General features: G+C 52.7%; 3 protein-coding genes across 5 annotated transcripts; 1 reads left to right on the forward strand and 2 right to left on the reverse strand.

The window, feature by feature from the left end:
• Positions 1–16,264: 16,264 nt before the first annotated feature.
• On the reverse strand, positions 16,265–25,444 carry RBM41 (RNA binding motif protein 41). Its single transcript, XM_062006425.1, has 7 exons — positions 25,381–25,444; positions 24,538–24,654; positions 22,865–23,057; positions 20,545–20,749; positions 18,499–18,872; positions 17,811–17,958; positions 16,265–16,692 (listed from the first exon to the last, which is right to left on the reverse strand). The coding sequence occupies exons 1-7, from the start codon at positions 25,386–25,388 to the stop codon at positions 16,535–16,537; spliced, it is 1,203 nt and encodes a 400-aa protein (XP_061862409.1). The 5' UTR covers positions 25,389–25,444; the 3' UTR covers positions 16,265–16,534.
• Positions 25,445–27,132: 1,688 nt separating this feature from the next.
• On the reverse strand, positions 27,133–39,419 carry LOC133626566 (nuclear pore glycoprotein p62-like). 2 transcript variants are annotated; one of them, XM_062006423.1, is made up of 12 exons: positions 39,101–39,419; positions 37,609–38,003; positions 36,018–36,128; positions 35,456–35,584; positions 34,036–34,131; positions 32,861–32,969; positions 32,576–32,720; positions 32,132–32,181; positions 31,876–32,010; positions 31,255–31,366; positions 30,318–30,384; positions 27,133–27,346 (listed from the first exon to the last, which is right to left on the reverse strand). In XM_062006423.1, the coding sequence occupies exons 1-12, from the start codon at positions 39,367–39,369 to the stop codon at positions 27,255–27,257; spliced, it is 1,710 nt and encodes a 569-aa protein (XP_061862407.1). In that variant the 5' UTR covers positions 39,370–39,419; the 3' UTR covers positions 27,133–27,254. The 2 variants fall into 2 exon arrangements, with proteins under 2 accessions (XP_061862407.1, XP_061862408.1); XM_062006424.1 differs by lacking the exon at positions 27,133–27,346 and adding an exon at positions 29,482–29,894.
• Positions 39,420–39,777: 358 nt separating this feature from the next.
• Positions 39,778–51,211, forward strand: DNAAF6 (dynein axonemal assembly factor 6). 2 transcript variants are annotated; one of them, XM_062006743.1, is made up of 7 exons: positions 39,778–39,856; positions 40,274–40,385; positions 41,963–42,026; positions 43,440–43,545; positions 46,989–47,085; positions 47,872–47,957; positions 50,537–51,211. In XM_062006743.1, the coding sequence occupies exons 2-7, from the start codon at positions 40,293–40,295 to the stop codon at positions 50,664–50,666; spliced, it is 576 nt and encodes a 191-aa protein (XP_061862727.1). In that variant the 5' UTR covers positions 39,778–39,856; positions 40,274–40,292; the 3' UTR covers positions 50,667–51,211. The 2 variants fall into 2 exon arrangements, with proteins under 2 accessions (XP_061862727.1, XP_061862728.1); XM_062006744.1 differs by having other exon boundaries at positions 39,789–40,114.
• The last annotated feature ends 17,608 nt before the right edge of the window (positions 51,212–68,819 follow it).

Below are 68,819 nucleotides of genomic sequence, written 5' to 3' on the forward strand. Positions count from 1 at the left end.
GGGCTGGCTGTGGCAGGGGCTGCACTCACCCCCTGGCAGCTCCCTGGCAGGGCTGGCTGTGGCAGGGGCTGCACTTACTCCCTGGCAGGGCTGGCTGTGGCAGGAGCTTCACTCCCCCCCTGGCAGCTTCCTGGCAGGGCTGGCTGTGGCAGGGGCTGCACTCACCCCCTGGCAGCACTGGCTGTGGCAGGGGCTGCACTCACTCCCTGGCAGGGCTGGCTGTGGCAGGGGCTTCACTCACCCCTTGGCAGCACTGGCTGTGGCAGGGGCTGCACTCACCCCCTGGCAGCACTGGCTGTGGCAGGGGCTGCACTCACTCCCTGGCAGGGCTGGCTGTGGCAGGGGCTTCACTCACCCCTTGGCAGCACTGGCTGTGGCAGGGGCTGCACTCACCCCTTGGCAGCACTGGCTGTGGCAGGGGCTGCACTCACTCCCTGGCAGGGCTGGCTGTGGCAGGGGATGCACTCACCCCTTGGCAGCACTGGCTGTGGCAGGGGCTGCACTCACCCCTGGCAGGGCTGGCTGTGGCAGGGGATGCACTCACTCCCTGGCAGGGCTGGCTGTGGCAGGGGCTGCACTCACCCCTGGCAGGACCATAGTGCGGAGGGTGCCCCTGATCTTTCTGTGGCACATGCCCTCCCTGCCCATGGCACTCAGAAGCCCAGGCAGGGGAAGCACTGTCCAGGGGAGTGGGGTCACTACCCTGCTGTGTTGCTCCCTGAGCCCTGTGCTGGGGGGCTGCCAAATGCCACCACTGTGAGGGTGCCAGCAGGGGTGGGGGGCAAATGGTGGGCAAGTATCCTGCCCAGCCCTGCTCACTACTATGGCTGCAGGCATCAGGGGCACTGGGGTGTGCACAGGGGCATTCACTGCCCCTGGGTGTGTGTGGCATGCTGAGGTCCCCAGGCAGTAGGGAGAGCCCTGGCACCACCATCCAGGATGTTCTGTGCACCAGCACCCAGGAGGCAACACAGCCTGAGCCCATGAGGCCACGATGGAGGCTGAGCACCCCAACACAGCTGCAGAGGGTCCTGAGCCTGGGAGTCCTTGCAGGGGCTGTTTGGGGAGGAAAATCACATCAGCAAGCCCCAAGGGATGGGCAGGCAGGAGGCAAACTGGCTCCAGGGCAGCCTTTGCAGGGAGGACATGCTGTATGTGTGCAGCTTTGCACAGCAGCAGTAGGATGGCTGGCACGGGCTGCTGGTGGCATGGGGGCTGCTGGGCACATGCCAGGGACAGCAGGCACAGCAGCCCAGCCCCAGTCCCAGCAGTGGTGAGGTTACCCCTGCACAAGGTTGCTTGGGGACTCCCCTGCCCAGGGAGCAGGAGGCTTTAGTCTATCACTAGCACCTCATAAACCAATTTAGATTAGGTCTCAGAGAGGAGGGGACTCTATTCCCCACCATTACCCTTGCACCAGTGACACCCATTTGCCATGAGGTGAATGAGCTGCTGATAACAGCCAGTCGTGTCACACTTTCCCCTCCTCACCGAGCCAGAGGCCACCCCCAGGACCCATCCTGGCAGAGGGGATCAGGGTGGATTTCAAGGCAAAGGGCCAGTCACCCTCTTGCCATGGCCAAGGGACAAAGTGCTGCCCCAGCCCTGCACTGGCTGGGTTCCTTATTGCTGCCCTGGGGCAAAGAGAGCCCTGGCTGCAGAGGATAGAAAGTGTGCAATGGGCTCAGCAGCCCCCCCGGGGAGATCCTGCTAATTCACTTAAGTCCTTCAGCCACAAATGTTTTGTTTCTGTCCAGCTGACACTGAGAGGAGGCGAGAAAATAGTTGGTAGGAGAGGTGGTGCCTGCAAAGAGGAGGAATTCCTGGGCACCAGTTCTTCCCCTCCCAGCCCGGCTGCGGGGCCAGGCAGCTGCCTGCGTCTGTGGGCAGCTCCTTAAACAAAGGGGCATTTGAAACGCTTCATTCAGAGTTTGGTTGCTGCTGGATTTGTTAACACTTTCATTCAGGCAGGGTTTAGAGCAGCTGGCTTTCCCACAGCTTCCCCCTGAAGGGCACAGGCAAAGGCAGGCTGAGCCCGGAGCTCAGGGGCCGAAACAGAGCCTGGGCAGATGAGTGCAAGGACAGAGGCACCCAAGGGACCTCAACGTCCCCAGCAGCCCCTTGGGTTTCTATCTGAGTTGGGCAACACCAGATCCCCATTCTGTGGGTGTAGCACAGCAGCAGAGGAGCCCAGAGCCATCACACTGAAGAGGGGACGAGCCTTGCCCAGCGCCGTGCCCACGGCAGAGCCTGTGCCCGGGGTGTGGGGGGCTCGGGGAAGGGAAGGGAAGGGAAGGGAAGGGAAGGGAAGGGAAGGGAAGGGAAGGGAAGGGAAGGGAAGGGAAGGGAAGGGAAGGGAAGGGAAGGGAAGGGAAGGGAAGGGAAGGGAAGGGAAGGGAAGGGAAGGGAAGGGAAGGGAAGGGAAGGGAAGGGTTCTCCCCTCGAGCTTTCCCAGCCTGGAACCTGAGGGCACCCAAAGAGGTAAAACCTGGCTACAGGGCGAGGCAGCCTGGAAGAGATTTTCCCCTTCTTTAGCAGCCAGAGCAGAGGAGGAGGAAGGGAAGGGCAGGGGGGAGGAAGGCAGCGGTTATCTCTGCCTCAGGCAACAGCCACGCTCAGCGCTGCTGATAAGCCGCGTCCCTGAGGGCAGGCGGGATGCAGCCTGGCCACGGCCAGGGGAACACGAGCCACAGCTGCCCTGAGCCCCAGCTGCCCTGAGCCACAACTGCCCCAGAGCTCACACTGCCCTGAGCCTCAGCTGCCCCAGAGCTCACACTGCCCTGAGCCACAACTGCCCCAGAGCTCACACTGCCCTGAGCCCCAGCTGCCCAGAGCTCACACTGCACCAGAGCCCAAACTGCAAATGGCAGCACCAGTGAAGCAACAGAGCCAATCTGGCATGGCACAGAGCCAATCTGGCATGGCACAGAGCCAATCTGGCATGACACAGAGCCAATCTGGCATGACACAGAGCCGATATGGCATGGCACAGAGCCGATATGGCATGGCACAGAGCTGATCTGCCATGGCACAGAGCTGGTTTGGCATGGCACAGAGCTGGCCCAGCATGGGACAGAGCTGGCCCTGGGGTTGCCCCAGCTGAGTGTGCCCCAGGTGTGGCTGCAGCAGGGGCCTGGAGGAGCACAGCCCCAGCGGAGGGCAGGAGCGGGATGCCAGGGCTGAGGCAGGGGAAGGGGGATGGGTGAGGAATGGCTCCTTGTCCTTGGCCTGGTGCAGCCCCTCACTGCAGGGCCAGGCTGCAGTGACTAATCCCCCATCATAAGGAAATGAGTCCTTCTCTCCTCTTCTTGCTCTGGATGTTGCCTCAGATGAAGAAAGAAGGCAATAAAATACTATCACTATCTTATCTTCAAAAGCAATAGAGGCACTATAAACACCCAGCACACCCAAACCTGCAGCTGCAGCCAGGGCAGGGGCTGCAACCCCAGCAGATGCTCGTGAGAAACATGGGAGAAAGCCCCAGATTCTGCCACAGAAACACAGGCTCACCACCAAGGCCTCTGCAGGCAGCCAGGAGCCCTCAGGCACCCACAGCACCCAGGGCCATGCACTGGCCAAAGCACCCTCCTGGGCCCAGCAGAACACAGGGGAGCGATGTCCAGGGGCAAGAAGGGCACAGCTTCAGCCCAGACCTGGCCAGCTCCCACACCTCCTGCCTCCCTGGAACCCTCCAGGCAAGCAGATCTTGGCTCCTTCTGCCATCCCCACCCTGCCTGTCGCTCCTGCCCTGCACAGCCGAGCTGAAGCAGCAGCAAACAATCCCCACGGGCTCTCAGAGGAGTGCTGGGAGAGGCCACCTCTGCCTGCAGCCCCTGGGAAGTGTGCAGAGAGGAGAGGCAGCAATGGGAAGAAAATTCAGGCCAAGTTCCTGATGGGTTGAGGCACTTGGAAAGGGCTTCCACATTCCTCCACCCTCCTCCCAGCTGCAGCACACTCCCAGCTGCCTCCCACACCATACCAGAGCCTCCAAGCCAGGGCTGGAGGAGGATAAACTCTTCCTACCCATGGCATTACAGCAGCCTTTGCAGGGGCTGCAGAGGGGCTGCTCTCAAGCACTTTAAATGCTGGCTCCCAGGCTGGGCTCAGCAGCAGCCCCAGTGCCCTGTGCTGGTGGGAGCAGAGCTGTGCTCCTCGTGCCAGCCATGCCCCAGGCCCCACACCTGATGTGCTCCCAGGAAACAGCCTCATGGTTTCACCTCAGGGCATCTGTGATGCTCAGCTGGCAACTGCACTCATTGTACCTCCTTCCTGAAGCCTTGGGGATGGCCTCATCTGGAGTCACACAGCCAGCACGCTGCCCTGAGACTGTTGGGGTCTGGCTCTTCTGGTTTAATGGGGGACATTGCAATGGAGGTGAGGAGAAACCTCATCCTCTTGGAAAAACACTTACAGTTGGAGGAAAAGCCTGTCCACAAGCTCAGGGCTTTCCATAGCCTCCTGGAAGAGACCTGTCCAACAGTGCTTTAAAGGATGACTTTGCTTTTAAAGAGAGGTATGAGGGAAAGAGGTCAGAATGAACTCCATGGCACTGCAGGGGACAGAGGCCTTTGAGTGCACCAGAGGAGATTGCTAGAAAGCAGCTTCTTGGCTGCCTTTGAACAGCAGCTTGGAAATCTATCAGGGTTTATCTCAGAAAACCCTGATAAGTGTGAAGAGAACACAGAGTTTTGATGTCCCAGGCATTACACTAACACCACAATCAGAATCCTCCATAATTTGAGTCTAATCTATGCTAATCTAGTCTAATCTGTAGCAGCAAGAGCAGGCTTTATCAGCAGAACCAATTCAGGAAGCAAAGTGAGCTTCACCAGCACACTTGTGGAATGGTGTGAACACAAGCTCTTGCTGGATCCTGCAGAAACAAACAGGCTCCACCTCTAGCCAAAATCTGCCCTGGAGAACTGCCTTACACAACTGAACTTGTCCTGCAGCTCCACTGCCAACTGATGGTCAAACAGCATCGTGCTGCACAGAGCAGAGGAAGACCAGAGGACTCCAAACACCTTGACAGGGACAAATGGAGCTGAAACCACATTACCCCACACAGCCATCCCAAGCAAATCCATCCAGCAGCCTGTCAGCTCCCTCCTCGGGCTGTGCTTGAGGGCACCACCATTTCAGCAGCTGCTAAGCTAGCTTCATACCTAAGATGCTCAGAGCCCAGACCCAGCTGAGCTCCTCCAAGCTCTCTGCTGTGCACTGGGATTCTGGAAGAAGCAACAAGAAGCAGAGAACACAGGGAGGCTCCAGCAGCTCTGGGCTTGTCTCTTACATCTGCTCAGGATCACAGGGGAAGGGTGTGCTTTGATGAGGCTTTTTCCACACCACACAACTAATCTAAAGGCAGGTGCCTTTTATTTCCACAGAACTTACAGCACCCTCTGTTTCTATGATGCCCAGCCTGCTAAAAAAGGCTAAAAGCAGGACAAGCCCCACGTCACAAACAGTGTGATTGCCTTGAACTCGCTTTCCTAGAAGAGCTGTCTCTCCTGAGGTTTCTCAGGTCACTGGAGCAAAGTCCCACACCACCAGCTACACCTGAGATTGCACCAACAAATGCCTTTTTCATTACCTGAGCTGTTATCCCTTTTGCAGAGGTGGGAGCAATTCCAGCCCCCAGCATTTTCCAAGGCATGGAGAAGGAGTGTGCAGGCATTGCAGAGCTGAGGGCAGACCATGAGCATCCCTACTCCATGCCCATGGTGCTCCTGTGCCATCTGAGCTGTCCCAGTGCACTCTTACGGGAACCAGGGTGCTGCCCTTTGCCTTTGGATTTTCCCTTAGCTGCAGGAGATGCCAAGCACATCTCACACAGCATGGATAGGCAAGGGGGCAATTAACCTCTGATCTCCCCTGTGACTGAGTGCTTCCTCATTGGCCTTCTCAACCCACCTTCATGTCAGCAGTGTTTCTAGATTGTAACTGGCAGGTTGTTTCATGCCAGGCCTGGCTTCTGGCCTGTGCAGGGCTGCTCTCTCCATCTCCATGCAGGCAGAGGAGGCAGAAGCTGTCCAGGGAAGAAACCAGCAGGAAAGGGAGAGCAGATGGAGAAATCGATCAGCTCCTTGTTTTTAAGGTGTGGAGAGCAGGTGCTTTGAGATAGGGGATGTTCCTCAGCAAGGGGAAGGACCTCTGTGCTGCAGAGCAAAACTCCTGGAAGGGGAAAGTGGCTCCCAGCACAAAGCCCCCACAGCTCAGCCCTGGGGAGGGAAGACATGAAGAACTGCTGCAGCCAGGAGCTTGCTAGCACACATCAGATTTCCACCTCCCTGGGCAGAGCTGGCTACAGGAGCCAGCTGTCCCTGCAGCTGACACTCCAGGGCCTGCTCACAAACAAGGGTCTTGCTGTGACTTACAGTCTCCTTCCCAAAACCAGAACATCCCCTCTCCCAGATGTGCCAGGGTAGCTCACATCCCATGTGAGCCCCATGGGCTGATTCCTGGCTTGTAAACCTGCAATTGAAACCTCAGTAAGCTTCCCCCCACTGGTCACAGGCAGATGCAGCTGATGCAGCCAACCTCACAGCTTCTGGCTGAGCAAAAGCCTCAGGGGGGCAAAAGCAAAAGGACCAATGGAGCCAAAGCACAACTGTAAAGGCAGTTCAGTCTTACACAAAGAGACAAGGATATCCTGAGCTGTCCCTGAGCACAGCTACCCCTTCCCATGGGAGACCTTTGCAAAGCAGAGGGAGGCTGCCCACGACACCCAGCTCCTGGCTCACGGGTGGGATGAGGAGAGCTGCACCAGCCATGGCAGCATGAGCCAAAGGGGATGTGTCCTGCTCCCCCCTGGCTCCTGGCACAGCCTGCCTGCTCCTGCAGCACTCACAGTGCTGGGAAGCCAGGCCAGGGCAGGCTGGGTTTCCCCCAGAGCCTGGGCAGGGCTGGCAGCTCCAGCCCCAGGAGGCACGGAGCAGTGCTGGCAGGGAGGACGGGGAGAGCTCTGGAAGGAGGAAGCTTTGCCAAGCAGCCTTATCTTTTAGATGCTTTTCTGACCTCCTCACCTGCAATAACTACTTATCTTCACTACACAACTTAATTCCACCAAACTACCCCGACATCAGCCTTCTGGCACAAGCCCTGTTGAGCAAGCTTTGAGCAAAGCAGGAGAGAAGTGCCGGGTTTCAAACCCAGGGACTTTGATACCAGCTTATCTAAGGGAAATTAATAGCTGCACCTTTTGCCAAGTCCCATCCATTTAGGAAACACTCCATCCCAGCACCATCTTGTGCATCATTTCTGTGCACCGAGGGAAACAAAGCAGACCCACACACTGCTGTAAGAAGCGTCTATTTTTCCTGGCTGGTAACGCCAGACACGGGGAGGTGAGAGTGTGAAGCTTTGCCGGCTGTTCACAAGCTGCTAAACCCTCCCACAGGCTCGCAGATCTCTGCCGGCTGCTGCTGGCCTGGAAGCCACCCTTTGCTCAGCAGCACCACGGGCAGCAAAGCCCGTGTCTGCCCCCGATGCGTGAGCGTCTGCTTGCTGTGCATCACACAGCCTGGTCCTGCCGGAGGAGCTGGGTGCCACAGCTCCCTGCCAAGGTCTAGCCCGAGGGCTCTGCACATGACACGACAAACATCGGGGATGTCTGTGAACAACCTGCTGAAAGAAATACAGCCTAGTGGCAGGGATAAAGCTCAGATGCCAGAGCTAGTTGCAATGGGATGGACTAACCCAGATGGAGAGAGAGGCAGCAGCAGCTAAGATCACTAACTCAACACATATGTGCTGTGAAAAGCACCGAGATCAAGCCTGAAGGAGGTGTGGATATTTCCAGCTTTAGAAGCAGCTTTGGAGAAGAAAATAAAGATCTGTCTCTTCCTCTGCCTAATGTGGATGCTTGAAAACATGACTGGCTTTGGGGATGAAACTTCCTGGCATGATCAGAGGCACGACAGCTGCCCAGGACTGCTGGCTGCTCTGCACCTCAGCCACCATACAACGTGAATGCAGGTGTCCCAAAGGCTGGGGAAGGAAAGCTTTAAGTCACTGGGGCATCCTGGCACGGATCCAATCTCCTCAAGAGCTCTATTGAACGTTAAAAGTGATGGGAGTGCAGTCCTGTGGTTTGAAGATCACCTGGCAAGATGTCAAAAGCAAAGCACCAAGGGGAAGGGAGATAAGAAATGTTACCTTCAAACCATGAATGGAGGGAGATAAGGGAGCTACCTGCAGGCTCAAGTGATACCACCCACAACACTGACCTGAAAACACAGCAAACAACCCAATTCAAAGATGTCAAGAGAGGTCAGTCACAGAAATAGCTCTGAGCTCTAGAAACAGGATTCAACCAGGAAGAGTAAACACAGAGACAGCACCTAGAGACTGCGGAAAATACCCAGCTGTGTGCATGTGTCCTTTCTATCTCCAGCAGCAACAGTGAAAGTGACTGGGGCAGTAATGTGTGCAAGTCCAGCCAAGGTGGAAAGGATGTGACAAAGTCCTTACCATGCTGGATGGGGCACTCTGTCCACAGAGCTGTGTTGCTCAACTCTGACTCCCAGGCAACACATACTGCACACATTTGGTGATACCACTGGAGCCACTGACTTCTGCCACATTGCCTTGTGCCTTCCCAGGGCAAACAAAGTGTTTGTCCTGAGTCAGAGGAGCAATGCTGTGCTGGCCACCCACACACCACCTCCTCTATACCCACTGTGCTGGAAGGACACTGCATGGCTGTTAAGGAGGGCTTTATACCCATAGGAAACCACGTTTGATTCAGGAAGCTTCTGAGCTGGAAGTACAGGCTCAAACAATATTGAACTACATACAATTGCCCATAGTTTCTTCCCAGGTCTCCTGCTGGAGGCAAGGCAGGGAGCTGCAGCACCCCTTGGGCTGGGGGCAATTGTTCCCCTGTGTCACATCTGGCTGCTCTGGAGCCACATGTCTTCCTGCACACACCTTGTCCTCAACACTTCCCAGGTTAAAGGGATGCTCATGCTCCTGGCTGAAGAAAATCAGCCTAAAGAAGTTTAAAGGCAAAATTCCCACCCAGGATTGTTGAAAGAAGCTGGGCTCTGGGGCCCAGAGCCTCAGAGCAGATGTGTGTGCAAGCCCCAGCACCACCGTGCCATGGGCTGTTCCCATGGCTACACAGCCAGAGGAATTCAGTTCAAGGAGCCTTGTGTTGCTACATTATTTAACAAACAAACAGACACACTCAAGAGGAAAACACAGGCAGGGACCAAGTTTAGCTGCTGTGTGGGCTGATCAGACCTTTGGGCTCGACACTGCATCCTGGAGTGAAAGGGTCCAAATCCTGAGCCTCAGCACCACGCTGCTCCAGCTCGAGCCAGCCAGCTGTGTCAGACACAAGAAGACTCCAGCATGGCTAAAGATGCCATTCTCCTGGGATCCCACTTGCACCAGGAGCTGGGCAGCCACAGCCAGCATGTGCCTGCCTCTGTGCCCAGACCCACCCTGCCAAGGAGCACGGCCAAGAGGCTGATGGGGATGTCCACGGGCCAGGCTCAGCGTGCCACAGTCCCCTCTGCTCACACCACATCTGTGTTTCCAACCCCTGGGCAGCCTCAGCCAGCAGTGATGGGGAGCAGAAGAGCCACACCAGCCCTGCAAGAGCAGAGGAGAGCCCCTGCCCAGCAGCACGATGGTCTAAAGCACAAGTAAAGAAACCAGGCTTTCATTAATGATGGAGTGTGAAAGGCTCAGTGGCAGGACAGAGGGGACTAAACCAACATGCACTGTGTCACCTCCAGCTTGGTCTGCAAGATCTCAGCCACCTGATTTGTCATAAGGTTAATATCCTGGAGCTCCAGGTAGGGGAGGATGGATGAGAGGAGACAGTGAGCTGTCTCTGAGCATTCATACACAGGTTCTTAAGCTTCTCCATAAGGCTGTGGGCAAGAGGGCAAAAGCCAAGAGGAGAGTCAGCAGCAAGAGCCTGGATCTGATACCTCCCATACCTCCAGCTACACACCCAGCTGCTGTTCCCCTTCCTGCCAGGAGCACCATGGGCACTGGGGTTCCTTTCTCCACCCCATTCTTATCTCCATTACAGACTCGACACTGTGCAAGGGAGTCAGCAGCAAGGTGCCACAGTATAGCACAGACACATATGGACAAGCACCTTTCTGCAGGGCAGCTTTAGAGCCAGAGCTGGTGATTCCACCTCCTCACAACAGCAGGATCCTCACTTATAAGCCAGTTACTCCACAGCAGGGTGCTGGGTACCAGGGAAGCAGTGTCCCATGGAAAAGGCAGCCCACGATGAATGGGACAGGGCAGCCCATGATGATTCCTGCCCTCTCCTTCTACCTTAGGGAAGACAGAGGCTGCCAAACAGCCAACACACAGCTCTGACCTCTTCGTGCAGGAAACCTGTGCTTCCCTCAGCACTTCTAAGTGCATCCCTGTGCTCCTGAAGCTCCTCATCAGCTGGGCTTCTCCTGCACAGCGCTGGGCACAGCCGATCCACAGCAACACACACGCGTCCTGCTGCAGCACAGCCCTTCCCTCTTCTGAGCCCTGAGCAGGGCCTGTTCCTCTTGGCATTTCAAGAACTCTGTTGTCTCTCACTCCTTTTTCTCCATCTGAAAGGGGGGAAGGAGTATCTGAAATGATCCCAGTCAGTGTCACAGTTTAACCTCAGCCAGCGCCTGGGCCCCACACAGCAGCTCGCTCCCTCCCCCCAGGGGGATGGGGAGAGAAACTGGAAGGGTAAAAGTCAGAAAACCTGCAGTCTGAGACAGTTTAGTAGGTAAAGCAAAAGCCATGAGTGCAAGGAAAGCAAAATAAGGGATTCATTCAAAACTTCCCATTGTCAGGAGGGTGTTTTGAGCCCACGTGAAGTCACTGGGCACCAGAGCTCGGGCCGAGTCACTGCTGCACCTGCACTTGAGCTGCTTCCTTTAGGGCTTGTCCTGAGCCACTGGGGTTCAGGTGATTCCTGTTATAGTTAATTCCCACAGCATTCAACTCAAATCAGGTGTTATAGGGCTTAACATTGCAATGAACTCCTCCCCTTGCTCCTGCTCTGCCCTGGACTTCCCCACACATCACAGTGCCTTAGGGAGCCACAGCCTCTCCAGGAGTATGCCTGCTGCACATAGACCTATCCCCAGCCACAGCTGCTTTGAGGTGCATCTGCTGCAGAGTGGCCTTATCCATGTGCCACAACATCTTCAGACATAGACCTGCTCCAACACAGCCTTGCCCATGGCCACAGTCCCTCCAGCAGTGAACCTGCTCCAACACAGCCTTCCCCATGTCCACAGTTCTTTTAAGGGTGTTCTGGCAGTGTCCTGGACTTTAAGGTGTTGCAGATGACCTTGTGCAGAGCCACTGATGCTTTCAGGTGTACCTTTTACAGTGTGAATGTGTCCATGGGCCACAGCCCCTTCAGAGCTGTGCCTGCAACAGCAAGGCCATAATCACAGCCTGATGCTTTGAGGTGCACCTGCTCTGGTGTGGACATATCCTTGGTCACAGACACTTTGGGATGTCCTGCTCCTGTATGGACTCATCCACAGGTGAGAGTCACACAGTCACTGAGTGGTGGGGGCTGGAAGGGACCTTTAGAGCTCATCCAGCCCAGTCCCCTGCCAAAGCAGCTCCCACCTAGATCAGCTCACACAGGAACGTGTCCAGGAGGGTCTTGAAGAGCTCCAAGGAAGGAGCCTCCACACCCTCCCTGGGCAGCCTGGGCCAGGGCTCCCTCACTCAAACACTCCAACAGTTTCTCCTTGTGTTTCAATGGAACTGTTTGTGTTGCAGCTTCATCCCATCACCCCTTGTCCTGTCACTGGATACAACAGAGAGAAAGTGCTGCCCCAAGCTCCTGACACCCACCAGTGAGAGATTTGGAGCTATGAATGAGCTCCCCCCTCAGTCTCCTCTTCTCCAGCCTGAACAGCCCCAGGGCCCGCAGCCTTTCCTCACAAGGAAGATGCTCCAGTCCCCTGAGCATCTGGGTGGCCCTGCACTGGCCTCTCTGCAGCAGTTCCCTGTCCCTCTGCAGCTGGGGAGCCCACAACTGGGCACAGGACTCCAGCTGAGGCCTCAGCAGCTGTGGCAGAGCAGAGGGGGAGCAGAAGCTCCCTGGCCCTGCTGCCCACACTCTGCTGGATGCCCCCAGGCTGCCGTTGGCTTCTTGCCCACGAGGCCACGTTGCTGCTCATGGGCAGTTTCTTATCAGCCAGCACTGCCAGGTCTGTCTCCTGGAGCTGCTCTCCAGCAGGTCGCCCCCAGCCTGGCCTGGTGCAGGGGGTTGTTCCTCCCCAGCTGCAGGACTCTGCCCCTGCCCTTGGTGACCCTCAGCAGGTTCCTCTGTGCCCAACTCGCAGCCTGTCCAGCTCTCACTGCCTGGCAGCTCAGTCTCTGGGGAATCAGCCAGTGCTCCCAGTTTGGTGCCAGCAGGGAACTCACTGAGGGTCCCTCTGTCCCCTCATCCAGGTGCTTGATGAAGATGTTGAGCCAGACTGGCCCCAGAACCCATCCCTGTGGAACTCCACTGGCCACAGGCCTCCAACCTGACTCTGTGCCATTGATCAGCACCCTCTGGGCTCTGTCATTCAGCCAGTTCTCCATCCACCTCACCTCCACTCATCCAGCCCACACTGCCTGAGCTTTCTGATGAGGGTGTTGTGGGAGACAATGCCCAGAGCCTTGCTGAACTCAAGGCAGATGCCATCCCCTGCTCTCCCCTCATCTAGCCAGCCAGTTATACTCTCACAGAAGCCATCAACCAGGATTTGCCCCTGGTGAACCCACACTGACTCCCCCTGATAATCACCTTTTCCTTTGTGTGTTTACAAGTGACACTGATGTCACACCAGCTTCCTTTACAGTCCACCCTCTCACAGCATCTGCTGAGCTCATTGTTGTGGTACATCATGATCCTGTGGTAGCTTTTGCTCTTGCAGGTGAATCCAAAGGTGCTCTTCAGCCTTTTGCTCTGAGGGAAAATGGCTGAAGGAAGAAACAAAGAACAAGGTCAAGAGGCAGAGTGGGGGAGATGCACAGGTCTCACAGGGAGGAGCGAACCTGCCCTCTGGGGAGGCTGTAGCACCAAGCAGCCCACTCTGCACTGCTCAGCTCAACACTTTCCCTCTTCAGCAGGGAAAAGCACTCACTCAGCCTTGGCCTGCCAACACCAGCCCCATGCACACCCTCAGGAATCAGACCAGAGCAGGCAGAGCTGGCAGGAGGGGAGCTGGGTACAGCTGTGCTGAGCAGTCAGTCACTGCCAAGTCACAACATGCCTCACTGATAGCTTTAATAACAGCTCTGAGATGTGTTTATATGACCCTGATAATAGAACAGGCAAGGTCTGGACAAAGAAAACTGCCTTGGGTTATGTCACAAACGAGATAACTGATGAGTAATTTCAGTTGTGCTTCCAAGATACATGAGTAATGTTTACAGAAGCACATCAAGCACATCCTGCCAGGGCTGAGGAAATGGCACCAACCAAGAAGAGATGTACCCCAAGAATTGTACCCCAGCAGAGAAGAGCAAGCTCTCCTTCAGCAGCCTCCAGTGACACAGACCAGCTCTAGACAGACCACAGGGAGGTGGGGAACTGTGGGTTTAGGATGAAAATGTTCCATTAAGCACTGTTTGGCTGAATGCATTTCACATAGACAGCTGTTTCTATGTATAAGACAGGTTAATTTGCTTCCTTCTTAGAGTTAAGCATTTACACCATGTGCTTTCCAATACAATGCCACAAGAGGGGCTGAACTCTCAGTCTCAAGGATCTGTCAGGTTATGCACACCAAGCCATGCAAGGCCAAAGCACCTTTGAAAGCAAGTGGAAAGCCACTGCTGCTGGGGCACCACCACCACAGGCTTCTGCCCTGCTGCATTTCTACACAGCACCTCCAAACCCTGTGGCTGTGCAGTCCACTGGCACACGGGGGGCAATGCTGTGAAGCTCCCAGAGCAGGACAGCAGCTTTGGTGGCTCTCCTAGTTCCTAAGTACATAGGGACAGAATTTAAGACCATCTTTGGGCAATCTTCTTATATCAAAACAAGAACAAAATGACAACAACACAAAATGACCTTTAGAGTGTGAAGGAGGAGGAGGAGAAGGGATAAAACATGCCCAGATGTAGCTCACAACAGTTCAATCTCTTCTTCCTAGAAGGGATTGGAAAGGTAGATTGTTCTTTGCACTTGGCTTTCCTCAGGGATGCTGGTTTCCATTCTGTGGACAATGCTTTCTAAAAGCACTTGTCAGCAGGGAAGCCAAAAGAGTCACCTTACTCCCAAAGAGCTGGAGTGGCCTGCGAGCAGCTCTTGGGAATGAGAATCAACATGCTGCAAGAACTCAAACTGACCAACTTCCAGTCAGCCAGCAAAAGTCAGCACCAGCTGCTGGTGACCAGGACAGGGGAAGAAAGGCTTTTCTGCTCTCATTATACAGTTTGATTAAGTGCTTTCATGCTGAATTGAGCTGGGGAGCCCAGAGCTGGACACAGGACTCAGATGAGGCCCCAGCAGGGCAGACTGGAAGGAGGAGGGACCTGGGAGTGCTGGTGGGCAAGAAGCCAACGGCAGCCTGGGGGCATCCAGCAGAGTGTGGGCAGCAGGGCCAGGGAGCTTCTGCTCCCCCTCTGCTCTGCCACATGTGCTGAGGCCTCAGCTGGAGTCCTGTGCCCAGTTGTGGGCTCCCCAGCTGCAGAGGGACAGGGAACTGCTGCAGAGAGGCCAGTGCAGGGCGACCCAGATGCTCAGGGGACTGGAGCATCTTCCTTGTGAGGAAAGGCTGCGGGCCCTGGGGCTGTTCAGGCTGGAGAAGAGGAGACTGAGGGGGCAGCTCATTCATACAAGTATTTGAAAGGTGTTTGTCAAGAGAGTGGGACAACATTGTTATGTGACAGGACAAGGGGTACTGGACAAAACCTGGAACACAACCAGTTCCATTTAAACACAAACCTTTGGGGTTAAAGGGAAGTGTGTGTGGAGGCTCCTTCTTGGGAGGTTTCCAAACCCCCCTGGACACGTTCCTGTGTGACCTGATCTAGGTGGGAGCTGCTTTGGCAGGGGGTTGCACTGGATGAGCTCTAAAGGTCCCTCCCAGTCCCCCCATTCAGTGATTCCATGTGTGACTCTGCAGACATGTGGAGACAGGCCAGATGGGAGCGCTGCCTTTGGGCTGTGGCTGTGCCAACCCACCCAGCACTCAGCCAGCAGTCTGCAACCAGTCAGCAGTCACCCAGCAATCTCCATATGCCCTCAGCCCATCAGCCACATCCCAGACAGGCTGCTGTACCTGTTAAAAGCAGCCCCAAGTGCCAACCTTTGCCTCAGCCCTGCTCTCCTGCCAGGACATGGCTGTCAGAGCGTGGTCTCTTCACAGCTCTGGGGCCCAGAACCCCTGTGTGGTGACACCAGCTCTTCTGGTGCTTGGGCAGGAGGCACCAGGGCAAAGCTGGTGCTCAGCAACACCACAGCCCCTTTGCTCTTTCCATTTTTCAGCTTGCTCTGAACCACAATCACCTCCTTGTAGATCCAGTGATCTCATGATCAGCCTTGTGCAGATCAGTGTACATGTGTTGTTGCAAGTGCATTTACCAGGGCAGCTGTGGAGGGGGGGACAGGCAGCCTGGAGGAGGAGATGGCAACCACCCAGCAATCTCCACATGCCCTCAGCCCATCACCCACATTACAGACAGGCTGCTGTACCTGTGGGTATTGTTTCAAACACAGAGGAGGGAGAAAACCAGCAGCTCCTGGGAACATTCCTCCACTCCACAAGGCTGCATTTAGGGGCACAGAGGAAGGCTGGCACTCAGCTCTGCTGGGAAAGCCACCATCACCAAGAGCTCAGATGTTGCTCTCCCAGGAGTGCTGGGATACTGTGGGAAGTGTATGACATTAGCTCACAAAAAGCACTAGAACAGGTCAGCAGATCAGCCACGTTGCCTGCCACCATGGCAGCCCATCCTCCACACCATAGGCCTTCCTAGAGATCAACAGCAAGGAGCCAAGATGTATTTGCAATCATAAAGTACCTGTGTCATCAGATACCTGTGCAGCCAAAGTGTAGGGATCAAAAGGGGCAGCTGTTCTTCTTGTCCTAAAACAACCTGTCTGCTGCCACTGGAGATGGAGCAGCAGCCCCACCAGCCCCCACAGCAGTCAGTCACTGCAGCTTCCAGCAGGGGCCAGGCCTAGGCTGCTCATACAGCCCTGCAGCACCATGGTGGAGCACAGCTGCCTCTGCAAGACTTGGGCAGGACAAAGTTGAATGAAGACACACAAAGGAAGTACCACAATAAATACATGTATTTACATCACCCCTCCCCTCCCTCCTCACCACCACAGGTTGAGAAGGCAGAGACACACGTGGGACAGGAGGAAACAGCCAGTACACTCCAGCAGTGTAAGGAGGGTGCCCATCTCTCTCAAGGAAGAGCTCAGTGCCCAGCTCTCCCTCTTCCCTTCTTAGAGATGCATGGTAACTCCCAACAGTCCCAGTTGCAGCCAGGGAATTCCCACGGCCCATGCAAATCCAGGAGGCTCCCAGTACTCCATCCCTTAGGTGGCAAGAGGCTTCTCTCCAGCAGATGAGCAGGGGATGGCAGAGTCAGCCTCTGACAAATGCCCTTTGCTCTTCCCAAAGTGAATGACCAGTGGCTTCCCCTGCAGGTTGTAGCCATTCCCCAGCAGCAGGGCAGCCTGTGCTGACTGCACGTCTGCAACGAGAGCAAAGCAGGCACAGTGACACGGCCGGTGCTGCCACAGCCACAGGGGCTGCTCACACCAGGCTCCTGGCTCAGGGCAGCACCAAACACTACACTGATGGGTTCTCCAGCCAGAGGGATGTGCTCAATAGAAACACAGCACCAACAGGCTGCATCCCCTCTCTTTGGAATCCTCTTCACAGAATCATTTGGGTTAGAAAAGGTCTTTAACGTGGAGCCCAACTGCTAATCCAGCACTGCCTCTGTCACCACTAACCTCTGTCTCACAGCCTCATCTACATGGCTTCAGATACCTCCAGGGATGGGACCTCAGCCACCTGCCAGGGCAGCCTGGGACAGGGCTTGGTAATCACTTCTGTGAAGAGATGTTTGCTACCATCCAACCCAAACGTCCCCTGGTGCAACCTGAGGCCATTGCTTCTTGTCCTATCACTTGTTACTTGGGAGACCAATGCCCAAATACCTTTCAGGGAGCTGCAGAGAGTGCTCCTGTCTCCCCTCAGCCTCCTCATCTCCAGGCTCAACACCCCCATTCCCTCAGCCCCTGCCCAGCCCCTTGTGCTCCAGCCCCTTCCCCAGCTCTGTGCCTGGCTCTGACCACGCTGCAGCCCCTCAGTGTCCCTGTGGCAGTGAGTGAGGGGCCCAGCACTGAACACAGCCCTGGAGCTGCAGCCTCCCCAGGGCCCTGCACAGGGGACAATCCCTGCCCTGGGCCTGCTGATCCAAGCCAGGATGCCCTTGGCTTTCTTGCCCATCTGGGGCACGCTGCTGGCTCATGTTCAGCCACTGTCAATTAACCCCCCCCCCCCGAGGTCCTTTCCCCCTGGGCAGCTTTCCAGCCACACATCCCTAATCCCACAGCATTGCCTGTGGTTGGTGTGGCCCAAGGGCAGGACCCACTGCCCTCAACCTGGTCAGGGCCCTCTGAAGAGCCTTCCTGCCCTCAAGCAGACAATTCAATGCAGGGAAAAGACTTCAATGTGATAGGAAGAAGAGGGAGTAAGGTGTCTTCTCTATCTCCTTGGAGAAGAGGCTTGTGGCCAGCCCAGTGCCCTGTGGGAAGATGTGGTACCTTCATGGATGAGGGAGGAACAGAGGCAGGGACTCACCAGGGAAGGTGAGGAAGGCCTGGCCCCTCATGCGGCCGCTCAGCAGGCGGAACTGGATGGGCGGGCTGTCGTCCCTCTGGAACCGAGCAAACAAGGACACGAGGTCCTTCACCCTCACCCCAGGGCCCAGGTTCTTCAAGTACAGCACCTGTTCCACAGACAGCCAGGGTGAGCCAGCCTGGGCCATGCAAACACCTTCCTGAGTCTGCAGGGCCCGGAGGTAGGAGATACAGCCCCTCTGCCATCCCAGAGCCCTCCCATCCACGTGCCAGCTGCAGCCTGGAGGACAGGAGGGTGCAGGGAGAAAGGCAGCTCTGGACTCAAGGCCTCATGCTGGCCTGTGCCAAGTGCTGACTGCCCCAGTTATCTGTAAAACACAACAAGCTCCAGCTACTAGTTAAACACAGGTTGAGTAAAGTCACAGCTGGTGTCAGTCAGGCCCAAACAGGGAGAACACATCTTGGCCAGAGCCAGGAAGGGCTGAAGTACAGCCCTTTGCCAGCCTGGGCAACCTCCCCCCAAGAGCTGAAGGCCTCCTCCCCTCCCAGAGTAGGAGCTGCTCTCTCTTGGCTGTGAGCACCAACCAAGCACCCTCCAGGCAACAGCAAAAAGAAGCCTTTGCCTGCTGAGGCAGCTTCAGGGCACGCTAGAGTGGAAGAAGAATGAGGCCTGGTTCAAATCAACACACCTTGCTGGGCTCCCCAGGCTGGTAGGATGAGAACCTGGGAATGCTCCGGAGCTCCTCCTCTGACAGACGGTTCTTGCAAATCTCCTCTTCTGGGACAAACTCCACAGGCTCCTCGATAACCACGTGCTTTGGAGGGGGCTGGTGGGGCTTTGCTGCAGGAAGGCTGGGACTTCTTGGCTGTGCTGTCTGCTCTTCCTGCTCTGGAAGTGATGACTCCTCAGCCACAGGCCCCTGTGGGGCCAGGGAAGGGCACAAGCATGGGTCACTCTTGGTAGGCTGGTCTTCAGGTAACTTCTTGCTCAGCAGCTCTTGGTAAACACTCTCCAGGTGAACCATGGGATCCCTTTCATCTGTTACCCTCTTCTGAGTGTCATCTAATCCACAACACACAAACAGAGTAATGTGACTACCACTATGAACCTGGTAAAACTCACACGCTGCAGGAAGAGACACAGCCAGGAGAGGCCCTGTTCCAATCCAACCTCCATGGATCTGCCAACCAGGCCCTTCATGCAATCACAGAATGCTGGGGCTGGAAGGGCCCTGCAGAGCTGCTCCAGCCCCAGCCCCTGCTAAAGCAGGTTCCCCTGGCTCAGGGAGCACAGGAACGTGTCCAGGTGGGGTTGGAAACCTCCTGAGAAGGAGTCTTCACACTCTCCCTGGGCAGCCTGGGCCAGGGCTCCCTCACCTCAGCACTAAAGGAGCTTCTCCTTGTGTTTAAGTGGAACTTCTGTGTTCCAGCTTATGTCCATTGCCCCTTGTCCTGTCACTTGTGACAACAGCAAAAAAGTGCCTCCCCATCCTCTTGACATTCACCTTTTAAATGGCTGTGTTAAGGAGATCCCCCTCAGTCTTCTCCAGGCTGAACAGCCCCAGGTCCCACAGCCTTTCCTCACAAGGAAGATGCTCCAGTCCCAGTTACTACTAATAGTAACAATACTACTAATGACAATAAATGTAACAGAGAGAAATAAGGAAAAAAGGAACAGGAAAACAAGGCAACCCCCAAACAAATGATGCACAATGCAAGTGCTCAGTGCCCACTGCCCAATGGCCAGCAGCTTCCCCAACTGGGCAGCAGGACCCTGCCACAACAGGGCAGCCCAGATGCATTTAGAATGTCAACATTTGGCTCCCAGGGACAACATCAGATTAAGCTCCTGAGTTTAAAGAAGGTTCATGGTGTGGACTGATCAGTGAAATGTCCTTTAATCTAGTGGACACGAGGACAGAAGTGAGAGGGGTGTCTCCCAGCCTATGAGCCTCAACCTCTCTGCCTTTGCTTTTGCTAAATGCCACACCACTGACACCAAAGGAGGCTGCAGGGGCCAGAGGACACTGGGTCAGCTTGGACAGCATCAACACTGATCAAAGTAGTGTTTTAGGAGTTAAGAGCTGGAGTGTGGAAGTTCCCCTGCATCCACTGTCTTATACACACCCCCAGCCTGGGCTGGAGCCTCATGCCCACGTTTTCCAGGTAAAGCAGCCTGGAGCAGCTTTTGCCATCTCTGGACAACACTTGATTCTCCATCCAGAAAAGTGGGATGAAGCCACAGGCTTGGGGCCAACAGTGCTGGGATGAGAAGTGCTGTCATCCTGCAGACACAGTACTGGGAACCAGCAACTGGGCCCCAATTCCACTAAAGATACTGGGAGGGGCCTTCAACAAGTCACTCCTGCTCTTCCCTGCTCTGTGCCTTTGCCTCCTTCACACCCTTGTGAGACTGCAGTCAGAGAAGGGGGATCTCTCACCCCATGCAGGCCCCTCAGCTCTGTCCCACGGCACAGCCCCAGTGCTCTCCCCCTCCCCCAGCTGGGGCTGAGCTCCAGCCAGCCACGTTCTCCACAGACTGCACAGGCCTCTGCATTCAACCCTTCCCAGAGCCCACTCTGCTTATGTAAGAGAGGAAAATATCTCCTCCCACACAGAGCCAAAACAGAACCATGCCTTCAGGGACAAAAGGCCAGACACAAATGTATTGGACTCCCACACACCTCAGCTCTCCAAGCAGGAGCAGAGGCAGGAACAGCCCTGAGCCCACAAACCTTCGTGGTAGAGCGCCCTGAGGAAGGAGTGGCGGTCTGTTCCCTGGAAGAGGGCATTTTCAATCTCCATCTCCCTCCTGCTCAGCTGCTTGCTGCCAGCAAACCTCTGGGGTAGAGCCAGGATGCGCTGACGTTCTTCCATCTTCTCCTGGATGGCCTGGAGTCGGTCCTGGGTGGCCTCTGGGGCAGCTCCCAGCCCAGAGCCCTGCAAGCCAAGCACAGCTCTGCTCAGATCCAGCACGTACCTCCTTTGCAGAGGCTCAGACAGTCAACTTCACATCCTTCAGCCCTGGAGCGAGTGCAACTAGGGAGCAGCCCAAAAAGAGCAGGTCACCAAGAGGTGCTGTTACTGCAGGGGTAGGGCAGAAATATAACTGCTCAGCAAGCCTCAGTCCTTGAGGGGAGAAACAGCCTCTTTCACCTGACCTTTCTGTGCTGCTCTCCTTTCCCTGGCCTCACTGATGCTGCCTGTGTCCCTCTGTCCCAGCAACTCCTGCCTCTGCCAGCCACAGCCATCTTCTAAGGTCACCTACAGCAACTCCACAGCCCCTCCTTGGCACTTACCACACCTACAGCAATCAGGAGCTCCAGGTTCCACCAAGCTTTTGGTCGATGACCCTGACGTCACTGAGAGATTGTGACCTGCTGAAGAGTGGGGACCCCAGCTGGCACCCAAGGGCAGGTTTATGCTGAGGACTAAAGCCCTGCCCAGCTTTACATGAGTCAGCTCCCAGAAAGCAGCCAGCTCCTGCAGCACAGAGCTCACAGTGAGCCTGGCATTCCTGTAGCAACCCCACTGCATGGGGCCAGGACTCACCATAGGCTCACACTGCCCAGCACAGAGACACACGGGCAGCTTCTGCAGGGGCACTTCTGTTCCCCCATCCACCTCTGTCAGGAGCCAGAGATCACACTTTTACAGGGCTGTAGGTGGCTTTCCCTTTCTCAAATTCAAGATTTACTGTGGCAGACCCTTCTGCCTCAGGCAAGAAGCCAGGCTTTCTCCCTGCACTCAGCACAATCTGACAAACACCCTCCCAGGGTACCTCTCCCTTTCCACCCACCTGTTCGAGCCCACACTGGTAAGGCTTCCATTCACCATTTCAGAGCTTCCCTGGGGGCACAAAGGACTGTTTATATAGAAAAGCAATCCCAGGAAATCATTTGTAGTACTTTCTTTTCAACAAAGCTGCAACTTGGCAGCTGAAAATAAGAGGAGCCTGCACTCAGTCCTCTGCTGCAAGCTCCAGCACAATCTGAAGTCCTCTCTGTCTCAGCTGATTCCTCCTTGCTGGAATCTCTCACTCAGGGCTTTCTCATACAAAGCTGCACATCACTGCCTGACCTGGGATTTCTCTCCTAATACCCTTCTTCTCTCAGGAGCTGTAGAAAGTGTACCCTAATGCCACTGGTTCTTTCTGTCAGAACAGTGTTTTCCATGATAACCTTCATTTCTAAACATCCCAGAAGTGATTTCACACCAAATACAAGAGCTGCTGCTGCTGACACCAGTTTTCACTCTAAATTAGCACCACCAAGCTTGAATGCTGGCCACACCAGGGCTGGGGCTGCACTTACACACCACAGACAGTCATGGCTTCAGCTGACCAGAGGCAAACCCATGATTACCACAGATGCTTCCTCCTGCACACAGCTATTGCTCAGGAGGAGGAGAGACAGAGGAAAGCCAAGGGTCAACTCAGATCCTATTTTGCACCCTCTGGTTTACAAAACTAAGATCAAGATGCTCCAGAGCACCTGGCACAGGACAATCCCAAAAGCCTCTTGTTTCTGGAACGTGAAAGGGTGAAGGTGGGGGAAGGGGAGAAACTTGCTTTGGCACTGCTCTGCTACAAACTGTCCCCAAAGAGAGGTACACTTGGTCTCACAGCCCTGCACTGCTGTTTTCACATGGACATTTCAAGTTCCCTGAAACACCTGCAAGCCCCAAGAAGAATGGACATAACCCTCCCTGGAGACAGTTATCCCAAGCCAGCCATGGCATCCAGAAACAAGGAGGCTGAGGTGCTTTGAAACATTTCCTCCTTTTCCTCTTCCAGCCTGTGAACCCTTCTTACACAGCTAAAAACAGGTGAAATGATTTGCTTGAGAGCATCAAGGCAGAGGCAGCAATTTAGCCAGGTCTTGCCGTGTTCCACCACAGACCATCCAGCAAAGCAAACAGGCCAGAAGAAATGTGGGATCACGCTGGCCTAGAGGCAAGCTCTGCTCATTCCCAGAGGGCTCACAAAGGATGTGCATGGTGTGCCAGGATGCCAGGGGCCTGTGAGCAGGCTGAGGCCTGAGCAGAGGTGCCTACCTTCCCTGCTGAGTCCCGGTTCTTCCAGAGCAGGATCTCTGCGTCTGACAGCCCCAGCTCCCGGAGAGACGCCGTCTGTCTGTCGGTCTCCTGCAGGGCCTGGAACTGAGACAGGCTCAGAGCTCCTGCAGCCTCCTCCCCAAAAGGCTTGTAAAAGGCTGCAGGGGCGAAGCATCTTCGCTTTGACTTGCATCTGTAACCCAAAGCAAGAGAATCATATCATATCATAACATCACATCATAGAATGGGAGGGGTTGGAAGGGACCTTTAGAGCTCGTCCAGTCCAACCCCCCTGCAGCTCCCACCTACATCAGGTCACACAGGAACGTGTCCAGGTGGGTTTGAAGACCCCCAAGGAAGGAGCAGAACACCCTCCCTGGGCAGCCTGGGCCAGGGCTCCCTCACTCCAACACTCCAACAGTTTCTCCTCATGTTTCAATGGAACTGTTTGTGTTTCAGCTTCATCCCATCACCCCTTGTCCTGGCACTGGATACAACAGAAAGAAAGTGCTGCCCCAAGCTCCTAACATCCACCAGTGAGATGTGTATCCCCTCAGTCTCCTCTTCTCCAGCCTGAACAGCCCCAGGGCCCGCAGCCTTTCCTCACAAGGAAGATGCTCCAGTCCCCTGAGCATCTGGGTGGCCCTGCACTGGCCTCTCTGCAGCAGTTCCCTGTCCCTCTGCAGCTGGGGAGCCCACAACTGGGCACAGGACTCCAGCTGAGGCCTCAGCACATGTGGCAGAGTAGAGGGGGAGTAGAAGCTCCCTGGCCCTGCTGCCCACACTCTGCTGGATGCAACAGCATCAAGAACAGCAGGAGCAACTCGGCACTGAAAGACTGGAGGAAAGGGTAAGCCTCTCGTCCCAGTCATGCTCAGGGCTGCTGCACCTAGGCAGAGATTTCCCAAGCACAGCTGAGCCACGCTCTCCTGACCCTTTTCCAAGCACCATAGGCCAGGAGACACATCCTGCACACACTGCAACACCAAACCAGCAGATATAAACACAGGTCATTCTGGTGGGGCACAAGCTGTTGAGTCTAGAAGCTCACTCCTGTGTCTGGCCCAGGCAGATCATTTGTCTTCACAACCACCAGCATTTGCCCCGGGAGACAAGCACAGAGTGTTTAACTCCTGCTGGGGTGTCTGGGCAGCAGGCCTGGCAAAGGAGGAAGGGTCTGCACAGCACAGAATGACAGGGGTTGGAAGGGCCCTGCAGAGCTGCTCCAGCTCAACCCCCTGCTAAAGCAGGTTCCCCTCGAGCTGGGGCACAGGAACGTGTCCAGCTGGGGTTGAAAACCTCCTGAGAAGGAGCCTCCACACCCTCCCTGGGCAGCCTGGGCCAGGGCTCCCTCACCTCAGCACCAAAGCACTTTCTCTGTGTTCAAGTGGAACTGTTTGTGTTCCAGCTTTTGTCCACCCTCTGTCCTGTCACTGGACACCACAGAAAACAGTGTTGCCCCAACCTCTTGACACCTCTCTAGGTAAGTGTTGATGAGGTTCCTCCTCAGCCTTCTCCAGGTTACACAGCCCCAGCTGTAACCTTTGACAACAGCCTGCACCCAACATCTCCCTGGCGAGGTGGCATCAGTGGGGCAACACTGCTGCTGCCCCTCACACAGACCCTCCCCAGCACCCCCCTGGCAGCACTCCTGGGGCCACACCAGGACTCACTGCTCAATGGAGACCGTGGTATCGAGCTGCTGGTGAAGGAGGCTCTTCAGCTGCCTCTCTCCTTCTGTCTCCAAGTCTTCCAGGAGGAGCTCATCGCTGGACAGGCTGCTGTTGACCCTGAGGCACAAGAGCACAGCAGAGAGATGGTCAGTGAGGCAACGGGGAAGCACTGCTGAAAACACAGCGCTGGTACAGCCCCTGACTGGCAGCAAGACACCAAGACTGCTCAACCACAGCTCCCACTGACGTTACCTGGAAAAACCAACAGATTTGGGACAGTTGCTGCTTTCAAATGAGTCAAGAGGCAAATGTAGAGGCAAAGAGAAACAGTGAATTCGAGCAGCAGCACTCGATACAAAGCTTCCTTTTCCCTCCCTGGGCGCCAGGAGGCAGGCAGCCAGCCTGGCAGAGTCCCACACGGCACCCAGCCCCGCGCACGCCTCTGCGGGACGCGGTGCTGCCACGCCGCGGGCCGCCGCCGAGCCCTGGGGTGCCACGGGCAGCAGCCGCCGGGCCCGGCCCCGCTCAGCCGCTGCGAGGGCAGCCACGGCGGCCCGGGGAGCTGTTCTGAGGCGGCGCTGCCCCGGCGGCGGGCCCACACGGCCCGGTTCCAGAGGACTCCCAGACAGCAGCTTTCCGCGGCCTCGCCGTCCCCGCGGCTGCGCCGGGCCCGCGGAGGCGCCGGCTGAAGGCCCGGGCCGCGCCGGCACCTGAGGGGAGGCTCAGCGCGGCCGGGCTCCGGCGCCGCCACACGCCGCCACACCGCGCCCGGAGCCAGCGGGCAACGGCCCCGCAACTCCCGCACCCTCTGCACGGCCCCGCACCGCCCGCACGGCCCCGCACCTCCGCATGGCTGCGGCCTCTCCCGCCGCCGCCGCAGCGCGGCCCGGGCGCGGCGCAGGGGCCGCTGGGAGGCGGGTGGCGGCAGGGCCGGGCGGGCCGCGGAGCCGGCGCAGCGGGTTCGGGCCCCGCCGCCGGCTCGGGGGGGTTCGGGGCATTGCTCCTGGTTCAGGGGGTTCGGGCCCCGCCGCCGGCTCGGGGGGGTTCGGGGCATTGCTCCTGGTTCAGGGGGTTCGGGGCATTGCTCCCGGTTCAGGGGGTTCGGGGCATTGCTCCCGGTTCAGGGGGTTCGGGGCATCGCCGCCGGTTCAGGGGGCTCGGGGCCGCGCTGCTGCAGCCGCCCGTGCGGGGACACGGCCCCGCTCCCGCCGAGAAGCCGCGGCGGGGCCCGGGCCCTCCGGCAGGGCTCCCCCGGCACAGGCTCCCCCCGCAGCGCAATAAACCCCCCCTAAAGCTCCCAGGCTGAGGCAAGGCGAATGTAGTCATTGAAGTGAAACCAAATAGTGTCATAAGTGTAAGGAAAAGGGAGGTAACAAAAAGGGAACTACAGCACAGGAAAGGCGAGTGGTGCCCGATGCAGGTGCTGAGCGATGCCCCAGCAGCTCCCCCAGGTCACACACTGCCCCTGATGGCCCAGGGCATGGAATAGCCAGTGGCTGGCTGGGCTCAGCTCTCCTGGCCCTGCTCCCTCCTCTCAGCTTCTCGTGCATCTCCTCCCTCACAGCACAGGAAACTGCAAAGTCCTTCACTCCAGCACTACTTTAGCTAAACATCAGTGTGTTACCAACTTTATTCTCACACCACATCCAAAACATAGCCTGTGGCAGCTACTAGGGATTGAATCAATTCTACTCCAGCCAAAACTAGGACAAGCATCCACATCCCTCCCTCTCCTTTGAAGCTGCTGATGAAATCTGCTCACAGTAAAACAGAAAACAAAACCCCACACCCAATTAACAAACAACTCCAGTTGTGTCATTGAAGTCAGTCCCATACTCTAGAATGCCACTCTTCTCTTTGTTTTTCTTGGGGTACACAAGGCAAAAGGGGTGCAGGCAGAGGAAGGTAAAGACAAAGTAAAGCCCATTTACACATTATTTGCACTCCAGCATTTTGCAGCAGCATCAAGCACAAAGGAGAGCTGAGTGGGAGGGCAGCTCTGCTAAATATGGGATCATTCACTTCCCTCTATTAGTAAGGACACCTTGGAATGTGCAGTGTGATCACACCTGAGCTAAAAGTAGTGGCTGTCTCTTAACTCTTCCCAGCAGACTTGTTGACCACCCACTTCCCTGCACCCTTGGGAATCAACAAGCTGCAGCACACCAAATCACCAACCACCCACTGCATCCAACACTTCTCAGTGTGTAGGAATTCTGCTGACAGGGACCAGCACAAGAGCAGTTTATTGCCAAAAGCACAAAACCATGGTCCCCTGTCAGAGGTGGAAACATACCTGATCTAAACATAAACTCCAGCCAGACAAGGAGAGGCATTTGAGTCTCTGCAGCTCCTTTGTTACACTGTCTCTGTAAGGACCTGAATAAAAGCTTCTGAAGTCCTAATTGAACAGATTTGAGTTACATTTAGGTACGGCAGAGCTCAGCTGCTGTGTCACATCCTGCTGAAACCCCTCAAGGGCAGCACTTGTGTGTCTCACCTGTCTGTGTGCAGCCAGAACAAAGAGCACAGCCAAAGTCACACAGTCCCTCCCAGGGGAGGGAGGAATTCCACTCACACCCCTCCAAGACCAGCTATGGAAAAAACACCACATTTTATTGCAAGGAAAAAACAACAAGCCCAGATCATATGACATTCAGATCCAGGAGACTCTCTGGGGTATTATTTTTAGGTCAATCCTTTAAACTTGAAGTCTCTTAATCAAAGATGATGCGGAAGCTGCGCTCCTGCTCCTTGCGGCGGCTCTCACACACCTTTGTCACCTCTTCAACCTTCCTCTGCAACACAGCTGGGGGAGAAACAGGGGGTTAAGCACACAGGCAACCCTGGCACACAACCTGCACAGCTCAGCCTGCAAAGGGGGAACCAAAAGCATTTGGCTTTTGACAGTCACTCAGATTTAACAGGGCACGAAGGAGGAAAAACCAACACAGAGTCACGGCATGGTGGGGAGTGGGAGGGACCTTTAGAGCTCATTCAGCCCAAGCCCCTGCCAAAGCAGCTCCCACCTACATCAGCTCACACAGGAACGTAGCCAGGAGGGTCTTGAAGAGCTCCAGAGCAGGAGCTTCCACACCCTCCCTGGGCAGCCTGGGCCAGGGCTCCCTCACTCAAACACTGACACAGTTTCTCCTTGTGTTTCAATGGAACTGTTTATGGTGCAGCTTCATCCCATCACCCCTTGTCCTGTCACTGGATACAACAGAGAGAAAGTGCTGCCCCAAGCTCCTGACACCCACCAGTGAGAGATTTGGAGCTATGAATGAGATGCCCCCTCAGTCTCCTCTTCTCCAGCCTGAACAGCCCCAGGGCCCGCAGCCTTTCCTCACAAGGAAGATGCTCCAGTCCCCTGAGCATCTGGGTGGCCCTGCACTGGCCTCTCTGCAGCAGTTCCCTGTCCCTCTGCAGCTGGGGAGCCCACAACTGGGCACAGGACTCCAGCTGAGGCCTCAGCAGCTGTGGCAGAACAGAGGGGGAGCAGAAGCTCCCTGGCCCTGCTGCCCACACTCTGCTGGATGCCTCCAGGCTGCCGTTGGCTTCTTGCCCACGAGGCCACGTTGCTGCTCATGGGCAGTTTCTTATCACCCAGCACTCCCAGGTCTGTCTCCTGGAGCTGCTCTCCAGCAGGTCACCCCCAGCCTGGGCTGGTGCAGGGGGTTGTTCCTCCCAGCTGCAGGACTCTGCCCTTGCCCTTGGTGAACCTCAGCAGGTTCCTCTCTGCCCAATTCTGAAGCTGGTTGAGACCCCACTGACTGGCAGTGAGAAGTATACAGACATTTTCTGGCAGGGTGTCACACAGCCATAACAAGCTGTACACTGCATATCCAGCAAAAAGGAGGATGGTGTGAATGCACAGAAAGGCTGCAGAGCACTAGCAGTCACAACACAGATCAGCTGTTATTTGCAGATCTCTGCTTTGGATACACAGAAGCCACTGACTGATCAGCAAGTTTAAATGCAGCAGTCATGGCAAGGTACAAAACATCCTGGGCACAAGCTAAGGCAATTTCTAATTTCATTCTGTGAAAGCTTATCAGAGGCTCTCCAACAGGGCCACAGCATGATGTTACAGCCTAGGGCTTGGAGACAGCCAGTCCAGGCTGGGGTTTATGTTGTGCAGCATGCCAAACCCAGAATATGGCAGGAAGAGATGAAGGAACACATTTCAGTTTGTCACTTTTCAAGGACAAAGTTGTTCCCTGTTGAGGTGAGGCAGCACTGGCAGGGGCTGCCCAGATGGGCTGTGGAGGCTCCTTCTCTGGAGACATTCCAACCCAGCTGGTTCCTGTGTGCCCTGCTCTAGGTGGTGCTGCTCTGGCAGGGGGGTTGCACTGGATGAGCTTTCCAGGCCCCTTCCAGCCCTTGAGACTCTGTGAATATGAGTGTACCCAGAAACTGGCTGTTGGGAAACAGTCCTGGAGGTGTTCCACAGGAGACAAACCTGGTAATATCACCTACAGCACAGATGTCCTAGTTCTAGTTTTGTGGGGTTTTGATTTGGTTTCTTAAGACAAAAGCAAGTTAAGGAATGTTTCCTTCCCAGGCTGTGTGAAGGCTTACCTCAACATGGTATCATTTTTCCACTAAGTGCACACAGCAACAGAAGCTCCTCTCCAAGAACCCCACAGAAGCAGGCAGATGCATTAACCTCTTTTAAAACCTTGCAATTTCTTAGCCATATTGCTTCCTTCCTGTTTGAAGGTGAACCACAGCTCAACTCTTCCTTTAGTTGTACATTTCCCAGAAAACAGAATAAATCACTGTTAACTGATAAGGCAGCTTCTTTGGTACTGAATGGGTGGAAAAAATGAGTCTCCCTTCTAGGGAAATCTAAAGGAAGCAAGTTGCTGTTTGCACACATGTTCTGTAAAGTCAGAATTCTGCTGCCACAGGAGCTGCAGTAGATTTCCCAGTGAAGGCAGGTTTGGAATGTGGAAGTTTCAGTCCCTGCACTAAGCCAACACTCCTATTTGTACACAGCAGGATGCCCGCTTTCGCTCTAGAAGTGTACTGGGTGTGGGCACTTTCACAGCACTGCAGGCAGGCAGAGGGATGCCGTGCTGGTGAGAGGAGCCCTGCTTTGTCCTGCTTTGTTCTGCCATGCCCCCCTGTGGCGGCAAACATCACACCAAACCCGTGCACAATTCCCGAATCCCTCACAAGGAGGCGCTCCCTTCCGAAAACTTCCTTTCTTGATTGGGTATGGCACCGGGGTATACTAGTAAAGGGTGAATCCAGGACAAGAAACAACAGTAACTACACCATCGAGTTTTCACTGTTGAGTGCATCTCCTGCTTTGCATTTCATCTCCCACGACTTCTGTGCCATTTCCACACCTGCAGATAAATGCCTGCTGCTCAGGCTGGCCTGGAGGGGGCTTGCTGAAGGAGGGGGAAGCAGAGAACACTCACCACACACACACACATCCCTCACCAATTTTCCTACTCACAAACATTTTAGAAGCTGAAATATTCACCCTTAGCTTGAGAAAACACAGCACAGGGTTTTTCAGTCCTCTGCTCTGCACTGAGGCACTGCAAGCAGTGCTTTTTGTGAAACAGTAGCAGTTGCCAGGAATTACTTCTCAGCAGAGGCCTTTAATGCACATCAAGAGATTTTGAGCACAGAAAGGACAGTGTCATTGGAGGTGAGGAGAAGACTCCTCAGGGATCTTCAGAAACTCCTTCACATTCCAAACCCCCTTGAAACACATGCTACCTTCTATTTACATTCCCCAAGAGCTGCAAGATGACACTCACCTGAGTTCTGGTCAATCCACTGCAGTGAATCCATGTGAGCATTCAAGATTTTACAGATCTGCTGAAGCTGAAGAGAAAGAGAAGGTACAAGTCCTTTGTTACACTACATAAAATCTAAAAGCAGTAAAAGCCAGCCTGCCTGTCCCTGCCTTTGGAATGTGATGCAATCAGATCTCTCATATGTACAGCTCCACTCACTGAGCAGCCACCTTCCCAGGGAAGTGTGCAGCAACTGTGTTCCTTTGCTTCTCTTTACCATCAAGAAAACAGACTGGCTTAGAGCACACACCTGTGGCTTTAGGCTAATTCCAATTCAGACATAGGAACCATCACCACATTAATCATCTTGGGCTTGAGGTGGCAAAAGCAAAAAGGAATGGGGAAAAAACCAGAATCAAGTCTGCAACACTGAAGGGAAATTGTGTCTGAAAAAGAGCTTCTGGGTAAACCCTCAAGGAATATTGAGATCCATTTAATACATATCAGAAAGAGCTGGTAATTCAGATCTTGTTTTCATGAGGATACAAAAGCAGTGTGAGGAAAAAGGATCAGCTGCTACAGATGGCACTCTGAACAAGATTTAGGTTTGCCCCAGAAAGATGCAGGCAGTGGAGGAGGTAACCACATCAACATTGAGACAGGCCTCTAAAACAAGTTGTAATCCAGGGTAAAATTAGACAAGCAAATAACCAGAGTTCACACCAGAATGAAAGACCTTGAAAACTCTTAAGAGGAGTGCAGAGCAAGTAGGTGAGTCAGCCTGGATTGTGTCAGAGTAGTTGTACCCAGAAGAGATCCAACTCAGGGACAAACTACTCCTCCAAGGTTAAAGCTACAAGCAGCATTCACCATGCATTCCATTCAGACAAATGGAAGAGTTAGAACTGTTTCAATATCCTCTGTCTCCAACCAACAAACAAGGAAAGGTGGTGTTTACCGGGTCGCTGGTGTCTGCTGGGCCTCGGGATGTGTTCAGGTGCTCAGTGATGTCCTTCAGGTCTTGTGCCATCCGCTTCAACTGAGCATCGATATTTTCAGCCAGTTTAAAGCTGCACAACATGTGAGAACAAAGGGCAGAATATTGTACTTCAGCAAACCCACTCCCAGTCACACCAGCTAAATAATCACCAGTTTTCTGAGACCATTTCCCACACAGCCAGTTCGACCCAACAGCTAAAGAGCTCTTCATGCCCACTCGAGGGTTTCCAGTCACCACTCCCCTGTTTCTAATGCATAAAATCTAAGTTGCCATGCATAAAACAGGATATTTGACAAAGGCCACTGATGGATCAATACTGCACAGAGCAGTGAACAGGCTGCCCAGAGGGGTTGTGGAGGCTCCTTCCTTGGAGCTCCTTCAAGACCCGTCTGGACATGTTCCTGTGTGACCTGATCTAGGTTGACCTGCTTCTGCAGGGGGGTTGGACTGGATCATCTCTAAAGGTCCCTTCCAACCCTACTATTCTATGATTCTATGTATCCCAACACTGCTTCTTGCTGATTGATCCCCACCACATCAGCCTGCTCATCACACGCTCCAAGGAGCTTCCTGCCTTACGTCCTCTCCCGTTCTTCATCCGCATGCTGCAAGTAGATGGTCCCACTCTGTTCCTTCACAGACTCCTCCAGAGGGGTCAACAAGTCTTCAAGCTCTTTCTGCTGTGATAGAATGAAGTCTAGCTCCTGATCCAATCTGAAAAGGAAAAACATTAACTACTCAACTCAAAAGTTCTGTGAGCTCTACATCTGCCACACCACAAACACAGGAGCATGCAAAAAGCAAACAATGCCATCAAGTGTTCATAGTTTCGTACCTCTTCTGATCAAGTTTCACTTTCTCTACTTCTCTGTGTAATGAAGTAATCTGGAAACACAAGACACTTAATTACATTGTGAAAACTCCAAAGTGAACTCATGAGAGCGGTGGAACAGGAAGCCAGCACCATACCAACGTCTACCAGACACAAGAAATGGTTCCATAAAGATCTCCAGACCAGAAATGGAACAGTGGAAGTTTGGCTTTGAAAGCTCCACCCTAAGGGAAGTTGTTAGCATGGTGTAAGCTCACAGAACAGACTTCCAAGTTTCAGTGCCTGTAGCCCAGTACAGACACACAAGGGAGTCTTTTAAAAGCACACAGATCCAATTCTGCTTGTAAAATACAGATGGGAAAGTCCCACTAGATGTTGCATCTCTAACCCTGAAGGCCTTTAAGGATGTAAGCAAGCAAAATCAGGTTCCTCTGGACATTGCCTGACCTTCTCTCCATTCTCTATCAGCGTCCGATCCCAGGCGTTCACTTGTGTGGCTTGGTGAAGGAAGTGTTTCTCTTGGTCTTCCAGTTCCAGGCTCCACTTGTTTATCAAACTCTCCAGCTGGGCATAAGTCATCACTGGAGGGGCACTGGGAGGAAGTGCCACAAAGGCAAAAAGATCAAACACCAAACTATAAAAGGTGATAAGATCCCTCCTTCCCCCCCAGGATCCCATCACTAATAACAGCTTCTCCTCCAAAGAGGCAGGGGCTGGCTGGAACACACTCACCTGCTGGCTGTGGTGGTGGTGATGGCAGCTGCAGAAGTCACAGCTCCAATGGCACCAGTTGTAGTTAATGGCTTAAGATTCAAAGCAAAGCCAGAAGCAGTAGTAGTGCCTGAAAGAAGAGATGCAAGTCAAGCAACAGGACACATCTGCTATCTAACACATGGAGAACAGGCCAGCACACACTTCCAAACACTGGGCAATATGAATTCAAATAGGTCCCTTACACAGAAAGCAAATCCCATATCTGCCAGGAAGGGAATGAAGGGCACCTTGACACAAAGGCAGTGCACTGTACATACCCAACTAGTAGTTCCAGTAAAGTGAGGAACTGGCAGCCCTGGACATTTGCCCACACATCCCTCTCAGTCTCATGTTTTACTATTAGACCTAACAACTACCAGCAAACCCAGTTCCTCTCCTGCATCTTTGCAGGAGGTGGGATCTCCAGGTTTTCACAAAACTAAGAGCAGCTATCAGACGCTACTGTCAGCCACTCACACAGCACTTTTAGGCACTGAGCTCGAACTCTTCACACTCACATCAGAAACAAGCTTGAGAAAGACCTTGAGAGCTGAGCAGCCATGTCATCATGCTGAAAACTGACTGGTAACCCCATGCAGGAAAGGATGTGCAGTCCCAAACCCAACCACTGTGCAGCAGCAGATTCCACTGCAGGTTTTCACACGAGGGCTGACACAAACAGCACTCATCTCTGCTTTGTTTGCCTTTGAAGGAGAGTTAATAAAACCCAACACTTCAGAACTCATCATATGGAAGAAACAGATGAATGGGGTGTAACTGAATCATAAAACCCCTCTCCTTAAAAAACCCCCTAAAAGTCCCTCTCCCTTCCCCCATCTGGACACCTCTCCCTCACCCATCAGGGCAATTCTGTACTACACAGGCAGGCCAGAACAGGGGCAGTCAATCTATTTAGTTGACTTGATCCAGATTAAACATCAAAGCCCAGGGGCCTCCCTTCAACCCAGTCCCTTTGCTGTGTGTGGCCAGGCTCTCAGAAGTCATAGGTAACTGTGCCTTTGGGGAGATGGGAAAAGAGGATCAGGGAAAGATGTGGAGAGCATTGGAAATTAGAACTGCTGCACTGCTACATTAGTGTGGCCCCATTAGTGGAGCTCCCTTCTCTTCAGCTACTTTCAGCATCTAGTTCTTACTAGTGGCAGTGCTTGTTGTACCAGCTGTTGTTCCAGGAACCTTCAGTCCAAAGCCAAGTGATCCAAGACTGGCTGTCCCAGTGGAAGGGGCAGCAACTGGAAACAGAAGACAATATTAAGAGTTTGCATAATCCATTAAATACAGCATCCCATTGAAAAGCTCTACCCTTGCCTGCTCACCCATCTCTGTCTGCTCTGTATTTGTGTTAAGGAGGATCATTGTTATTCTTCCAGGCAACTTTATCAACCCTGGTGCCAAGCTACTATTGCTTCTCTTTACCTGTTTGGAATTATGTAACATTTAACTGCTATCAAATGCTAAGAGAAGCCAAGGGTGCTGGACACTGTCAGGCAGCAAAGGCAATCTCTGCACAAGCCTACAGCTAAAGCAATACCATTGCACATACTACAGGAAACACCCTGGTCACATCTCAGCTGCCTGGGAACAATCCCCCTATTAGCATCTAACAACAAATTTCAGATACCCTGATAAACAGGGAACACCCACTTGCTTAAAAGCATTCTTAAACACTAAGACTAAGGTCAGTTTTGGAATTAGAATAGCAATGCAAGTGCTGGAGTGCTAGGCAAAACAGAAGTTGTTAAACTGCTGCACATGGCATCTACAAACTGCAGCAGCTCATCAGCTAAACATAATTAGCATGGCTTTAACATAAAACTTGTGAAGGGCCTTAGGAGGAGCTGCCTAAATTCTTAGAGGTAGGGGTAGGACAGCATGATGTATGGAACAGTAGCATTAACCCTGGTAAAGAGCAACACTGGCTGTAGCTAGTTTCCATAATCAAAAGAAACTGAAGTGTTAATACCTCACCGAAGACTCAGAAAGGGAGCTGTTAGGACTGTCTTCAAACCTGGGCTACTGCCTTTAAAGCTATCAGAAAATTGACACTACTTGCTGCCATGAAACTCATTTTGCAAGAGGAAACTTGCCTGTTATTATCAGGGGAACTTGCAAGCACATAGTAGTGGGAATACTTGTTTTTGGCACCCTGCATCTCTACCGTCCCAGGTCACCATAAAGAAGTGCAAACACTTAATGCAAGAGTCAAGGACTGACATAACCAGACTCAAGACACCAGGGTCTGCAAGACAGTAGCTAAAACACCACTAGAAAGCTAATTTGTGGTGGTACTACCCAGAGAAACACCAAAACAGCTAAAAGTGCCCTGTGTTGCTTGCCCACTCTGAATCTAAAGTGTGCTTGAGCTTAAACAAAACTCTCACGCCTCACCTTTGAAGACAGTTTGCAAAGAGGGGAGGTGGCAAACAGTGAGAAGAGCTGGTCTTCTGAATTCTCTATTACCCCAGCATCTACAGACAGCTCCACCACTACCAGCTGCCACCAACCATGCTGCTCATTTATTCCCCTAACAGATGAAACCTGCATGTTGTGACTTACGTGAGAGGCCTGTGGCGGTAGACGACGTCGGTGCTGAAGAACTCACTATAGATGAAAACAGGGTAGGCCCTGTTGTGCCAAGAATGGAGGTTGTGGTGGTGGCTGCAGTTGTGGCAGCTGTGGATGTTACTGCAAAAAGAAAAAGCATCCACCTTGTACAACCAGACCACAGCAAGCTCTCACCCATTTCAGAAGAGGCGTGCTGAGGAGGGGACACACATCTGCCCATTTCCACCAGGCTTTTGAGGATGGAAGGGCTTCAAACTACTCCTCCTCGTTTTCTACTTCAGGCTTATCTTTATTACAATGTACCCCTTAAACCCCTGGCTCCTTCCCACTGCACTCAAGCAAGAATTACAGAAGAGAACAAGGCACAGGGAACACAATCAAAAGCATGGGATGCTCAGGTGAATGGCTGCATGAACTGCCACAGATCACTGATGCTCTTGCAAATTCACAAGCACTTCTAGCTCATTACCAGACTCCAGCTTAGAAAACTATTCCCAGAAGGACAGCAGATTCACCAAGTCTCAAGTAATTACTTCCTGAAACAATTTCCTACCTCCAGGTTTGCTTCCAAAGGCCAGAGTAGGTCCCTGGCTGGTACTGGCAGTCAGCGTTGCTGTGGGTGCACTAGTGGCTGCTGTTGAAGTCAATGATCCAAAGCTTAGACCTGCAACAAGCAGAAGGAAATGGAAATTACAGTTGTTTTACTACAGAGACACTGTGGGTTCTGCTGATCACAACAGTCAAGGTAGAAGGGGTAGGAGTATAAGAAAAACAATGTTATTCAGTCATAGACTCATGGCATGGTGAGGGTTGGAAGGGACCTTTAGAGATCATCCAGCCCAAGCCCCTGCCAAAGCAGCTCCCACCTACATCAGGTCACACAGGAACATGGCCAGGAGGGTCTTGAAGAGCTCCAGAGCAGGAGCCTCTACACCCTCCCTGGGCAGCCTGGGCCAGGGCTCCCTCACCTCAGCACTGAAACACTTTCTCCTTATGTTTCAATGGAACTGTTTGTGTTGCAGCTTCATCCCATCACCCTTTGTCCTGGCACTGGATACAACAGAAGGAAAGTGCTGCCCCAAGCTCCTGACACCCACCAGTGAGAGATTTGTAACTATGAATGAGCTGCCCCCTCAGTCTCCTCTTCTCCAGCCTGAACAGCCCCAGGGCCCGCAGCCTTTCCTCACAAGGAAGATGCTCCAGTCCCCTGAGCATCTGGGTGGCCCTGCACTGGCCTCTCTGCAGCAGTTCCCTCTGGAGCTGGTGTGATAAGTACTCTTGTACTGTCCCAGAAATGAACTGGAGCTAACACAGGCATTGTGTAAAAAAGATTTCCAAGAATAATGCTGACACAGACAAGCATCACCCTGCCCCAGAGCTGCTGACCTTCCCTCCAAGGCAGGCACTGTCACCAACAAGTAGACCAAAAGCTCTGCAGGAGGGGGCAGGTTCCTGCCATCAGGGAGGTGACCTTTGGCATTGTGAGCCAGGCTCATCCTGCAGCACCTCCTCCCCATCACTCCCAGCCCCTTCCCTCTGCACCAGCAAACCCATCCAAAACACTTTAGAAGGGCTTCAAATGCAACAAGCACTTTCTACACACATTGGCAGAACTATTTCAGCCTCACTCTCTACACCCAAAGGCTCACCAGCAGTTGTCATTCATCACAGGTGACCCCAGGCAAGCATCTCAGAAAACCCATCAACTGCAGCTTCATTTGTCACCAGCAGCAGCTGGAGGCTGCAGAATCTAATTCATGGTTACAAATGCATCAAGGGTGGGTGTGAGGAGGCTGGAGCCAGGCTGTGCTCAGGGATGGCCAGTGGCAGGACAAGGGGCAACAAACTGAGGTTCCAAAGAGACACAAGGACAAAGTTGTTCCCTGTTGAGGTGAGGGAGCACTGGCAGGGGCTGCCTAGATGGGCTGTGGGGGCTCCTTCTCTGGAGACATTCCAACCCAGCTGGATGAGTTCAAGTGTGCCCTACTCTAGGTGGTGCTGCCCTGGCAGGGGGGTTGCACTGGATGAGCTCTCCAGGCCCCTTCCAGCCCTTGAGACTCTGTGGATCTCCACACCATCCCCAGCTATCCTCTGTGCTGACAGGCTTCCAGACTACAGCAGCTATCTGAAGCCCTGGCACTCACCTGTGGTCTGTCCCCCAAGACTGAAGGGGGCTGCTGACTGGGTTGCAGTTCCCAAGGTGGCAGCAGTGGTGGCAGCAGTTGCTGTCCCAAAGGTCAGCCCGCTGGATGGTGCTTGGGGAGCTGCGGTGCCGATGTTGAAGGTGCTTGTGCCAGCCTGAGTTGTGCTACCACTGGAAAAAGTAAATCCTCCAGTTGTCCCAGACTGAGCTGTGGTGGTGCTGCTGCTGCTGCTGCTGCTGGTGGTGCCAGCAGATCCAAACACAAAGCCAGTAGGGGCTGCTGCTTGACTCGAGGCCACGCTGGTTGGTGCAGACCTACCAAATGCAAAGCCCCCTGCGATTCCAGTAGCTTGTGTTGTAGCACTGCCTCCAAAGCTTAACTTTGGTGCATTCATCCTAGAGAATAAAAGAAGCCAATCTGTTGGAGATCAATATCTACTCAATTTCAAGGCTTTCTAACAGTTTGCTGCCAGCAGAAATCACCCTTCCAAAGGCCATGCACTCAGTCAGGGGTGTGTTGCAAGTTTGGCAATGTCTACACCACAACCCTTGTCATCTGAAGTCCTCTTCAGTCTCTTTATACTAACTCCCTCTTAAATTACCTTCACCCAGCCAGGCACCAGAAGACATTTATAGCAGTGTAAGTGAAGTTGCTTACTCTCTCAGCTCTCACATCCCCTTTTGCACTTCTTCTATATAAGACTATATTTTTCAACTAACTCTTAGTGCCAGTCCCCACTGCAGCTCCCTTCCCACTGCTCCCATCTGGCAAGCTTCAACAACAGCAGGTTGGAAGAATCACTTCCAAGCTTACAGTCCCTCCCAAGGACAAAATGGTCCTACTTGGCTGAAGAAACATTCTGAGTGCTCCACATTTGGATCAAAGGACGAGATGTTTCATGCTGAGACACAAAGCTGTATCATTTCTTCATGCAAGCATCCATACCCCAATTACAGACCAAAATGTGAAACAGCTCATTCTCAATGCCCATCTGAAAAAAGGCAGCACTGACACAAACACATTGCACTAAAGATGCTTCCCAGAGTGCTCCAGTCAATTGGGGCACAAGAGCAAGGGGTTTGCTGCCTGAGAATTACTTGCAATAATTACTTGCACTTCCCAGGGGCATCGCCCACAGAAACACAGAGTCTCAAGGGCTGGGAGGGGCCTGGAAAGCTCACCCAGTGCAACCCCCCTGCCAGGGCAGCACCACCTAGAGCAGGGCACACAGGAACCAGCTGGGTTGGGATGTCTCCAGAGAAGGAGCTTCCACAGCCCATCTGGGCAACCCCTGGAGAGCTCACCCAGTGCAACTCCCCTGCCAGGGCAGCACCACCTAGAGCAGGGCACTCAGGAACTCCTCCAGCTGGGTTGGAATGTCTCCAGAGAAGGAGCCTCCACAGCCCATCTGGGCAGCCCCTGCCAGTGCTCCCCAGCGCCCAGGGCCGCCCAGCACCCCCTCCCCGGGGCCCGCCGGCCCCGCGCCCCTCACCCCAGAGGGAACACGGTGGTTGTGGGAGCCGCAGTCGCCGTGGTCGGCGTCCCGAAGCTGAAGCTGGGGGGCTGCGTGGCGGCGGCCGGCTTGCTGAAGGAGAAGGGCTGGCTGCTGGCCGGCGTCTGGGCCGTGCTGCCGAAGCTGAAGCCCCCCGAGGCGGCGGGCGTGGAGAACGAGAAGCCCGTCGTGGCCGTGGTGCCGGTCGTCTTCGGTGTGCCCAAACCGAAGCCGCTGCCCGCCGCGCCCGACCCGAAGCCGAAGCTCATGGCTGCTGCGGGACGGAGCCCCAGCCCCGGAGCCAGGCCCAGCCCCGGCCGGAAGCGGAAACCCAACCGCCCCGCGCGCGGCCCAGCAAAGCACCGCCCCCTCCCTCGCCGGCCAACCACCGGCCGCGTTTTCCCCGCCCTCAGCAGTCATTGGCCGCTCCAGCCGCCACTCCCGGGAAGCCCGGTCGGATTGGCTGGTGACGTCGAGGCGAGGCGCGAGGGGCGGCGGTTCCCCGTTGCCGTGGCGACGCGGACGCGGCGGCGGCTGGGCCGGGGCCTGGCGGCGGCTGGAGCGGCGCGGAGCGGGGCCCGCCCGTGCGACACACGGTGCCCGTGCCGCGGGGTCGAGAGCTGCGGCGTGTCCGTCCCCCCGCGGCTGGGCACACAACCCGTGCGCGAACGCCTGCCCGGGCCCTCGGGGGCAGCGCTGGGCCGAGGCGACCCGCCGCCCTCGCTGTGGCTGCGGTGGCTACGGATGCGTGTGGAGGTGGGGCCTGCTGTTAGCTCGGTGGCCGCTGTGAGGCTTGGGCTGCGATTGCAATAGTGCTAAAGAGTCTATAAGCTGAGGCATTGGAAGGGGCTGCCCAGGGAGCTGCTGGAGTCACCGTCCCTGGAGGGGTTTCAGAGCTGGGTGGCTGTTGCACTGAGGGCAATGGGCTGGTGGGTGATGGGGCTGGGACAGAGGCTGCACCCCATGGGCTGAAAGATCCCTTCCAGCTGAGACCACTCTGTGATTCTAGGAAAGGTGGAGTATGTTCTGTTATATATGTTTTAACATCATGCATGTAAAAGTTTGGCTGAACTTTATCCTTTGTAGAACACCCAGTAGGAAAATTGTGCTTTCCAAGTTGTACAGGACACATTTTGTTCCTTCTTCACGTGTCACTTGTTTTTTGGTGCATAGGTGAGTGGCAGGTATTGATATGGACAGTCTTTCCTCAGGCCCTTCTCTGCAGTTGCTTGCCAAACTGCTTCATGATACTCAAGAAGATGATGATGACGATGATGAACATGTGGTGAGTCTTTCATCAGAAGTACTGCTTCTTTTACATGTTGTACCATGACCTTATTAACTGAGGAGAAGTGAAGCTCTCTTTCCCAGAGCGTGTGAAAAGGAACTTTGAAGGTCTTGGACTGACTTGAAACACAGAAACACAGTGTCACAAGCTCTTGAGGGAGAGAATAGGAAGGTGCCCCAGGAAAACAAGGAGAGATTGTGACCACAAGATGGGAGGGAGATTTCGTTTTTCAGCTTGAAAGAAATGAGAACTTGTACTTGAAAGAGCTTTAGATACTTTACACTTCCCCCTACTTCTCCCTGAAGTCTGCTGGAGGTGAAGGCAATTGCAGCTGAATGCTGCATGTGGAGGGAAAAAAGTTGCTGCTCAACTTCTGAGTAAAGACTAAAATAGCCAGAGGCAGCCAAGTGAACTCATTCTGTGTGCCAGGCGTTGAAGGACTGTAGAGATAATTGGTCATTGAAGTACAATAGATATGTTGGTGATTGTAGAATAGGAAAGGGTGGGTAATCATTTGAAGGTGAGTGGTCTGAATCACTGATGAGAGAAGCATCTTTCCCTTCTCTATCCATTCACCTCAGGACTAGGTGAAAATCACAGCTTTTGGAAACCATGCAGCTGCTGCTTTTCTCAAGGCCTGCATGGGAGGAATAGCCCAGGAGGGCCAGAGGTGCAATGTAAAAGGCCTCTGTGAAGGCTCAGAGACTGCCAGGTCTCTTAAGAGTTTGAACAAGTCATGTTATGACATGGATAACAAAAACTGCAAACTCCTCAGTGTTCCTCTAATGCACTCAGCAAAGAGCCAGCTGGCTGCCCCAGCAGCTGTGGGCAAGTGTTGGTAAAGATGGGAATGTTGGGCATCAAAGGGGTGCATATGCCTTGAAGTTTCCTTTCAGTAGGGGGTAGATGTGATCCTTCACACTCCAGCTACACTTTAGCTGCTTGCTGGCTGCCTTTTAAAAGTGGCATTATTGCTGTACATCTTTGCAGTCAACATCCTGATTTTGAAAGAATTTGTTTACATCTTATTAATGAAATGAGTGACACTTCAGAGACAGCAATGGCAAACTGCCACAAGGGATGGCAATTAAGTCTGAGTCAATCTGGGGAAATGGAAATCTTTATTTTGATTTAATTGAATGTTCTGTGCATGTGAGGCACTGTTATCAAACCAAAGGGATCTTCACATATAGAGGAATGCCTCACATAGGCCTATTAGCACTAAATTGATTCATAATTAGAGGGAAATGTTGTTGCCTCATATGACCTTGACTGTCAAAAGGAAACCTGTAGCACCCTCAGCTTCCTGGCAGGCAAAGCATGGAAGTTTTGCCAGAGTGCTGTGGAAGCTAATGCTCAGAAAGCACAGCTGTCTGTAACACAGGGCTTTGGGGAGTACTGCTCAAACCCACTGGGGCAAGGTCACTTTCTGCTGGGTGAGTGTGATAAGGAAAGAAGGTTCAGTGGATCCTAGCAGGGATTTGTTTGACCTTATTTGGTATTTATTGACATAATTGTTACTGAGCTTGGCTCTATGTAGTTAATTGAAGCTGCATTTGCCTTTTTTTCCTCAGCCTCACTGTTCAGTTAATGCCATGACTCCTGGGACTATTGGACCAGGAAAGAGAGAGACCACTGGTAAGGAGGAGTGTCTGTGTGGTTTAATGTTCAGTGCCATGGTAGCAGACTGTAACAGCTGTAGTAAGTTACCAGTAATAGAGTTTGCTTGAGTCAGAGAGAGGTCATTGACCTCCAAGATGGAAACAGCATTACATTTTACACTGTAAAATTCTTCTGGTCCTGAAAGTTTAGCTGCAAAATAACCCCCACAAAAACACACAGAAAAGGTAACTCCAGATCACAGCAGCCTCCAGTGATGATGAGAAACAGAGTACAGAGCACAGCCTGGACATGGGCTGAGGGGAATCATAACTGAGCAGCCAAAAGCTCCACATGGAGATGTTAGTGCTCACTCAGAGCAAACAAGGAAGATGGACTTCTAGGTACTCACCTGAAGGGGTCTTCATGGAGTCGACTGTGTGGATTTGAGCCTATGCCTATGATGAGGAGAAGCTAGAGAGTGTGTTGTGAAGCACAGTTGTGCCATGCTCCCTCACTGAAGTGTCACAACCCTATTTAGACCACATCTAGAAACAAGAGCTTTGTTCAGTGCTGCCCTCAACAGTCCAAGAGACATTTTTCAGTTCCTGCACCTACTTCTTTGCCTGGAAACACTGGACAATTCCAGACTTTACCTGACCACAGGTGTTCTGGCACTATGTGGAAAAGCAGACTCTCAGACAGTGAGAACAGATATGTTCAGGCTTCCTAAACTGGTGTGAATCATACTCAGGAAAGAAAAGAAGACAAGTTTAGCCTTGGCACAGTAAATGTAAAGTTGTTCCTGGAGCTTAGTTATGAGCTGTAAGAAAGGCCAGCAAGGGCTAGGATGACTGTAGCAGCAAAGGAACTGTTGCAAATATAACAAATAGAGTAGTTTTGCTTGGGATTCCAACAATAGCCAGAGATTCTTACTACAAAAACCTTCAAGCTGGAGATTTACCAGCTTACCTTTCCATGTAGGACAGCCATAAACCAGGGTATCCTGCCTGTGAGCTGACATGTGTCTTCTGTACCTTATCTGGTCTGTGCTCAATAATTAAGAGGAAGAGCTGGATTTCTGTGTGAGAAAGGAGGTCCTTTTGTAAATGACTCTGCCCACATAAAAATCTCATGTTGAGGGGCTTGGGGAGGATTAATATTTCACACTGCTACACTTCACCCATTTTTGAAGTGCTAGATATTTTATGCCTGAAAGGGGGATTTCCTTGACATGGAGGTTGGATAAAGGAGACTTAAAGGAAAGGAAAACATTCTGTCTTCCTTCTGCAAATTCTCATTCTGAGCTGAAGGAGACTGTGAGCATTAACTAGAATGCTTTTAGTACAAAGGCTTTTTTCTGAAGCCTAGGAAAAGCTGAAGTTTTCAGCAAATCTAAAGGATCAGAGACATTCCAGTCTATGACAGGATGATTTTTCTCATCACTTGCAGATACTTTCCAAGTGAAACCTGGAAATGACAAAGCTATTTGGAATACAGAGGAAGTCCCAGAAGGATCTGAATTTGAGGATTCCTGGGACCCTAGAGAACAACCAGAGTAAGTGAGTTGAGACTACCTGTATGGGCTTTACAGGGCATTAGTGGAAACAGCAGTTAAACAGCATTGTTGTGGTTTAACCCCAGGCAGAAGCTATTACCCCACAGCTACTCACTCACTCCTGGTGGGATGGTGAGGAGAACCAAAAGCAAGTAAAGCTCTTGGGTTGGGATAAGAACAGTTTAATAATGGAAACAAATAATAAAATATATCTGTTATTGTTACTATAATGAAAAGGAAGATGACAGGATCATGAAATAAAGCCCAAGAGAGACAAGTGGTGCCCAGTGCAGTTGCTCAATGCCCACTGACCCATGCTCAGCCAGTCCCTGAGCTGTGACCTGTCTCTCCTAGCCAACTCCCTCCAGTTCATATACTGGCCATGACCTCATATGGTATGGAATATTCCTTTGATCAGTTTGGGTCAGCTGTCCTAGCTGTATCTCCTCCCAGTTTCTCATGTTCCTCCAACCTTCGTGATGGCAGGCCATGAGAAGCCAAAAAACGAAATCCTTGACTTAGGATAAGTGCTACTTAGCAACAACTAAACCTCAGTGTGTTATCAACACACTAAATCCAAACCACAGCCTGTGCAAGCTGCTAGGGAGAAAATTAACTCTGTCCCAGCTGAAATCAGGACAAACATCTACTGCATTTGAGTGAAGCAGCCATCTGAAAAGCTCGTGTCATGGAAGGAGAAAGGAAGGATATCAGTGTTGCATCTAAAGCAACATGTGAGAAGCAGTTTTAATGTCTCCCTTGCAAGCCCTCTGATCTCATAATATACAGTTGGTTTTTCTTATCATAAGATAACTTGTAGTGTCAGTATAAAGTGGGATTAGGAGGGGAAGCTGGCCAGCCAAATGACTTACAGGCCTTCAAGTCTGCCATTTGTGTGCAATACCTGTCTTTTCCCACTGTAACTGAGATACATTCATTTTTCATACTCATAAATTCATAAAGTGCTCCAACTTAACATTTGCATTTCAAAGAATTAAGCTCTTTAAGTGACAAATAGTACTCCAGGAAGGAAGATTATATGCAGGCAGTTCTGAGCTTTCAGATCTTGTCATTCATTCTCAGTCTCTCAAGGGATAACCTAAAACCAGAGGCTCTTCCCTCACTCCTAGAAAAACAGCAACAAAAGCATTCTTGAAACAGATACAACCAGGCATGTCATCTGTAGTTTGTAAGGGTCAAAAAGCCTTCAGGGTCAGACCATCATTGTGTCCTGATGCCGTATCCTGGAGTGCCACAGGCTGGAGCAGATGGACTGAAGCCCATGAGGCTGCACATTGTACATTAGTTTGTAGTCCAGCATCCTCATTTTCCTCTGCATCTAAGTCATGCCATGAAGTGCTTCATTTCCTGGGACTGGGACCTGAACTCAGACTCAGCTCAGCAAATGATTTGGCATTTACCTATAGCCTCACATATGGCTCTGCTTGAAACTGTCACCTGTGAGGTATAGAATCACTGAATGGGAGGGGTTGGAAGGGACCTTTAGAGATCATCCAGCCTAATCCCCCTGCAGAAGCAGGTTCACCTAGATCAGGTCACACAGGAACGTGTCCAGGTGGGTTTGAAGCCCTCCAAAGCAAGAGCCTCCACACCCTCCCTGGGCAGCCTGGGCCAGGGCTCCCTCACTCAAACACTCCAACAGTTTTCCCTTATGTTTCAATGGAACTGTCATCCCATCACCCCTTGTCCTGTTGCTAGCTACTATAGAAAAAAGTGCTGTCCCAACCTCCTGACGCCCACCCTTTAGATATTTATAAATGTTAATAAGATCCCCCCTCAGTCTCCTCTTCTCCAGCCTGAACAGCCCCAGGGCCCGCAGCCTTTCCTCACAAGGAAGATGCTCCAGTGCCCTGAGCATCTGGGTGGCCCTGCACTGGCCTCTCTGCAGCAGTTCCCTGTCCCTCTGCAGCTGGGGAGCCCACAACTGGGCACAGGACTCCAGCTGAGGCCTCAGCAGCTGTGGCAGAGCAGAGGGGGAGCAGAAGCTCCCTGGCCCTGCTGCCCACACTCTGCTGGATGCCCCCAGGCTGCCATTGGCTTCTTGCCCACGAGGCCACGTTGCTGCTCATGGGCAGTTTCTTATCAGCCAGCACTCCCAGGTCTGTCTCTTGGAGCTACTCTCCAGCAGGTCACCCCCAGCCTGTGCTGGTGCAGGGGGTTGTTCCTTCCCAGCTGCAGGACTCTGCCCTTGCCCTTGTTGAACCTCATGACGTTCCCCTGTGCCCAACTCTCCAGCTGGTCGAGATCCCACTGAATGGCAGCACAACCTCTTGGGAATCAGCCAGTGCTCCCAGTTTGGTGCCAGCAGGGAACTCACTGAGGGTCCCTCTGTCCCCTCATCCAGGTGCTTGATGAAGATGTTGAACCAGACTGGCCCCAGAACCCATCCCTGTGGAACTCCACTGGCCACAGGCCTCCACCCTGACTCTGTGCCATTGATCAGCACCCTCTGGGCTCTGTCATTCAGCCAGTTCTCCATCCACCTCACCTCCACTCATCCAGCCCACACTGCCTGAGCTTTCTGATATAGAACATACTCTCTTTGTATTGTGGGCATAACAAAAGCTTTCCTCTGGCCATTTTTTGACCCTTCCCCTCCCTGCTATGTAACACGTGGTCCTTCTCTAGGCTCCAGCAATCATGGGCTGTGTTGCACAAATAAGAAGAGTCTTTGTAACAGTTCATCAAATTGAATCAAGTAAAATGGCCCAAAAGGAAAACAGATGGTTAGAGAGGTGCACCCAGAGCTATTAGATTTCTCATTGACTTAGAAATTCTTGCATTGCATATGAACATCAAAGATGTGAAAAAGGCTTTCCATGCCTTTTCTGCAACAGCTTAGAGAAGTGACTCACTCCACTTTGCTCAATTTAGTAGGAGTCACATCTATTCTAAGTACGATTTTTGGTTGTATTTCTCATCCATTAAGTACCAAGAGCAAGGGAAGACGTGATCCTCCTGCCTGTAGATGTGTAGGGGAAGAAAATGAACGTTGGCTGATGCAAAAGAGTTATAATCTGACAGGAAAAATTGGTGTGCTTGGGCTGCAGAAAGATGTTGGATAAGAAAACAGAACACGTGGAACTGTGAGAGTGTCCTTGTCAAATCTCTTCTCCCAAGGGTTTGTGGTGTTTGATGCTCACTTAGGATGCATTTCCTCACCCTGCAAAGGCTGGTTAGGGAGGCAGAGGCAGCTGAGTAACCACCTTGGAAGGTGCAGCAAGTCATTTCCACCTGCCTTTCAAGGCTAACTCACTTATGGCTCTGAAGAGAAACCCAGTGTGGCTGGGTTGAACCTTGAAGGGAGACTGGAAAGGAGGAGACAATGCAGTGAGGATATTTACAGCCCTCCAAGAAATACAGTCTCCTTTAGGCTCCTGCCAATTCTTCTGTACTATTAGGCAACAATTTCTCTTTCTCAGGTATCAGATTTTATTCAAACAGAGTGTGGGAACAGAGGATGTCTTCTTTGGGATGAGCAGGAAAGACCCCTCCACGGCCTGCTGTGAAGATATGGTGGTGAGCCTGACCTGTGTCTCCCATCCCTTCTTTGTGCCCTTTCTCTGCCCTTTTCAGTCTTACCACCTTCCTGAGAGACAAAATGTAAACTCCAAGCTGTATTGCTGCCTTTGGCCTCCTGTGGGATCTTCTTCTAGTTCTTTCTAGCATTAGTAGATGACATTTGCACTCGCTGACCTGAGGGACACACGTGTATTCCTTCAGGACCCAGTGTACTCAAGGGAATCTCTGCAAGTGCATATGCCACTTACAGACTTGAGAGAAAGAAACAGTAACCATAAGATGATGTTTCATCTTGGACACTGTTTTGGAGGGGAGGGAGGCTGGGAAGGAGATGGTTTTCATCTGCCTGCATTTGTTACAAGGTATGTGAGGTGGCAGAATGCTCTGACATTGGCAGGCTTTGAAGTTACAGGTATCAGATCCTGTCCCATTTACTCTATGATCAAAGACTTCTCAACTTCATGACAGGTAGAACTGCTGTGCAGTTTTTCTAGTAGAAGCAAACTGTCCTTGGAATACACAAAGCCAGGAGGGTTTGCTAGAGGTAGAATAGCTGTCAAGTACATTATGAACTCAGGATTTGGAAGCAAATAGGATATCAATACCCATCACTAAGCTATTGAAAGCACTCCTTATCACTGCCTGATTTTTTCTCTGATACAAATTAGCCACTCAGAATGTTGCCCTTTGACACTATCATCAAAATATTCATGAGGATGAGATCTTTTATGGCTCGGAGGGCTACATCTTTAATCACAGCTTTACCTCTGCCCATCATTTCAGATTCAAATCAAGCTGCCAGAGACAAAGTGCTCAGACATCACATTAGATGTTCAGGACAAGGTTCTTGACCTTCGGACTGCCAAAAAGTAAGTGAAATACAATTGCTAGAGGTACAGTTAATGTCTTGTTTGAAAGGAGGTAGAAGCAAGCCTTCAAATGTGTGGAAAGCAAAGCTGAGGATGAAGAATGGATTATTAAATGCACATGAGAAAGAGATAGAAACAAACCCAAGCATAGTCCATCGTGGGTGGGTAGTGTGCTGACTTTGAACCTGTGATACTGCTTTAGCAGAAATAGCTTTAAGACAGATTTTGGCTACTTACTTGAACAAAAAAGCTTCAAGGACCCAAAATGTCTGCATAAAAACCCTGCCCAGGGTCTTGAAAGAGAGTTTGCTTGAGAGTTTGCTTTCCAAATACTGATTTGTACAGATATCTAAGTGAAGACGGCCAAACAGGTGGAGATACATTTTTTCAGGAGCTGAAAGCCAGGCACAGATACAGAGGTGGAAATGTGACAAGGGTCCCCTGAAGAGACTTCCTTGAAGTTCTTTTTGTATAGGGCTATTTCAAACCTACAAAGATAATCGACTGACTGACATGCTCTCATACTTCTCAGTCTTCCTCCATATCCCCAGTGTGCCATTGCCCTGCCTGAGATTTCCAGGCAATTCCCATGGCTGCTTTAGTTCTTCACAACAGAGTGCTTTTGTAAGAAAGCTGCAAAGTCAGGGCAGACTTGCTGCATTGAGTGCAATGTGGGAAAACCCAGGTGTGAAAGTAACTTGCTGCAAACGAATTGAAGGTGCAGGCCATGGATTAAGGCTCAAATAAGTCCTGTGCCTAGTGAGCTGACTACAGAAGAGCCACCACTCTCACAGACAAAAGCAGGCTGGGCTGGTTACCCTCTGCTTGGATTTAACCCAAAGATGCAACAGGAGTAGAAGAATGTTTGATAGTGCTAGCTCTGAAAGTGAAACATCAGGAGGAGTAATTGTTCAGCTAATGGCTTGCAGAACATGTAGGTAGTAAAAGAGGAAGCTTAATGAAATGCTGCAGATGGAGGAAAGCCTCAGCATTCTTTTTCTTTTGCAGTTCTATCTTTTTGGTGACTCAGATCTGCTGTTGTCATCTCAGTATCCAGCTGTCTGTAGTCACAAGCCTAGCAAATAGAAAGTTTGCCATAAATCTAATAGTTGCTTGGGTACAGCCTGAGCCAGTGCTGCTTTCACAAACACAAGTCTTCTCAGCATGAAAGAAACAAACAAGATTTCAAGTTCTACATACTTAAGAACAGTGTACTCACACAGATGTGTAGGAGGGCTCAGAGGCACTGTTTCCAGCTCTGTAGTCTTGGGACTGGTTCTAAGCTAAGCTGGTTTGAAAGACTTCTCCAAGCAAAGGGCTGCTGTAGTAGCTGTAGTTCAAAGGTGTTGTGACTGTATCTCTTTCAACAATGACTCCTACAAGACAGCTGAAAAGGTCTGAAAAACAAGCAGCATGGCTTAAGCCCCAGTTTGATATTAACTCCTATCTATACCACCAAGGTGTCTCGTGGGCTGGGCAGGTGTCTTGATTCTAAAGTGTCCTCAATTCTGTTTGCACTGTCAATGGAGTGAAGGCCCAAGACTGTCCCATCATTTATAAGCCTGAGATAAAAGGGGAAAGAGCTCAGACTCTGCAGGAGTAAGTTTAAACTGTCATCAGTGAGAAGAGTTGAATGGGTCCAGCCTGAGACATCCTGGTGAGGAGATAAACCATCAGACTGTCAGCCATTCCAGGAGAGGCTGGATGTCTGACAGAGTGAGGGGCTGTGGAACAGTTCCTGAGCCCCAGATCCAGCCTTCCTTTGTGTATTATGTGCCTGAGCCACAGCCAGGGGATCACTGGATTAATCTTCAATGCAGTTTAAATCCCAGCAATTTCATATCTGTAGGTCCATTCTCATACCTGAACTGTGCTTTGCAGTGTAGACATATCCTTTGTGCCTCTGGACTGGCTAGAATGTCTAATCAGGCTGCACCACCTATTTCTCTTTACTAGAGGAGACAAACACCTGAAGACATGTTCAGCCTTTAGGCATTATTCAGCTTTTTACCACCAGGAGAGCATCATCAATGCATCTCCTCCTTCCTCTGCTTGAAAATGCAGCACTGTGCAAAACCAAGAGCAGTGCAGAGAGCCCTCAGCCCAGCACTAAAAAGAAAGCAACAGTGTTGGAAAAGTGTCAGGGTCTGTGTGTCAGGAGGCTGGAGCCAGGCTGCTCTCAGTGACATTCAGTGATAGGACAAGGGGCAGAAGAGGTTCCAAAGAGACACACGGACAAAGCTGTTCCCTGTTGAGGTGAGGGAGCATTGGCAGGGGCTGCCCAGATGGGCTGTGGAGGCTCCTTCTCTGGAGACATTCCAACCCAGCTGGTTCCTGTGTGCCCTGCTCTAGGTGCTGCTGCCCTGGCAGGGGGGTTGCACTGGGTGAGCTTTCAGGGTCCCTTCCAGCCCTTAACATTCTGTGATTGTGTGAACCCCACAGCCTGTCATGACAAGGAGATAACACTGAAAGGACACTCCTTGGTGTCCTGAGTGGCAAATTGCAGGAGTAACTGGCAGTGCCACCACCATTGCTCACCTGGTCTGAGAGGCTGGGATTGACTGTGTCCTCTCTTACAGGAAGCTGCTGCTGCACCTCCCCTACCCTGTGGACAGCAAGAAGAGTAAAGCTTGTTTTCTCTCTGAAGAGGAGACCTTGGAAGTCACCCTCAGACTATCAAGGATGTTTGATTTCATAAATTTTGCCTGATGGACAACAGGCAAAACAGCAAATCTCTTTGAAGTCTTTTGGAAACCTAACTGGTCATGAAAGGGCAGATTGTTTCCCTTTAAGAGTCCAGGGGGAACACCTCTGGAGAAATGGAATGAGTTGGGAGGAGCACAACACCTGTAGGTTCTGTAAGCTGAGGCTGTCCAGCTCTTGTGCTGCTCTGGTTGACCTTCTGCTGCCTGCAGTCTGACCAGGCTCTGTGAATCAGAAAACAGGAGATGAGCACAGGGTAAGCCAGGGCAAGGCTTTTTGTGGTGGTGGCTGGTAAGTAGCATTAACATGGCTCTGGCTACTGAGGCTGCTGCTTAGTTACTGTTGCAAGGCTTAACAAGCTGTAATGTTTTTGCTAGGGCCAGTTCAGAATCTCCTTTTAGCTGCTTCTTGATGAGAAGATCAAAGCTCTTCAGGGCTCCCATTCTGCAGCCAGGGCTCCTTTACACTGGCAGTTGTAGCCCACTGTGGTTGGATTCTTGTACAGCTCAGCTCCTTGGAACAGTGTTTGACTATGTGTGGTTCTGTGTCACCTGCTCTTCCTTCAGATCTTAAATAAAAGAATGTGTTCTAATGAACAGTTCCAGTTACCTTTCACTCTGCCTTCTCTGTGTTATATCCTGAGGGACCTCCTAAAATTGACATAAGACAACTTTTGTGTACCAAGCATCACTTACACAGCTGAAATGCAGCAAAAGCCTTTCTTTGGCCTTCAGGTCCAACCTAGAGAGATGGGTAACCAAGATGTTTCTCTTACTGCCTGCTGGTCATATATTTTCATGTAACATTGTTAATCATGGCAGGAAACAAAGGTACTCCAAGTACCTTTGTGCTCCAAGTGGAGAGGACAAAGAAAGCCTTGCATGTAGATGGACTTGAGGTACCCTTAACCAAAAGCTTATAAGCACTTTATAAAACAAAATGCCTTGAGTCCTGCATTCTTCTTCTGGCAGAGAAGCAGAGGGAAATAAGTGGCCAGCTACGATGCAGGCAGTGCTCATGGAGCTAAGCTTGTGGCAGGCAGTAATGAGCAGATGGATTCTCCATGATGAACACACTGACAGTGAGTTTCCAGGTCTCCTTTTCTGTGTTTTGCCAGGAATCCTCAGAAGCCACAGTGTGTTTGTAATGTATAAGTCCAGGACAAGTTAAGCTGCTGTCTTCAAAGTGGACCTATTGCTTGGATGAGAATAATCCTGGCCAACCTCTACATTAGTGTTAATGCACTGGAAAGCAGATACCTCAGGTATGATTCAGCACAAGCCTGATAACATGCTGATAACACTAAGGGGCTTCTTCAGTCTGTATTTGCTTAAATCTCCATTAATTGCATTTGAATGTCTCTTACTCCTGCTCTTGCAGTGCTGTGGTGGAGGGGAACAAGGCAGATGCACGTCAGGGCTGAGATCATTCCTCCTGACTCAGTTTCTGCTGCCTGTGGTTGCCAAGAAGTTACAGCAAAGCTGTTTCTTGGGGGGGAAAAAAGTCATCTTTGTGGTCCCTAGACAATATGCTGCTTCATTTTTGCATTTCTTACAGAGATTACAGGAAGGTTGATGTGTATTTATACACATGTGAAGGCAACACTCACCCAGATGCCTCCAGTAAATCCATGGCAAAGCACAGTACACGTCTGAGCCCTGTTCCAGTGCTCTGTCCACAAGGTGATGTTGCCTTTGTGGCTGGCAGGAGTCATTTACTAAGCCTTAAATCATCAAGTTCAGTTTCATTTAGTGTCAGGGTTTGACACTGGAAACAGCAATGGCTTTGGGTTGTTGGGTGCCTCTCTGGTGCTGTGGGCTCCCCTGGAAATGAGCACATGCTGCTATCCATGGCCTGTTTCCTAACCTGGAGGCATTTTATCTGCATTCCAGAGATAAAACCCCAAGGTAAGGATGTTTCATAAGCTGACTGCTGAATAGAAAAGGGAAATACAAATCAGTCCTGCCCCAGGGGAGGTGTCAGTGGGATTTCTTGTGCTGGGTAGTGCCTCTGGGGAGTATCTCACCCCACACCCGGGGAGCTGCTGGTGTCACAGGGAAGGGATTGCAGGGGGCTGAAATCACAGCCTGAGGGGGTGTGAATGCAGGGGACAAACTCCCAGGAAGCCAGGCTCAGGAGGACCATCTCTGCTGCTGTCTGCAGCAGAGCAGAGGCGCAGGGCAGGGGTTTCTGGTTGCTGTTCCCGTTGGGTTGCTGCTGGAACGTGCTGTCACCACCTGGTTCCTCCTTCCCATCAAGGACACACAGGCTGCCTTAGGCAAAAGGTTGGTTTGGGTTTTTTCCATAGATCATCCCAAGAGGAAAGTGGTCAAAAGCAGATGCAGGCTGCCACAGGCTTCCCAGAAATCAGAGGCACTGCCAGCTACAAGAGAGAGAGCTTTTTTTGCCAGGGCTTGAAGGCAGTTATGCTTTACTGAACTAACACTGGCAGAAATCCTTATGAAGGGGATACAAAACCCCCTTTGCATCAAAGCTGTTGCCTAAGTACCACTCCAGCACCTGCAGGCATCTTAATTAATCAAAATTATGAGCCCAGTTAAACAACCCAGCCATTAAGCCCCTGCCATTAAGCATCATCAGGCTTTATTTGGTTCCCTAAGAAACATCTTGATTAAAAGTGTTGCAGTTAAGTAGAAGGTTCTGTAGCTGTGGGAATGAGACAGAGGCTGGTTACAGTAGCATCCTCAACAGCTGCAGGGTGTCAGCTCACCTTGTTGGTGCCTTCTGTCCTCCAGTGGCCATGCCAGAGCCACCGTTCCCCTCTAGACTCGTTCCTGCCCTCTGTCAGGTCTATGGTGTGGTGCTGAAGTCCCCAGCCCACCTCACTCTGTGTGTTTCACCTCTCTTCATTTTCTCCTTTGTCCACATCATGACCTTCTGAGGCAAAGATACTTTCCTCATTCATTTGCTCCTGCCTGGCAAAGAGAAAACCCAGAAGAGTTTCTCCCTGTGAACACCTGAGACACAGCACCAACTTCCAGCTGCATTTTATCCCTTAGACCTGCAGTCTAGCCTCTGGGGCTGTTGTTGGTATCAAACACTCTTGTGTTTGTTTTAAAAGGAAAGCTACTTCATTTTTCTGCTGTTTGGTTCCAAGTTTGTATCCAAAATGCTCCTGCCCTCCTTTCATTGGATGAGTATCATTGTCAGTATCTGCTTCCCTCCAGGTAAAGCTCAGCTCAAATAACTAAGCTGTACCTATGTGGACAGAGAAGTCTGTCCCTAAAGCCTACAGAATCAGTAAGGAGACCAGACTGGTGGTGGTTCTGTCTTTCTGATCTAACCTCAGGCCCTGATGCTCCTGCAGGCAGCACAGGGCTCTGCAGCAGCCCTTTGCAGGCTGTGTGCACACTGGCACTGCCAGGAGGCCAACACACAGAGCAGACTCTCAGGCAAGTCACCTCTCTCCCAAAGGCCTCCTGGATGCTCTCATTTGGGTAGCAAGTGGCTGTGATGGGCCTGTGGTCTTGGCTCCAGGGAAGGTGCCTGGAATCTGCTTGGAGTCAGGATATTTCTTTCCTATAATCTTCACAAACAGGAGCCAGTTTCTCTCTTTGTGCCTCTCTTTGCTGTCTTTGTCTTCTCCTTCAGGTATGTTCTGCTCTCAGATGGTGATGCAGAGCACAGCTCCCTGCTGCAAATGGGGCTGGGCAGGAAGGAATGAGACAGATCAGAACAAGTCAAAAGCATTCAGAATTTCAGCCTTTCCTGAGGCCTGGAAAGTTTCTGCTTCCTCACTGTGTGTCTCTGTGTCACTTGAAGTGAGTACTTCAAGGAGTTTTTGAGATCCAGCCCAGAGCAACAGTGGCACAGGCAGAATCACAGGCTCATAGAATGGATACGGTTGGAAAACACCTTGAGGATCGAGTCCAACTCCTCAGCTCACACTGCCAGACTCAGCACTGAGCTAAACCACAGCCCTCAGCACCTCATCTCTGTGTCTTGTGAGTATCTCCAGGGCTGGGGACTCCCCCACCTCCCTGGGCAGCCTGTGCCAGTGCTTAATAACCCTCTGGCTGAAAAGGTTCTTCCTCAGCTCCAATCTCAACCTCCCCTGGGGAACTTGAGCCCATTTCCTTGTGTCCTGTCACTCATCACTGGAGAGATCCACAACACAGTGGTGTGTTTCATTTTGGAGCACACCTCTCAGTCCATTGAAGTCTTTGGCCATTTGGGGCTCACTCATCTCAAGGGCTTCTTTCCACCTTTTTTCTCTGTCTCCATGCACTGATTTTTGGACAGAAGATGTTCAGAGCACAGCAGCAGATCCTGTCCCATCCACCCTGAGTCCTTAGAGACCATCTCTCTTTCACTGTGAGCCCCTTTTGTGGATCCCAGCAGCCTGGCACCTCACTCCTGATGCTCAACAGCATTTCTTTTGAATCTGCTCTGTTTTAGCTTGGTGGTATCACAACCCAGCAAAGACTGCCAAGGCAGCTGGGTTGGTTTTTACCCAATCAATTCCATGATGCTGTTTGGCAACCTGTCTCCTGCAGATGCTCAGCAGAGAAGGAAAAAGCCATAGAACTCTCCTGGAAAACACTTTTCCTGTTGGAACACTGCATAAAATGGAAGAGGAGAGGAATGGAGATGGACACAGCTGATCTTGGAGAGGATGTGGGCAAGCCAGACATTTGCCAGGCTGCATCAGAGTAGGGACTGCAGCAGTGCTTGAGCTTAACAATGCTGTGAGCTTCTGGTGGGTTCCACCCCTCACACTCTGCCACCACCATGGTCTCCTCTGGCTGGGGATCCAGGAGGAGGGATTTCCTGACCAAGAACTTGCTTCCTGGAGAAGTCAGATTCCAGTAGCCCATATTCCTGAGGCAGAGCACTGTGGCAAGCTGGCAAGTGTATGGAAAGGAAGGAGAGGGGTCAGCTTCACCTGGGATAGTGAAATGGTTGCAGAGAAGCAAGCAGGGGAGCTGGAAGGGACAGAACCTGCTGTGGTCATGGTGTTCCTGGGGCAGAGAGGAGGGACAGTTGTATGGCTGCTGCACAAGAACAGTAAAGGAGCTGGAAGGAGCAGGGTTTGTCTTGGCTTTCGAGTTGTCTGTGCTGAGCCTGGGAGATTCAGGAGGCAATTGGCCAGTGGCTGGATGTGGGAAGCTCTGACAAGGTGAGAAATGCTTCTGGTTTTGTTCTGGGTCACAGGCACTGTGAAGACTGGAGTGTCAGTGTGACTTAGCTGGATGTGTGGCTCTCGGTCAGCAACTGTCAGAGCTGTAACAAGCTTCAAGGGAACCTGAGATGCTGAGAGGAGCTCCAGGAGTTCACAGAAACACTGAAAATGTTACCCTGGCCCCTGGTACAACCCACATCACCTTTGATAACTGCCAGACCTGGATGGTGGGGTAACTCTGGAGCTGCTTGGAGGGCACAGACTAACGTGGGTGAAGGTGTGTGTGGTGGAGAGCTGGACAAAGGCCTGAGCCTTGGCAGAGAGCACTGGCAGGGCTGGAGGGTGCAGGCAGAAAGGAGGAGAAAGTAGCTTCTTTAAAAGCCCTGTGCTGAAGGCAAAGCTGAGCAGATGGTTCATCCCCCTGAGCTCAGGACAGGTGAGATACCTTTGCTATAGAATGTCACCAGCACTGGAAACTGTGCCAAAAGAAGCTATGGGAAGAGGACTGTGCCTGGAATAGCTGTTCCAGGCTCCTCCAAGAGGACCTGAGTGCTGAGGCCACACAGATGAGGGAGCTGGGAACCCTGTCTTGCCCCAGGGCTCAGCCCAGGGTGGCACATGGCAGTTAGCTTTAACAACAGAAAGGGGAATCAGTGTGAGAGGATCAGGAAAAGTGGCTGCAGCCCATGAAGCCTCCCAGAAGGTGCAGCAGCCTGAGCCCCTGCACTGTCCTTGCTGTGCCTGCTGCTGGGGAGCAGTCAGGGTGTGAAATGCCTGAGTGACAGATTGGTGTGCCCTGGCATGGCACAGTGGATGTCACATCTGGTTTTAAGCCCACACTGCTTTGCCTATTTGGAGCAGCCCTATTAATTGAAAACCAAACCAAACAGCAAGCAAGCCTTTGCTCTAAGGGAAATGAGGGGATCAGAGTTGTTCTTGCTCTGCAGCAAGGTGCTTCCTTCAGACCAGGGCCAGGACACCTCTTGAGTGGAGAGAAGGGTTTCATCATCTGGAAAGATCCCACAGGGTTGTCCTGGACCAGTGCTCAAATGAGAGAGATGAAAGCTATCAACTGTTTGCTGTCATATGGGTCCTGAGTAAAGAGAACAGCTGAAGCAATCTACAGCCCCATCGTGTTGTTCCCTTTAACCATGAATCCCCCAGGTTGTGCTCTGTGAGTTTATTTAAGTTGGAGCTCTGCTTCTCTTTGGAAGGCATTGCTTTTGTTGTTTCCTTGAATAAAACATCTCTTCCAATGCTGTTGCCCCTCCCCAAGCCACAGTCAAGCAGCATCTCAGCCTGGTTCCTTAAATCAAGAGAATTGTTTATGTCCTTGGAGGCTGGAATAATAGCATCTGAAGGAAGCCCTGAGCCACAGCAGGAATTCATTTGTAAGTTAATGAAGGCTGTGCAGTGCAGCAAGGACGATCCAGCCTGTTCCTGGGCAGCATTTACCAAGCAACATTTCTGTCTGCTGGAGCTGTTGTCCCTGGAAGCATCATGGAGCAGCTGAAATACCAGTTCCACAGGAGTTTGTGATAGTCTCTCTTGGTACAAGGCTGTACACTGTGTAGTTAGAAAGAGTGATGAGATCAAAAGAGATCAAAAGGAAGTGAGATGGATCAAAAGAGAGACTCCATTTGCTTCTATGCCCTGCCAAAAGGGCAAAAAAATCCCCTTTCCATGGAATAATTTGTCAGCTGGAGGCAGAGTAATGCCTTGGTGCTCACTGAGGGGTAGGGGTGCCTGGCAGAGGGGGCTGAGCCATGCACTGCTGCTGGGAGGAGCCCAGAGCAAGTGGGAGGAAGGTGTCAGTGACCTGCTGAGGCTGAATGGCAGCACCCATGGTGGATGGGCTGCTGAGCACTGTTTGAGCAGCTCTTTCCCCTTGGCATTTGATTTGGAGGAGCCCTGGTGAGCTGTGCCCTCACCTGATGCAGGTGCCTGGCTGGAGGTGGCAGTCCCAAGCCCTGCTCCTGTCCATGCTGTGACCACGCTTCTGTCAGACACACCCTGACTTGCAGGACTCTGCTGGCCAGTTCTTCATGGTACATAGTACACAGAGGTGGTGTGGGCTGTGTCCTCCCTCAGGGGGATGCTGACAAAGGGTACTGGAGAAGGCTGCTTCTGTGACAAGCACTGCATGCTGTGGGCACTGGTGAGGTCTCTGTGCAGAGAACAAGTGAACTCTTGGGCCTGATGTGCACACACTATCCAGCCCCACAGCTCAACAGCCCTGCAACAGCCCTCCATCTTTGTGAAAGAAGTGCTGTCAGTCAAAGTGGAGGGTAAGAAAGGGTGTGCTGTCAGCCTTTAGCATGGTACAATGCTGGGAGGTTTGGCAGGGAGACAGTTGTCCTTGAGGCAGCCTGTGTGATCAGCTTGTGTGTGCTGGGAGGTGGAGAAACTGCCTCCTCAATTTGCAGGCACAGGGCTAGGAGATGCCAGTGCAGAGGTCAGGAGAGGGAAAGGGAGATGTATCAAATTCAACCCATCTTCAGAGAGCCAGTTCTCTGGCTTAGGGGTGACAGAGCATCCACATGCTGCAGGGTGGCAGCTTCTCCTCCAGGCATCGCTTCCAATGCAGCAGACACTCACCACACTGCAGGCTGCAGAAGAGCTGAGTCCTGGCTCTAGGCTGGGGAGAACAGCTCTGCAGCAAGGCCAAAAGCAGTGGCCCACTGCTCTGGAGGGGTTCCCAGCAGGGCTGGGAGTAGCTTATTCCTCAGCATGCAGCCAGCTTCTGGCACTCGCTGTTGACTCTGACAGATGACAGTGCTGGTGGCTTTTAGGACTGTCCCCTGTATAAATGGGCTCTTCACCAGCTGATGTGAAGCAAGTCATGGGACAGTAAATTGGGGTTTGCAAGTAATTATTTCCTACTGCCCACCTTGAAGAGCACAACTGGAAAACTCCATTTCTACCAAAGCTGGGGTCACAGGGGAAGGCTGTGAGTTCCCTTTTCTCTGCCAAAAGATGTTGTCTGCTGTTTCCCACCACTTTAAACCCTTTTGGTCTGAAAGAAAATGTGCTCATTTGGGGTTTCTTCAAGGAAAGCAAAGGACTTTGGTGGCTGGAGCTTGGTAGGGACAGCTTGTGTGCCACAGGGCAGTCAGAGAGGTGGGAGCTGCATGTGCACAGTCAGCTGCTGATGTTGGGCTGTGCATTTCCCATGTACACATACAACAGCACTCTTCACTTGTTCTTTTATGGAGACAAAGGCTCCAGCATCTGTCTACACACTTTCTGAGGTGTTGAAGAGATGGGTGGATGTTGCACTGAGGGAAATGGGCTGGTGATTGATAGGGCTGGGCCAAAAGCTGCACTCAATCAGCTTAAAGGTCTCTCCCAGCTGAAACCATTCTATGGCTCAATGATATTAACTATGGACTACTGACAGGAACAGAGGCAGCTGCACTCCCACCTACAGAAGCCAGATGCAGCTTTGAAACCCCAGAACAGGCTTTTCCAGCAAGCATGCAACATGTTGGGGAGCTCTTTCAAATCTCTCACTGGTGGGTGTCAGGAGCTTGGGGCAGCACTTTCTTTTGTACACAGTGGCAGGACAAGGGGTGATGGGATGAAGCTGCAACACAAACTGTTCCATTGAAACACAAGGAGAAACTGTTTGAGTGAGGGAGCCCTGGCCCAGGCTGCCCAGGGAGGGTGTGGAGGCTCCTGCTCTGGAGCTCTTCAGACCCACCTCAACACGTTCCTGTGTGACCTGATGTAGGTGGGAGCTGCTTCTGCAGGGAGGTTGGACTGGCTGAGCTCTAAAGGTCCAACCCCCACCATTCAGTGATTCTCTGTTAGAACAGCCCAACCCTTGTTTGCCTTCAGTGAGCTTAGGAGTCATCCTACAGTACACAACTCTTGATGAGAGTCTGCTCAGGACCTTCCTGAGGCAATGAGCCCTTGCTGCTCCCCAGGTCTAAGGAAGGGCTCAGGAAATGCTTGTGGGAAGTACCAGGCAGCCAAGGTGAGCAACGGTGTCACTGCAGGGGTTCTGCTGCTTCTGTTGTTCCTGCAGTCCCTGCTTTCAAAGGGAGTGTAGAGAGAGTCTAACAGGCTTGTTGCTGTCATCATACCACACATGATGTACTCAGCACTGGGGAGGCTGCAGCTCCAGGGCTGTGCTCAGTGCTGGGCCCTCACTCACTGCCACAGGGACACTGAGGGGCTGCAGCGTGGCCAGAGCTGGGCACTGGGCTGGGGAAGGGGCTGGAGCACAAGGGGCTGGGGAGGGGCTGAGGGAATGGGGGTGTTGAGCCTGGAGGAGGCTGAGGGGAGACAGCAGCACTCCCTGCCAGAACCTGCAGGGAGCTGGGGGTTGGTCTCTCCAGTAATGAATGATAAGACACAAGGAAATGAATTGAAGTTGCCCCAGGGGAGGTTTAGATTGGATATTAGGAAGAACTGTTTCCCTGAGAGGGGTGTCAGCCCCTGTGCCAGGCTGCCCAGGGAGCTGGGGGAGTGCCCAGCCCTGGAGATACTTCAGAGCTGTGTAGCTGAGGTGCTGAGGGCCCTGGGTTAGTGATGGGCTGGGCAGTGGGGCTGGACTCGATCATTTTCAAGGTGTTTTCCAACTGAATTGATTCTGTGACTCTGTGCCACGGTGTCTGGGCTTATTGGAGTTGCCTGTGGGAATTTTCTGGAGCACATTGATGCTAGCTGCTCTCACTCAAACACCTGATAAAGCCAAAGCACACAGAAAGCTCAAGCACAGCCAAACACAGGGGATACTTCCCTGAGAGAGCTGGGGACGAGTCTGTGTGCAAGATCTTAATCAGAAGACAAGCTGCCACAGTAGGCAAAGATAACTCTGCCCCTGGGTTTGGGATTGCTGCTGTGGTGGGAAGATGGGGATCTACAGTCAACATGGACATGAATGCCAAAGCTGTGCCTGGGTGCTGGGCTGGCAGAGCAGGGCAGCGGTTGCTTGTCACAGCGTCACTCAGTCACATCCAGACTCATCACTGCCACGTGGCTTCCCAGGCACAGGCACTTGTTTCTGCTCTCTCACACTCATGTCTCTGTGTGCCTTGAAGGAAAAGGAACCACAGCTCATCTCTGTGGCTTCCTCTGCCATCAGTCTGCACAAAGCATTTGGTGCCCAGGGGAACTCACCTGCTTCTGCCCTCTCTCTGCAAAGCCAAGCGGCAGCACGGGCCCTGCTGCAGCCTCCCCAGCCCTGGCTGGAGACAGTGACAGTGGCTTTGTCCACACAACAGAGTCTCAAGGGCTGGAAGGGGCCTGGAAAGCTCATCCAGTGCAACCCCCCTGCCAGGGCAGCACCACCTAGAGCAGGGCACACAGGAACCAGCTGGGTTGGAATGTCTCCAGAGAAGGAGCCTCCACAGCCCATCTGGGCAGCCCCTGCCAGTGCTCCCTCACCTCAACAGGGAAGAAATTCCTCCTTGTGTCTCTTTGGAACCTCTTCAGTTCCAGCTTGTTGCCCCTTGTCCTGTCACTGGCCATCCCTGAGCACAGCCTGGCTCCAGCCTCCTCACACCCACCCTTGATGCATCTGGAACCATTCCTGAGCTCACCCCTCAGGCTCCTCTTCTCCAAGCTGCAGAGCCCCAGCTCCCTCAGCCTTTCAGCACAAGGCAGATGCTCCACTCCAGCATCTCTGTGCCCTGTGCTGGACTCTCTCCACCAGCTCCCTGTCCTTCTGCAGCTGAGGGGCCCAGAGCTGGACACAAGATTCTAGATGTGTTCAGAGCAGAGGGGGCCCTTGTTGGCAGTGCCCTCCTACCTGGAGACACATCTGTTCTCCTTCCTGCCCATGAGTGCCTGGGAAAAGACCTTCAACATGCACTTCAAATACACTTAGCCTGAGTTAACTTTGCATGTGTGGACAAGCTCAAATGAGAGCAATGAGCTGAGTCAACAAAGGCTGGCTTGTGTGGATTTGTCTTGCAGTGGCCATAGGAGAGCAAACCCAGACCTGGGGACCAGAGCAAGCTGGTCCTGCCACTCAGGTTGGATGCCTGACAGAGCCTGCACCAGCATGCTGGTTTCCCCAGCACTGGGAGCATCACGAGGTTGATTTTCCATCTAGTTGCTTGTTGATATGCAAGGTGTAAAAAACCCATCATTCCAGATTACACTGAGAGAGGTGTAGAGGTCTCAGTAATTAGGCAGCAAGCTCAGAAGTCACAGAGAGTGGGAGGGGAGCTGCAAACAGCACCATGGTATCAGCTGCCTCTTTCTTTAATAGATCACTAAAATGTGACCAATTTAAATTGCATGGAGAGCTCTGGGAGTGGGGAAACAAAACTGAAATTGCTTGGGAAGGGGAAGAGAGAGGCAGATGTGTGGTACTGTACCAGAGCTGCAAAGATCCCAGATCAGAGTAGCTATAGGTGATGCTTTCAGTGACTTCACAGCCTTGCAGGGGTTAACCATGCTATTCCCAACACCTCAGGGTAGGTGACATCCTATCCATTTGGAGATATGGCTGGACCCATATCTCCAAATGCAGACAAGGAAGCCATCCATCAGCTGCAGCTCTTGCTTGGTGAGAGGCTCATCCCTGAACAGCCAGGTGCCTGTGCTCCCCAGGCTGACCATCAGGCTTGGGCCTCAGGGCAAAGGCAGCACCCAGCCCCTGAGGGATTCCCTGCCTGGGCAGGGAAAGGGGAGATACTGGCTCCTGCAGTCACTGCAATGGCGCTTCTGGGGAGACAGGCTGGGGAGAAGAGTTCATGGGTTTGCTTGGGTCAGACTTGATGGTGGGGCAGCCAGTTTGGGCACTCTTCCCCAGAGAGGGCTGCAATGCAAGGGGAGGGCATGGGTGGTAATTGAACTGCCCTTCACTGACCCTGAGCATCCTCCCTGGCCTCAGCCCTGCAGACCCTCCCTGCAGCAGGAGTGCCACAAGTGAAGCACCTTAAAGCTCAATGTTCCTCTTTCTATCTCTCTGACTTACTAAGACCCAGTCTCTTGACTCCTGGCCTGACACTGCAGGCTCATTCAGGCTGCTAAGGCAGGTAGAAATTCCCCCTGAAGCCTCCCTGGCTGGTGAGTGAGCTCTGAGCAGCGTCTGGTGAGGATCCCAGCCTGGCTGGGCAGGGACCAGGGCTGCTCTCGTGCTGGTGCAGTGCCAAGCAGGCTGGGAGCTTTCAATATAAAGTAATTAATGCTAAAGCAATCCTGCAGAGTCCCTTCTATTTCTGTTAGCTGGGCTTTTAAAGGCAGCAGGATCACACTGGTCTGACTTTCATCTACAGCCAAAATAGGAAGAGCACTTAATCTAGTGACCTGGCATTTATCTCCTGCCCTTCATCAGCACCATCTGTCTCCCTCTGCCTGCTGAAAGGCAGCTGTGCCCATCCTGACTGCTGGGACAACACAAACATTGCTCAATTACAGCAATGCAATTACTCAATTGCAGTGTTAATGGAATTATTGGAGTTTAATCCTTGCATTAGGAATTCCATCAGCACAGCCTGCATTGCTTGGCCTGCTCTCTGGACTAGCAGCACAATGCAGCACCCAGCCACACAGGGAAGGGCTGCTTCTGCTCACACTCAGGCAGCCTGAATGAGGCTGGGGACAGGCCAGCACTGCTCAGGAATGGTGCTGAAGCTCAGGGACAGGCTGGCACTGCTCAGGAATGATGCTCAAGCTCAGGGACAGGCTGGCACTGCTCAGGAATGGTGCTCAAGCTCAGGGACAGACTGGCACTGCTCAGGAATGGTGCTCAAGCTCAGGGACAGGCTGGCACTGCTCAGGAATGGTGCTCAAGCTCAGGGACAGACTGGCACTGCTCAGGAATGATGCTCAAGCTCAGGGACAGGCTGCAACTGCTCAGGAATGGTGCTCAAGCTCAGGGACAGGCTGGCACTGCTCAGGAATGATGCTCAAGCTCAGGGACAGGCTGGCACTGCTCAGGAATGGTGCTCAAGCTCAGGGACAGACTGGCACTGCTCAGGAATGATGCTCAAGCTCAGGGACAGGCTGCAACTGCTCAGGAATGGTGCTCAAGCTCAGGGACAGGCTGGCACTGCTCAGGAATGGTGCTGAAGCTCAGGGACAGGCTGGAACTGCTCAGGAATGATGCTCAAGCTCAGGGACAGGGCAGCACTGCTCAGGAATGATGCTCAAGCTCAGGGACAGGCTGGCACTGCTCAGGAATGGTGCTCAAGCTCAGGGACAGGCTGGCACTGCTCAGGAATGGTGCTCAAGCTCAGGGACAGGCTGGCACTGCTCAGGAATGGTGCTCAAGCTCAGGGACAGGCTGGCACTGCTCAGGAATGGTGCTCAAGCTCAAGGACAGGTGTTGAAGCTGCAGTTTCCCTTCACTCAACGAGATTCCAGGCACAAAAGTACTTTCAAATGGAGAATGGTCACTATTTAAGCAGAAATAATTGTTCAGGAGAGGAATACTTGTGAGGGTTTGGTGAGTGAAGGAATTTGCCCTGAGAGAAGCTTGGCAGAAAACCCAAAGGGCCAGTTGCCCAAGGTGAGGTAGTTGCCTGTAGTTCAGAGGATGTGCAGCTGGGGAGGCAGGGGCTGAGGGCTGCTCACAGCACAGCAAAGCTCACCAGCCTCCCTGCTAAATTCACCTGGGCCAACAGAAGAGCTGTTTGGGCTTTGTTGCTGATTCATTGCTAGGAGTAGTGGGATGGAGAGAGTTAGGATTATTGAGAAATGGACCTGTATGCCCTTAATTTCCTTGGCAATTGCCCAGCTGTAGGCAGGGAGTGCTGGAAGCAGCATTCCTGCCTCCCTGAGTGCTCAGAGCAGGCTGTAATCACAGCTCCAGCTCTCAGCTAGGATGCTGATGGACAGCAACCCTGTAACAACGGGGCAGGCAAGTAACAGGGCTGTGGGATGGCAGTGCTAGTAACAACAGAGCAGAACACAGCTCCCTCCTGCCCTCATCCCCTGGGATGGGACTGGAGACCTGCCTCTTGGCCTCCCAAGGCTCTGCTGCTGCAGGGAGCTGGCTGAAACACAAGGCCATACTCTCCAGCATTGCACTTACAGGCTCTCTCAATCATTTTCCTCCATGTGCCCACGTGCACACACGAGTGCCTTTCTGCATCTCCAGCCTGCAGCTGGAGCTGTTACCCTATGGGCATTACCACCAAAGCCCTGCCTCTTTCCCTTTGAACAAGGAGTTTGATTGCCATGCCTGCAGTATCTCAGCATCTTTCCCCTCTGAACCTACCCCTGATTGCTCTCTGGGATGTCTCTGCCATTCTGGCAAGGCCTCCTTGTTTCATTTCTGAGCTGTGCAGCTCAAACTTGCAACGCTGCTTCTCTGCCAGGGGATGTGCCAAGGCACTGACTGGGGCTTCTCACAGGCAGCCTCCTGCTGAGGCTTGGCATCCTGTGGCAACACAGAGCAGGCTTACAGGGAAAGCCCCAGCCTGGCCCCTGGGAGCCTCCTCTGCCTCAGCCTCTGTGGGGGATGCTGAGCCCCCAAAGCCCCACTCCCCATGTGCAGGGGGAGGGAGCCAAGACCCCAGCGTTGGTGAGGGGCCCTGCAGCAGCAACACCTGGCACCAGGCTGGGCTGGGGACGTGCCCTGGCCATGGGCAGGCACAACAGGAGGCTCATGGGCTCACTCAGGAGCCCTCCTGCCCATCCCCATCAGCGCTGGCACCCATGCTGGGGCAGCCTGGCTGTAAATCCATCGCTGTCTGCGTCACAGGCAGCCAGAGCCAAGCCCTGAGGGGACTGCAAAGCAGCCCTCACATCTCTAAGTGTGTCCTTTCAACTCTAACACTCATATTTCATGTTTCACAGTGTTGGCACTGCGTGGCTGGGCCAGAGCTGCCCACAAAGGCTGGCTGGAGGCTCCAGTGCTCACCGGGGTGTTCTGGGGCTGTGTCTCCACAGAGCTTGTGCTCTGAACAGTGAGCAAGGCTCCTGCTCTGCTCCTGCCTGCAAATACAGGGCTGGGAAAAGCTTCCAGCACTTTTAGCACTGATGCAGCTGATGGCTATGGGTGGCACAAAGGACTCAGGGCAGTGCTGCTGTCAGAAACCTTGCCTGAGGGTTTCTGGAAGTGGAGAGTCTGGCCAATGGCAGAACAGCCAAGAGATGTGTCAAGCCCACAACAAACATGACCTTGAGCCAGAAGCTCTTCCTCATCACTCCTGTTCTGAACTGCTTCTGATTTACATTCTTTGCCCTTCATTTTGGAAACATTGGGCCCTCCCCTGTAGCAAATAACACCCCATGTCACTGCTGCTGAAAGCAAAGCAGGGCAGAATTGCCTGGGTGATTCTCCCCAGTGTGTTTGGCTCTATGCATTTGGCAGCATTTGGAGTCAAATCAATCTTGCTTTCTGCTCCTGGACAGGTACTCAGTTTTGCTGATGTCAGGGTACAGCTTTCATGCAGGGAGGGTAGAGGAGGCAAACTGTGGCTGAGAGCATGGCAAAGGGGGTGCAAAGCCCCACAGGCTGAGAGAGAAGCTCAAGGCTGGTGCATACATCTGGGATTTGCTGGATCTACCTGGCTACACTCTTCCCCTGGGCAAGCTGCTCTCATCAAGCTGCTTACACACTCTGAGACCAGGGGATCTAGATGCCTACACAGGTGTCATTGCTCAGGCCCAGCCAGGAACAAAGCAGCAGGAGCAGCCACTTGCTCCCTCTACCTGCTCTCCAGGCTTCATGGTATCTATCCTGGCTTTCAAAGTGTTCCAGCCTCTTGCAGTAGCTTGGGATGGGAGGCACTGAGATGACACTTGGGCCTGGGGTGAGTGATCATTCCTGTTCTCCAAGGTAGCCATCCAACCTCTCCTGGGGAGAGGAAATGCTGGTGGTCAGAGGCTTCTGCTTCCCAGGGTGGGGGTTGGAGCCAGGCACCCACAGCCATGCTCCCATGGGCTCCTCTGTGCCAGGCTCTGCTGGGCAGCAGGTCCCAGCCACTGCTGGGTGTGCAGTGCTGGCCCCCAGCAGCACAGAGCCCTCCTGCCACAGCCACTGTGCAGCCAGGGGGTTGGTGCCTGCCAGCAGCATCCCTGCTGCTGTAACTGCCTTCATGTGCCTTGTCCCTTTGCTGCCTGAGGCTCCTTTGATCTCATTTTGAGGTTTTCTTTTCCCTTTTAATCCTGCAGCTGTTGTGTGCTTCAGTTTCCCAAGCTGTGAAGCAGAGACAACACAGCTCCCCTCTGCAGAAGAGGGCTAGAGACCTCAGTTTTGGGTGGGGGCATGGACCTGCCATGCTGGGACATGCTCAGTGCAGTGGATGAGGTGTTTCTTACCCTGCATGAAGAAGCTATCCCTATCTCAAAGCTGCCTGCCTTCCACACAAAGGGCACCAGGTGCCCTGGAGGGATCTTGCAGGGGACAATCCCCTCTCACTCAGGTGCCTGAGGATGTGTGTGGCCTCCCAGCCTTCAGGTGGGATGGAGGATGATCACTGAAGGAGGATAACATCACAGGCAGACACACTGCTTGTGTCACGCCACGGGACTCCCGTTGCTGCCAGAGCAAGTCTGGCACGTGAAACACGTGCAGAGCATCTCCTGTGCTGGCATGTGTAACCACCAGCACAGCTCACTGCATCTCAGAGCTTTCCTTTCCTCTTTCATTGCTGTAGATGATTCCTTTCATTCTCTTCAAGAGGCCTCCTGCTGCTTCAAATCTTTTCAGCTCACCTGATTTAAATACTACAGCACACTCTAAAACCTGATAAGGCTGAGTGAGTGCAGTGGAAGATTATGCCTTTCAGAGATGCTTTCCCTCTCAGCCAGGAGGCTGGGCATTGCTCCTGTGCAGGCAGGTACTGCCCACTGGTCAGGGCACTGCCATGGGCACTTGGGGGGACCAGGGAATGACCCCCCTCGGGGCAAACAGATGCTTAAAAGGCTGTTGTGTTCAGCTGGCTCTGGTGTGAGCCTTTCTCACCCTGCTGCATTTCTGGGCTGCTTCCACCTGCAGCATCTGCATTTCCCCCCCTCCCACACAGCTGCCCCTCTGCCTGGCTCACTGTGCTGTGAGCAACCATGGGGAGGAGGCTTCCTCTCCCATTAGCACTCCCAGTGCAAGTGCAGCTGGGTGGGCTGGGAGTTTCACAGTCACAGCAGGGAGAGCTGTACTGTGTGTGCCAGGGATGGAGTTAATCTGCCCCCCAGCAGCCCTCCCAGTGCTGTGCTCCATAGGGGTGGCTGCAAAGCTGCTGATCACAGCCCAGTGCTGGGGCTGCTGCTGAGCTGTGCTGGGGCAGTGTCAGAGCTGCCTCTCCAGCATTGCCCCTCACCCCCAGCAAGGGGCTGGGAGGGACAGAGCCAGGAGAGCTGCCCCCAGCTGCCCCAGGGACAGTCCATACTGCACAGTGCCTGCTCAGCAACAGAGGCTGAGGGAGAACAGGGGGAGGCATTTGGCCTTACATTTGTCTTCTGGAGCCTGTGCTGTGCCTGCTGCAGCCCTGCTCCCTGCACGTGCCCTGCTGCTGGCAAGGAGAGAACAGATCTGCTGGTTGCCTTTGCTTCTGTGAGAGGCTGCTGCTTTGTTGAATTGCCTTTACCTTGCCCCATAAGGGAGTTTGTATCCTCATCTATTTTCTCCCCCCTGTCCTGCTGGGGAGGGGTTATAGAGCAGATTGGTGGGCACTTGGTGCCCAGCCCAGGTCAACCCACCACAGGAGTGTGGTCTCCATTCATTGCTTTGTTAGTGCTGTAACTGCTTTGGGCTACAGTTACCTTTAATTACTGGTTTTGTTGGGGCTGGTTGTGCCTCCTCCTGTCAACAGTTTGGAAGTCCTTGATCCCAAGCAATGAAACCACTTCTCTGTTAAATCAGAACTTGTATGTGGTAGCTTCCATTGAGTCTGCTTCTCAGCACCTGCATGGAGAGGAGCCCTGCAGAGCCTGCTCACAGGAGGATCTGAAAGCTGTTTCCCAGCCCTGCCACTGCAGCCAAGTGGGGATGTGGCATCAATGAGAATGGCATGTCCCAAAACAGCATTTGCCTTGCTGTCAAGCTCAGTTATGACACTTCCTTCCCTTTATGCATCAGCAGAGAGTGAAAAAGTCTTCCAGGCATACAC

Source organism: Colius striatus, chromosome 13 (assembly GCF_028858725.1).
Source record: "Colius striatus isolate bColStr4 chromosome 13, bColStr4.1.hap1, whole genome shotgun sequence".
Lineage (NCBI taxonomy): Eukaryota > Metazoa > Chordata > Aves > Coliiformes > Coliidae > Colius > Colius striatus.

What these genes read in the sequence shown, in the direction of transcription:
- RBM41 (XM_062006425.1), bottom strand. An exon ending in ACCGGGACTCAGCAGGGAAG is followed by an intron (nt 20,750 to 22,864) that starts GTAGGCACCTCT and finishes CTTGGCTTGCAG; the next exon opens with GGCTCTGGGCTGGGAGCTGC. An exon ending in AGCCTGGGGAGCCCAGCAAG is followed by an intron (nt 17,959 to 18,498) that starts GTGTGTTGATTT and finishes TCTGTGGAACAG; the next exon opens with GTGCTGTACTTGAAGAACCT.
- LOC133626566 (XM_062006423.1), bottom strand. Translation starts at nt 39,369, where the DNA reads ATGAGCTTCGGCTTCGGGTCGGGCGCGGCGGGCAGCGGCTTCGGTTTG. An exon ending in CTTTGGAAGCAAACCTGGAG is followed by an intron (nt 35,585 to 36,017) that starts GTAGGAAATTGT and finishes TTCTTTTTGCAG; the next exon opens with TAACATCCACAGCTGCCACA. An exon ending in TGATAGAGAATGGAGAGAAG is followed by an intron (nt 32,182 to 32,575) that starts GTCAGGCAATGT and finishes TTGTGTTTCCAG; the next exon opens with ATTACTTCATTACACAGAGA.
- DNAAF6 (XM_062006743.1), top strand. Translation starts at nt 40,293, where the DNA reads ATGGACAGTCTTTCCTCAGGCCCTTCTCTGCAGTTGCTTGCCAAACTG. An exon ending in GACCCTAGAGAACAACCAGA is followed by an intron (nt 43,546 to 46,988) that starts GTAAGTGAGTTG and finishes TCTCTTTCTCAG; the next exon opens with GTATCAGATTTTATTCAAAC. An exon ending in GACCTTCGGACTGCCAAAAA is followed by an intron (nt 47,958 to 50,536) that starts GTAAGTGAAATA and finishes CCTCTCTTACAG; the next exon opens with GAAGCTGCTGCTGCACCTCC.